This window comes from Tachypleus tridentatus, chromosome 6, assembly GCF_004210375.1.
Source record: "Tachypleus tridentatus isolate NWPU-2018 chromosome 6, ASM421037v1, whole genome shotgun sequence".
Taxonomy (NCBI): Eukaryota; Metazoa; Arthropoda; class Merostomata; order Xiphosura; family Limulidae; genus Tachypleus; species Tachypleus tridentatus.
This window is the reverse complement of record NC_134830.1, coordinates 64,375,256-64,436,928: the sequence shown is the minus strand read 5'-3', so window position 1 is coordinate 64,436,928 and position 61,673 is coordinate 64,375,256. Positions and strand designations below refer to the sequence as shown.

The window sequence follows — 61,673 nt, the reverse complement described above, 5'->3', positions numbered from 1 at the left end:
AGTGGATACTTGAAGAATAATTTGGTCTCATTCTGCTCTGATGGTGTAAGTGTAATGCTTGGCCGCAAGTCAGGGGTGAGCATCAAACTTAAAAATGATTTTTCTGACATCATAATTTGGCATTGCTTTATTCACAGCTTGCAAATGGTTTTAGATTATTCTATCACTGATATAAAACAAGTGAATCACTTCAAAGTGTCCATAGATAAAATCTACACAATCTTTCACCAAGCAAACAAAAAGCAAATGGAACTTTTCAACATTTCAGAATAAACTGGACTAGTAATTCTGAAAATTGTTAGAGTTTTGAGATAAAAATGGGCTGCCTGCAGCCTAAGATCATCACTTGCTGTATGGCATGCTTATCCAGCATTATACAAATATTTTTCTACTGAGAAAAAATATTTAGGAATGGCTAACCGTCTTTGCAATAAATTCTTCCAAATACTACAAAAAGTTTCTTTACTTTCTAATACCCTTCAAGCAAGAAGTTTAAATTTAGCAAGAGCTTAAAAACTAATTAAAAGGGCCATTAGGCATTTGAAATGCTCTAGAAAAGTAGGGGAACCCTTGAAAATAAAATTGATGAAATCATTGCTTCTGATGCCTTTAGGAATATTGAGTTTGTTAAAAAGCAAAGTGATGTAGACCTTCCTTGTCAAAAACTACTGGAAGCAGTAACAAAAAATATAAAAGCCAGATTGATAGATTGTGATCACTTAAAATAAAAAAAATAATGCATAAGAAAATAGCAATAAAATTCATGAACTGGTAAACATATACTCTTCAAAAAAAGAAACGCAAAAGGCAAAATATGAGACAAATTGTAAACAAGTTTATTCCGGGTAGTTCTGTATGACATGTGTGAAACTTTGCACATTCACTGCTGAACACCCAAAGTCTGCAAAGGCGAAGTCCACGCACACTAGGTGAAGTTTAACGTCACTTAACGTCAATAACGAGTATGCCCCCTGTGAACATCAATAACTGCTTGGCATCTCCTGCCCATGGAAGCGGTTAGACGACGAATCACATCCTTTGGAATTGCTGTCCACTCAGCCTGAAATGCTGCTGCAAGTTGAGGTAGAGACTGCGGTTGTGGTTGTCGCTGTAGTAGACATCGGTCCAACTCGTCCCAAAGATGTTCGATGGGGTTTAACTCAGGTGATCTGGAGGGCCAGAGAAGAACGTTGATGTTGTGGCGTCTCAAGAAGACAGTGGTGAGTCGGGCTGTTTGAGGACGGGCGTTGAAAAACGTCGTTGACGTTCACCATGATGGGTTGCACATGGGGCCTAAGAATCTCGTAGACGGTTGCGTAGGATTTCCGATCAGACCGTACACAAGATCGCAACATCCGGTTACGTCACCTTCGGGCGTGGTCACACGAGGTCTGACAGATCGTGGACGGTCACGAGTTGATCCATGTTGTTGGTGACGATTTCATAGCCTTGTGATGGTGCTTGGGTGAACATTCACAGCTCTGGCAACATCTGATCGAGATTCGCCTGCTTACAAGCGACCAATGGCGTTGTTGCGTTGTGCTTCAATCAGTCTTGGCGTAACTGTATTGCGTGTCGGTGGCTTAACACTGAGCTATGGAAACCGAGAACCCGTCACTTTTGTAGGGATCTTACACATGTTGCACTTGCAGAACATGCAGATCTCTCAAACAAATTTATTGGACACGCATGCGTTTTGGCGAAAAATCCGATATTTTCCTCAGTTTTCAAAGTGCACAACTTTTATTGTCATTTTGGTCTGACAATCAGTGCCTTAACACGTGTAACATCACATACTCTGAGCTTGTAACGTTATTACATATATTTCTCTTTAAAATAACAAAAATATCCCTTTTGCGTTTCTTGTTTTGAAGAGTATACTTGAACCAGATTCTTAGAATACTGATGAAGTCGTTGTCCCTTGGAAAGACACTGAAGAAAAATTGTATGAATTTAGTAAACCCTTTCATCATGAAATCAACATTAATTATTTACGTGACTATGTGGAAAATGTCCTACGAAATCGACAGAATCATGAGATTCCAAGAACCGTACAAAATATTTAAAATATCATCAATACTGTTGGTATTAGTTCCGCAGAGGCAGAAAGAGGGTTTATAATATTGAATATCATATATTCAGATAAAAGAAGCCACATTACAATTGAAGATGTGGCAAACCTGATGACAATTAATTTGATTGGCCTCCCATTGGATTCATGAGATCTCTCTTCTTCGGTTCAAACGTGGCTAAGAAAAACAACTACGCAGTTGATGACAATAGGGTCAGTGGAAGGAATAAAAATTTTGATGACAATTAAATGGCGATTTAGAAATATTAAAAGCATGCTAAGTAAATTATCTTGGCAAAAAATTTTTGTTATTAATTTTCATTGCAAAATATGGGTGTGTGTAAAGCGAGATAGAACTGGTTATTAAAATTTTTAATCCCACCACTGAGTCACAAAGTCACATTCTTGCAACATTATTTTCAAATGTACTTTCAACCATTACTGATTTTTAAAACTTATTAAAAATTTCAGCAAAAAAATGACCCACCAAGATAATAAACCTTCCATCCCAGCAATGGTTATGGTGCTTTATGAATTCTACAACAACAAACAGTTCTTTCTTTGTTATTATGTATCTGCATTTAGGATTCATGAACTGCTATAAATTATAAATATAATTATATGTTTCATTCCATTCTGCAACTGTGATAACACTATTCTAATTGTATTATCTACGGTGTTGGAACCCAATAAGAAAATTTTATCTTGTCATGAGAAAGCCAGTACTGAAACCTTCACTAAAACAACTTTTAAGGGTGGAATTCTCGTTCAGTTTCCCATATCTATCCAAAGTATGTTTAGATTTTAACCACACACTGTTCGTCAAATGGCACAAAAACAAGTAATACAAAATTGTGGGATTCTTATTTGGTTACAGTGTTAGACCACTATCTCACTGCTGCTATCTTAAAATGGCCTGTAGAGACAGCCATAACTACCTATAATATTATTGAAAAATTCAATCTATGTGCCCATGATCAAGCATTTTATCTAGTTTCAGTGTCAAGTCTGTTTTTTTTTTTATCTGTTGAAATACTATTCTCAAGTTCTCACTGCAGACTCGAATGTGATACTAGACAATAGAAATCATTGACATAGGTCAATAATTTCTCCAAGAGTCTCTCCAATATAAGCTCCACTAATCTCTTGAAAGTTGTGTCTGCATTATATAGCCTGAATGGCATAACACAAAGCTCATACAACCATATATGACTGTATAAACTTTGGCATATTAAACTAATAAATAATCGATCTGTTTCATTACATCATATTCAGATAATTTGCACAATCCTCGCCCAATGACTTCAGATATATTTGTAGCTGCACACTTCACTTCAGTTGTGGTGTTACAGACGCATTCTTGGTTACCTTCTCTTCTAAGAAAGATAACTGCCTGAACTAATGCTGCTTCATTTCTGGACAAAAAATAATTTATTTCTTGCACGAACCTTCTAATAAAAGTTACATAGCACTGACACAGTAGACTCTGTCAACAATGGAACACTACTTGTGCATATGGAGACATTATTTTTCTCTCTTCTACATATATTCATTCACTTCACTTTCTATACTTTATTGTTTAAGGTAAAAGCCAAAACGTCGTTTCTTTCTTCACTCAACAAGTAGTTGCAATCTATTAAACTTCTCAACTCAACTGATATAAAAGCATAATGATTTGTTTCTTTGTTATATACTATTAAAATTTTCGGAATCACGTTTATATTTTTATTCTTTAAATATTTTATAAAAATTGTAGCATGTTTGTGCATATGTTTTTAGGTATTTTATTTACATTTCTACATGACTATATTACTGTTCAAGTGCATTAGTTTCTAGCATATACATATATAAATATATATATGTTAGTAGAAGTACCTGTCCCCTTGACGGAAGTTATGTAAATTCATGATTAATGAGTTTATTTTAGGATATGCAAAGTTGCTTCTCTTATCTGCAATTGTGAAAAGACAGAAACGCCCATAAAAATTGCAAAATATAAAAATGTAAGCCAAAAATTTGCGTATAGTTTGGCATGAATCCAACAAACTTTCATGCTAAAGTTGGTAAAGATCAATTAACAGGTGGCGAAATAGTGATAAAAACATGGAAACGCACATAAAAAATACCGCTAAAAACAAAACTGAAAAATCGTATACATCTCCTCATGGAGTTATGAAACCTCCATACTAACGTTGGCGAAGATCCATCCACAGGAGATGAGGTAGTGGTAAGAAACGCAAAAACTCGCACATAAACAGCAAAACGCAATATATGAAACTGAAAACTTGTAGGCATCTCTCCTTGGACTGAATGAACCACCATACCAAATCTAATGAGTGATCTATTCACATCTTACTAAATAGTTACACGAACACACAAAAGACAATACTGTTACATTTATGCATGTGTGCGTGCATTACAACTGGTGAAAATACAATTTCAACACTTGCGTACTTTATAAAACTCTAATTATTAAAATTTCCAACAGGCTAAATGTGAAAATAATTCATTTCGAATAGTTAAGTGAATATTGTTTAATGAAACTTGTCAGTTTGCTAAAGTTTTGTGGACGATAGATGGCGATTGAGGAATTGATCGCATCCAGTCATCAGATATGACGTTGGTCAAAGCACCAATGCAGTGGAATTATGTAGGTTTTGATTCGATGAGGATGTTGTGGTAACTTGTGGGTGTAGGAAGAGTGGATGAAACTGAAAATTGCAAAGGTAAATATACAAGACTAATTCACATTTATTTGTGAAAATTATGCAGGTTAATGATAAGTTAGATAAACTAAGATATGTTGAATACCAGTGGTTAATATCAAGTTACAAGTGATAATAATATGCACTAATAGTAATACGAATAATACTAAATAGTGAAACAGTAATACTAATGACTAATATTACTAATATCGGTTTAATTACTATTTTTAGTAATACTAATTATATGTAAAGTATTAAGTTTGCATTTTAGCTTTAAGTTCAGTTTGGTTAGTAATGTAATGCTAAATGCTAGAATTTAAGAATTTTTGTGATTTGTATTTGGCTGAATAACATAATAAAGAAACTATAAATTAATTACAAGTGAAAGTGACGTTGATGTATGAAAGGGAACTATCTTCTTACCAGGAAAGGATGTGGACTGTATATTCGAACCTTATAGGATGGTTGGATGGTAAAAAGCAACGGTTGTTAATTGAGTTCACCCACACTGGCTTTTTGTTGTGGAGTACCTTAGGTTTTAGCGTTTGAGCCTTTGTTTTGTTTTATCTACATTAATGACAGTGATTATCATATTGAAGTTTACAATGTTATCCAAGGAATCAACAGGATAAAAGTTTTTTTAATCTATTCTGCAATATTGTGAAAATAATAGGATCAAAAGATGCAAGTTAACATGCATATGTTTTTCACTACATGTAGTCACAAAGTCAAATCAGATGAAAACTAGTTTCTTAAACAAAACCTGATTATATAAAATTTAATATTCCTTTATAAGTAAAAGTTCTAAATTTTTATGGAGTTGTATAAGGAGCACTATTGTTAGTATGTCAACATTTGGTCTTTATAGGCCTCTTAGAATTTTAATATATATTTTAAACATAGACATATATACACACACAACTTATTTTATTATTTTTCTATTTCTCATATTGTTCATTTCTTTTGCTAATGTAAAATAACCCATCCAAAGTGATGGAGCAAGCACTACCACTCCCACCCCTTAGTGTATCTTAACCTTACATTTTATAACTAACTGAAATAAATAAATTTTTTAAAATCGTACTTGACCAGCAAAGAGGCAGGGTAGAGCAGTTGAGGCAATAAAACATTAACAAATTTCTTTGTGAGCCAATCGAAATTGAGGTAATTCATGAAATGAATTTCTGGCATATTCATAGAATAATTATTGGTAAAAAGCAGATTAACAACTTCTAATACATATAGAAAAGCCAGTGCATTTTGCTAACACTACATTCCAACAGTGGCTTTTAATTTATGTCGCTTAGCAACAAAAGTGTAATCTAATATTGCTGTCAGTCTATGTACTGAAAGTATAAAATGAAATGTATAGATAACAAAAGTGGAAAAATGTTTGATTTATTAATTTGGAGTCTCCATTGATTTAAGAGGTTTGATTTTTATTAAAAATGTTGATATAATAGAGCATAAATTAATTCAGGATTAGTTTAAATTTAAAATTTAATCAATATTTTCTATAGTCATGATAAATTTTATGCACTTGGCTCTAGGCTAGGTGAATCCACATTACATCCTTACTGTAGACTTATTATACCAACACTTACTACACTTATAAGGTGTCATGACTCTCCCCCCCCCTCATTGCCCCATTTCAATCCCATCACTAAAATCATAATGAGCAGACAGTAATCAAACTATTCTATCTGGATAAATGCATTTTGCCTGTTATGACTTTTATTTTGAAACATCAGGGTAATTGGACAAGACATAAAATACTGGCTCTTATATTTACATATTGTTTTTCATTACTAAGCACAAAGCCATTTTTTAAAGTTGTTTTGCCATCTCAAATCAGCTGATTACTCCTCTATTTTACCTGTATTTTCATTTACAGGTCAAATAAGTGGAAACTCACTTGGATTAGTTATGCTTCTCCATTTATTATTTATGTTTAATAATTGTTGAAAAAAAACTAATATAAATCTTAATAGATAGCTCAGTTTACATTATTTCTTTAACAAATGAATATTCCATGAAAGGTATGGATGTTTGATTGGGTTTTATTCACCACAGTTATGGGCTTAGCTGATAGAGATAATGTTTTTGATTCAGAATTATCTTGATAAGTAGGCAAAGTATACTTAAAAGTTGAAGAAGTTTTGACTTTGCATTTGTTATGTGGGGTGAGTTTTTGAGTTGTAAACAGGTGATTTTGTTGAGAAAAATGGTTAATTCATTTGTCAGAGTGTGGTAACTAGAGAATAGTATACCTTGTTAATATACTTCATGTGATTTAACTTTTATATTCACGAGTTAAACTGTTAACTATCAGGCTAGGTTACATAAAACAATATTTTATTCAAAGAACCAAATACACTTTTTGTTTTGCTATGGAATGGAATATAACTAAGAATAGCCCAAGAGAAAGAAACCTTTTTCAAACATCTCAGCTTTTAATAATGATTACTCTTGCTTCATGGTAAGTTTTTTTCATATGTGAAACTTAGATAGACAACAAACTATAAGAAAGTTTTGAGACTCTCAACTGCTAAAGTTAATTATTCTTATTTTACTATAAGAGATAATAATATTAAACTTTGTGATAAAAAATTAAGAATATTATAATCCCTGGCAGAACTCTGTTATTTTCTCTTATAGTGTAGTTTTAAGATTATGTTTTAGTTTATTAAATGATTTGGCTTGAGAATTATTTAAATTTTTCTTAGGTGTATAAACTGACTCAAAAATAAATTATGTTGGGTTAGGTCATGGCTTGTTAGAAATGAGTAGTTTGTGGATGGTCGTTATCTTCTTGTACATTAAAAATGTAGTTTAAAAGATAAGCACAATTATTGGCGTTATCCATCTGATGATATGACAAGATTTTAACATGCTACACTTCATGTAGTTATTCCATTTTTTGTGGTCTGTACCAAGCCAAGTGCCTTTTATTTTTTCCCTGCTCTTAACTTGATTTTTATTTTTTAAGAGTTATGGTTTGTCTTCAGTCTACAAAGGCATTTATTTAACGTCATCCTAAAGCTTATCAGGGTTTCTTTTGAACAGTATTAATGTAAATAAATGATGCTGTTTGAGAAAAAGAAAAAGACTTTAATCAGTTTTTCACCAAAGAGAAGAAATAAATATATAATAAGACCCAGTGCAACTTTTCATTCCTCAAAATTGGATTCCATAAAAATATTTATTTTGTAACACAAATAAAAACTAAATGAATTCAAACTTGTGTAAATAACTTACTTTTGTAGAAAATGTTTGTATGGTAATACAGTTTATTAATCTTAAGAATGTGGCTTTATTATGTTATATAATTATTACAGTATGGTTCTTGTTTATGTTAACTGAAATTCAGTATTTTTTGCCATTTAAAAATTAAAAAAAGTAATGAGTGTTTTGTTTTCTTTATTGTCCTTTGTTTTGATGAGACAAACATCTTGTTTATGAAAGACTTTTTTTCAGATGTGTGTGTATATATATAATATTTAATAGTGTTTAAGAGTGCTACATAAAACTATTGTGAATTAATAGTATTTAGGAGTTTGTTTCTCTGAATCTGTAATGCCTTTCCAGTTGGTTCAACATTATTTTTTACAATCTTTTAAAGGTTATTAAAAACTTTATAATGTCTATTTTAAATAATTTATATGCAAAACAGAAAAGTGCATTCTATGAACATTTAGTGGAGTTTGCAAAATGTAATGCCAACTAGATATGTTAACAGATTTTTACTTTGCTTTCCAAATTTGGTCATTTAATTTTTGTTGTTAAGTTACACTGTCTTCAGTAACACATTCATTTGTTTATTTATTTTCTGAGATACAGTGTCTTGTTTTAAAGTGCTTGTGTACTGAGCCATTTTTCTAATAGCAGTTGTCATTATAAATACCAATAAATAACTAATAACTACATATTTGTGGAGAATTCAGCACTAGTACTTTGACAGTATATATGTTGTAGTGTTGAAATTCATAATGGATTGTATCTTCCTTACTTCGTAAGTGTGTCATGTTTGGTCTTTATGTTGAAACTTCATTTTTTTTAGTTTTAGCACAGAGATGAAACTTTCACCTCACTCAAAGAAGAGACAAAAGCAGTTCTTTACAATATTCAACCCTAAACTGTCTATACTTTGCTTAAAGTTTGTAAAGTGTAGCTTTTGAATTTAAGCTAGCTTCAATGAATTTTTGTTAACATTTAATTCCGGGATTTCATAATTATATGCATGTAACATTATACAAACTCCAGCAAAATAGTGACATTATAAAGATTTGTACTATTGAATTCAAAGTAAATTTTTGATGACATAAATTTTTCTGAATATCTTGTGATCAACAGAAAAGAAAAAGAAAAGAATATGTTAACATGAAGTTTTCATACAGCTTGTAATAGTAAAGTGTGGCTACTGAAGTTGGAAACAAAATATTTGTGTGTGTGTGTGTGTATGTAGTGAATTTAAATAAATACATTTAAATGAAGTTAAATAAGTAAACAAAATCATGAGGAAGGACTGCATTAGGAACAGCAATTCCCAACCTCTGATTAATTATATTATAATCATAATTTTTAAGCCAAAACAAAACACATTAAAGTTAAACAAAATATGCTGCATTTTTTTAAAAGATTCTAGGGTACAAGCTACAATGTGAGATTATTAAGTGTATCTTTGGTTTTGGAGGTGACTGAAGAAGTAGGACCCACATTGTGGGGGTGATACACCATCTACCAGTCTTAACCTCCAATACGATAGACAGTGTATCCCCACCGTAATGTTGGTCCTACTTTTACAGTCAACTTGAAAACCTAAGATAAATTTTATAATCTCACATTGTCACTTGTACCTACATATTGTGATTAATTTTAATGTGCTTTGTTTGGACTTAAAAATTATGACTTGTATGTATAAACATGGATAATAATACTAGTGAAAAATATGTTTGTTGTACAGATTTTTAAAAGTTTTTCAGTACTGAAATTTAATAGGTTCACAGTACTGAAAGAAGTACATGTTGCTATTTGGTATCTTAATAATAAAGCAGTATTTTGTCTTTTGCAGTTGCACTTCTGTTATATTTAATGGGGACATGCTACTCTCGTAAGATCACCAGTGAAGATCTTTATTATTCTAATCCTCCTATGGATCCTCCCAAGTCTGGAATTGCTCCAAGATCTATAAGATCTTCTCCTTATAACAGGAATGTTGCAGATTCTTTTGGACTTGCTTTGAAAAAACGACCACTTTCAACAAGTAAGCTTCCCCATCTTGGAAGACTAACCTTTGCTTCAGAAAAACATAATGGGTTCAGTGAAAATGTTTCTCTTTCTTCTAATTTGAACAAAAATAGACCTTCTAAACTTCACATTCTTGTACCTAATTCAGCAAAATCTTTGGGACGAAATAAAATATCACCATCATCACCATCAACCAGCTCCATAGCTGGTATTTCACAGATTAATCAAGAGAATAAAACACTGTCACCAATAAATGCCAGTTTTATTAAATCAAAACCAGACACAGTTGATTCTAATTTAAATAAATGTAATTCAAAAAAGTTGCATATGACTGATAATAATGATAATCTTTCATCAAATATTTCATCTAATTCCAAGAACTATACCATCTCACCTGACAAAAGTGAACAGGATATAGAAAAGTCTGAAGATGTATGTAGAAAAAACACCCTCAGTTAGTGTGTTTTATAGTTCAAGTAACCAGTATTACTCTGAACCAGCACAGAATACTCGTAATCAGAGTATTGATAAAGAAAACGATATGGGAGACCGTCTACAAAAATTTGGGTTACCCGTACGTACTTTTCCAAAGCCTTTCAAATTAACGTCTTTTATCAGTGGAATACGAAAGCCTCAAGAACGGCATCTAAAAGAAAAAGTAGTCATCACTTCAGACATGCCACAGAAGAAGACTGGAACAATAGAAGAAAGGTTATCAGATAATTCATATAATGTTGTCAGTACAAAAGACGTGCTAAAAGATGAAAAGTTACAGCAGGTTGAAGGTATCTCACGACCAAAAAAAAATCAAAGTGATTCTCCATCCCCATTAAACAGCCAAGAAACTTGCATCAATTCATCTGGTAAGCACAGGGATCGAGATTCAGGACTTGGAAATAGTTTTAGCGAAGTGGGCACAAAAGCTGAAGATTCCGATACTCTTAAAGATGCTGAACGTTTCAGTTCATTTGAAGGATCACCTGTTTGTAATAAGAGTTATGAACCATCCTTGGAAAATTTAAAACTTCAAAATTCTGCTACCTCTATTCAAGCTACATATAAACAGTTTTTGTCTCGTATTCCTAGCAGTAGCAGACAGAACCAGTTTCAAGGAAATGCATCAGCTTACAGATCTGACAAGAAAGAAAACTGTATGCAGAAACCAACAAGAATAAGTGAAAACTCCTTTCCTCAGTCTTATGGTTCATATCGGGGTATTCTAACATATCGTAAAATACCACCAATGAAATTTGATGAAGGTCAGACAAACTGGAAGAAATTTCAAAGCCCCAGTAGCCAAAATACCAAAAGATCATACTTGCCTAGTGACTTATTGAGCATTCCAAAACCTGCCATATCTAAGTGTGAAAAACAGATTTCAAGTGAAAGTCAGGTCACAGTCATTGCCACTACCTCAGAAAAAACACATGAAGATGGACAATGGGAAAAAATTGACAGTCAAAATGGCTTAAGTTCTTTACTTTTGCAAAATTGTGAAAGAGAAAAAGGTCATATGAGTACAAGCCAAGTGTCACAAAATACTACTGACAGTACTTTTGAAGAGCAGAGCTGTTTCAGTTCCACCTGTGAGTCAGACAATAGAGAATTTCTAATTGATGATGAAATAGCAGACCAGCCAGGGCTAGTGACCTTTGGTTGTGGGAAGTACTATCCGAGTGGGCTTACTTCCTCTCTACAAGAGTCGGTTACTGAACTGAGTGCTCTGCAAGAAAACTGGAATAACAGTTACAGAAACAAGAGTGCATTTAACTTTGGTAATAGTCTGAAGTCATGTTCAGATATTGGTTCCTCATGTTCTAGTCTGGCCTCTGATGATATGATGTTGGATTTTGAAGCAAGTGACAGCTTTGACATTGGATCAATAAACAAAGGGTAAAATGGTTATACAGTATATTAGCATTGTGCAAAATTAGTATTTAAGAAAATACATTTGGATTGTGTTTGAGTGTTTTTGAACTGAATATTTAATGTACTATTTGTTTCTAACTGATGTATAACATTAAGATTTTCTGTGGGTTTTAAAGTGAGTACTTAAGACGTTGTTTGTTTCAAATTGATACATGTATGTTAGTTTTATTTTTGTTTTTAAAATTATTTCTTAATATTTATTCCAAATTGTGGTATTTTCTGAGTTAACAATATGTAAACTGATTTTTCTGTCTAAATTAAAGTTTCATTTATGAGTAAACATGAACTATTGTTCTTAAATAATTTTGATTTCATATCGTAGTTTATCAGTTATATTCCCTTTGAGTTTGCATGCCATAAAAGGTCATTCGTTACTCATGTTGTTTATAAGAATAATTAATATAAGTTGCAAAAAATCAATATGAAATTCTAACTTTGAAAGTGACATAGTATAGAATATTTTCATACTTGTGTTTGATGTTTTTGTGGTTTTTCATGAAGTTTTTATTATCCAGTGATATACACGTACTGAAGATAAATACATTTTTGATATTCAGCGATATTTTAAAATAATTGTTGATGTTATGATATTGATAGTTCTTACTATTAAGTAAAGGTTTTCAGTAAAATTTGCAGTATTTGGCAAATTGTCTTTAAGTATTATAATAACACAGTGTATTGTGTTACCTCCTTAAATCTTGTGCACACATGATTTAACATTTTGTATGTTGAATTATCTTGCCAAGCTGAACCATATCACTAAGTGTGCTTTTACAGTCATGTTATAAAATGTACCTGTTGCTTAGCTAGTATTTGAGCTTTTATCATAATGTTTTACAGTAATCTTTATTAAAAACTACATATTTTAACTTTTTGTTCAGATTTCTTTTCATATATTACAACATAGGGTCATTCCATGTCAAATCATCCAAGGGACTGCAGGTGACCCCCACAGAATGCCTTGAAAAAATTCACATGTGCTCATCTACCCGTATAATGAAAATTTGCCAAAGGTTAGATCAATATCTCTAATAGTTTCTGATTTACAGCCCTGTAAAATTTAATTACCTTTTTGTTATTTTTGGCAAATTCATTTTTGGGCAAGTTTGGCTGCTTAAAGCTGCAAGAGTAATGGTGGTAGAAGGCTGAAATTTGCTACACTGACTGAATTAATCTCACAAAATTTAAAATGGTCTCAAACCAAGTTTATCTCTCGTAGGATTTGCATAGTGAGGCAGTAAAATCACCTGAAAACCCAAAATTGTAAAAAAACATTGGTTTATTTAATAAGCCATAGCTTTAAGACTTAATACGATACAAAGCTGAAATTTGTTTTCTAATTTCCTATAACATATCAGTTGATAAATCAGCAATTGTTGTAATTAAAAGTCTGTTAGATCTCCTGTAAAACAATGTAGTTACATGCAACTTTTTATGATTTAGCTAAAAATAGCCCTTCTTTAGGCCACAGTTTGACCATGTCACCAGTTATTCAGCCTTTTCAGATTCTTACCATATATTTTTACATCTCTGAATATGATCTACAAAAAAATCAGGATGGTGTTCAACCTACATTTTGAGTCATAATTTTTTTTAAAGTATCTTGTGACCATACGTTTTTTATTTAAAAAAAAAATCAGTTCAGGTGTGTTACTGTGTGCAAATATATCCATACAATTTCGAAAAATACCTGTCAGAATTTTATGAATCCCACTGAAATATTCTAACCAGCCTTTCATAGTGTTAAATAATGAAGTTGTAAGAAACAAGAAAGAATTCATTTCTGAATAAGTTTATTGGTATAACTAATTAGATCATATGGCAATGCAAATATATTGTGTATGCATTACAGTTATGCAGATATGGCTGAGTTTAAGATTCGTAATATAATAAATACAAAGGTAAATCAGACACAAAAAGCACAGTGCTACAACAGGAGATAACTGAGAAAGATTATAGTCACACCAAACTACAATAATCGTGACAATGAAATGTTTCAAAAACTGCTTTGACGATAAATTAGCCTTAACAACATCAAATAAACATTGCTTTGTTTAGACAGCTTGAATAAATTTCTGAAATTTGAGTTTGATTATGTTGAGATTACTTTGACTTAGAACACAGTGGCAAGCACTACTGCCTTGCACGGTAAGTACACTTATCAGACAAAGAATATGTTGGAAAGGAATCTAGCTTTCATCTTTATGTGACCTTGCAGGACATGAGAACAGTTCGTTACTTGATATCTTCATAAATGACACCAACACATCGGAATGTTCATCTGATCTATCTTTTATGTTTCCCACATACCATTCATGATCGTATATGCTTGCCATACATTTCCCTGGCTGATAATTGTCATTGTTATCACTAGACCCTACTTGAGCTGCTGCAGCATCACTTTCACTGTTACTACCAACAGTTACAACTGTGTACACATCATCATCTGATATCCTTCTCACATACAATTTGTTGGTAGAATAAAGCTATGATGTGACCTAATACCTGCCACAGTTTTGCATTTTTCATAGTGCTCAAGTAGATCAAACTTTACACAATTCTGCAGGACTGATTCCTGATTGACAAGAAAGAACTGAATGCCCTGAATGTGGTCCTTTGCCCAATGGTACATTTCAGAGACACTTAAAAAATTGATAATTTATTATTTTACACAACCTTGAATTTTTTGAAAATCATGTTCAGAGATGTAAGAATATATGGTAAAGGCTGATTAGAATATTTCAATGGGATTCATAAATTATTTCAAAATTGTATGGATATATTTGCACACAGTAACACGCCTGAATTGAAGTTCTTTTTTCAAGTAAACAACGTATGGTCAGAGGATACTTTAAAAAATTATAACTCAAAAAGTAGGATGAACACCATCCTGATTTTTTTTTGTAGATCATATTCAGAGATGTAAGAATATATGGTAAAAATCTGAAAAGGCTGAATAACTGGTGACATGGTCAAACTGTGGCCTGAAGTAGGGCTATTTTTAACTAAATCAAAAAGTTGCATTCAGCTACACTTATTTACAGGAGATCCAATAGACTTAATTCCAACAATTGCTGATTTATCAACTGATATGTTATCAGAAATTTGAAAACAAAATTCAGTTTTGTATCATATTATGTCTTAGAGCTATGGCTTATTAAATAAACCAATATTTTTTTATGATTTTGGGTTTTCAGGTGATTTTACAGCCTCACTGTGCAAATCATAAGAGAGATAAACTTGGTTTGAGACCATTTTTGAATTCTGTGAGATTAATTCAGCCTTCTACCACCATTATTCTTGCAACTTTAAGCAGCCAAAGTTGCCCAAAAATGAATTTGCCAAAAATAACAAAAAATTAATTAAATTTTATGGGGCTGTAAATCAGAAACTATTAGAGATATTGATTTAATCTTTAGCAGTTTTTCATTATATGGGTAGATGAGCACATGTGAATCTTTTCAAGGCATTCTAAGGGGGCCACCTGGAAAATTTTCCAAAATCTGGATCATTTGACATGGAATGACCTCATAAATTGGGATACTTGAAAAAAAATATAAAAAATTGAATATATTATTTTAAAAGTACATTTACAAATATTTACTCATTTAACCTTATTACATATGGAGACTAAATGGACTTGTATGCACATGATCTATTAGTTGTAACACATCTTTATGCATGCCTGTAGTATGTGACATGTTAAAATATACAATTTCCTTATGCACAAATATGTGTTGTTTTTATTGTCTTGGAATTATATATTTGGGGGAAAAATCTTGTTTTTCAATCTGTATTCTTGGATCCCAAAATTATGAAGATTTGATTATTACTCTTGTTTGCCAACCATTAAGGGCTGCCATGATCATTAATTTGGCTACCTTCACTTCTTTTTCTTGTCTTTATATTTATAATTTTTCATCTGTGTTATTTAAAGTAGGACATTTTAATTTGAAGAGTAATTTACTTCCCAGAAGTTTTGTTTAGTACTTAAATTTATAAGTATTACTTGTAGAATTTTTCTTTTTTTTTATGACAGTCTACACTGAAGCGTTCTGGTTATTATTATTTTTATATATATCTATGATCAGTTCAAAATTTATTACTAAAACTCGTGTCAGGTATAAGAGGTACAAAATGTTTTTCATATGTTCATATGTCAAAAACGGATTAAGCTTATTCTCAACAATGTTTGTTCTTGAGTGCTATTTTTGTGTTATTCATCATATCTTTTAACCCTTCAGAATACTACTTGCATTTCTCAGTCCATGAAAGATTTGTGTATGGATGTTTATCATTATGGTATAAAATATCAAGGTAGCTTAGGATCTGTTCTTCAGAAACAGTTTTCTGAAGAACATCATGAGTGTAACCAGAGAGGATGTTGAAGTCAAATAACCATTCTGATATTCCATAAAAAATGTTCTTGTGACTTTTTTTAAACAAACATTTGTCTCAAAGTTTGGAATATTTTCATTTTAGAAGTTTTTTAGGCCAAGATAAGTCTCTTACATGCTTTGTGTAGAAGAAAAGTGTGACATTTGTTTTGTAAAATATCCTGCTTTTACTACAGTGTACTGCAACTACAATTACCAATTATAGGAAAAAAATGAGTAACAGTTTAAAGAGTGTAAAATCATGTAAATGTCATTAAAATCTATTATTAATTTCCATACTTAAACATAGTTACCAATGTATCTGAACAAGCCAATTTTGAAATTAAACATAATTTTTATTTAAACACATTTAAAATGACTAATTTCTGGTCAACTACCTTAAGTATAGAAAGGCTGGAATTGAAAGCATGTCATGCAGTTTCTGATTTATAAAATATACCTATGTTCTTAGTTCTCTGCTATGTTTCCACTAAAAACATTCTTTCAAAATTTGTTGAATCTAGAGGGGGTAGACATAAAAGAAAAGTGGTCCCCTTCAAAAATGTTGTTAATTTGTTATATTTTTTATTAGATAACAGGAAAAGGTGTAAAGCTATTCTATTTATAGACCCACTTATACCTATCTGTCATTCAGGCTTGTGATTAATGTTCTATTTCATACTTCTGGTAAACTGTGAAACCTACTGACTTTTACATAATAATCCAATAATAGTCCTAAGTTTTTTTTCTACTCCATGTTATTTTTAAAATTATGTCTGTTGAGTTTACTGTGGTAAGTGATGGGTTGTTAACAAAACTCAAGCAAGAGAAGATTGGGAATGGTAATATTTGATAGATTTAATACCTCTGTCATTTGATTTATCGGGAACGGTAATATTTGATAGATTTAATACCTCTGTCATTTGATTTATCGGGAACGGTAATATTTGATAGATTTAATACCTCTCTCATTTGACCTATCTGTTGCAGATCTCTTCCTGTTTTATTGTTGGCCATATGTAACCTATACATCCTTTACATTTTATACATGCAATCTATGCATAATCTGATGTTCATTTCAATGTATATGTAGGAACTTTGAGCACGTGGCAAGACTTTCAGAGAATTGCATTATAGAATGTAGGACTTCCATGTTACTGTAATTGCTCCCTATCCATCTCCAACAAAAGGATCATGTTTGTATAAAATGTATTTCAAACTAATGTTTATATTTTTATACAATATTTGTTTTATAAAAAAGTAAGGCTTACTATTTTATCTGGACAGTCACCCAAGTTCTTGATTTAAGGTACAGTGTGGAATGTGTTTGTATGAACTTAATTTTTGCAAAGGAAATGGTTTGTAAAAAAAAAGTTTTATTGGAATTTTTTCATCCTATTCTTGTTTTTACTTTTTTTTTTCAATTGTAATGTCTTTAACTTGGATATAATTTATGTTAGAAGCATTCACAGAAGAAAAGGGCAGCACAGAAATGCAAATACTACTTTTAATAATACATTATCATATGAGCAACAACTTGAATGTAAGCTACGATCCATGAGCCAACCAACCCCAACGTCTTTCCATTATCCCCTGAGTGAGAGTGATGATGGGAGTGTTAAACTTGATGTGCCAACATACAAACTTATCTGTCAGGATATGAACAGTATCAAGACTCAGTTGTTGCATTTAAAGAGTGTGCTTCATGAGGTGAGCTCTAGTTAGGTTACTTTAGATAATTTAACTAGCAATATCTATAGGTAATTAAAACACTTTTAGTAATTAAATTAGACACCATTATTATATTTTAAACTGATTAAGCTTGATTCAAATAAAGGCCATTCTGATTATTTAAAAGGCATTTTATTTCTATAACTGTCATTTGGAGGGGGGGTACATTAAATACAAATTTGAAGTTGAAAAGTGTGAAATGGTGATTAGGTATTTTAACCCCTTCCATGTACTTTCATCAGACCTAATTGTAGCTCATAGTGCAGGTTGTCCTTTTTAATTAAAGTTGTTTATACTGAGTATTTGTAAACTATTTTAACTTGACATTTATGAAATACTAGTGGAAGTACCCATCTTTGCTCAGGTTATTAGGTTGATAGCATGGGTGTTCTGAACCTATTTTGGCATAAAAGTGTAACATATTATTTTTCTGCTAAACAACATGAAATAAAAGCCATTGTTGGATGACATTGCTACCAAAACACACTGGCTTTTTTATATAAGCTGTTAGACAAGGAATCATTTCTTTTCTATATGATTTATTGCTTGCTTGCCTCATTAAAAATATGCACATGAATAAGATAAATAATACTCAGGTGCATGCCCTTAAGGGTACACTTGGTATGGGTGCAAAATTTCACGTTTCTAGGTACTTTCCTCTTGGAGCCATGGCAGAGACACAGGTTTGTATATGCGCGTCTGGCTGTGTATCATTTGTATTTGTAATTTAGAAAAGAAGGCATGCATGCACATATGTACATAAGTAATAATACCCAGGTGGAAACCTCAAGGTTCACTTAGTATGAGTGCAAAATTTTAGCTTTCTGGGTTCTTTCCTCTTAGAGTTATAGAAGTTACACAGATGTGCATGCACTCGTATACACCAGCATATCTGTGATTTCAATTTTAATATACAGAACTGCTTCTTTTTTATGAGTTTTTTTTTTTGTCAGCTTGCCTCATTAAAAAGATGTACATAAGTAATAATACCCAGGTGCACACACTCATGGTCCACTTAGTATGTGTGAAAAATTACAGGTTTATGGGTTCGTTGTTCTTAGAGGTATTGCAATAATGTTTTTCAATTCTATTTTGTTTTTGCTCGCTGACATCACAAAATGATGTACATGTAAGCATATGGATACTCTTTAAGATCCACTTGGTATGTATGCAAATTTTTCAGTTTTTTAAATTCTTTCCTTTTGGAGTTATAGTGTTCACACACATACATAGAAACATTCTTTTATTATTATAGATTTTGAAATTTTAATACTGAATGTATTGTTGTGTTTGAATTATTCATAGTCAACTTTAATCCTCAAAATATGCTCAAGTAGGATTAACATATTTTGTTTTTACCCTCCATAAAAATGAAATACATTTTATGTAAATTCAATAACATTGATCAATATTCTTATTAATTCACTAAGCTGTTAGATAACAATATATAATAGCATGATCATAGAAACCATGTGCACTGTATTGTACATTACCTTTTTGAAAATAAATTAGTGAGTGTTAGCATTTTTCAATGGTATATTTTGTACTTTAAGAATTAACCATGTGCCACCACTTCTTTAATGTCACCAAAATGTCCTTAAATATTTTACAAATGCCAAAGAATTTTAAAAAATTCATTGTAAACATACTTTTTGTCTAGCTTGGAACAAAGCAGCATTTTGGAACTTTTCAGATGTTTCATGTGTGAAGATCAAATTTTCTAACCCAGAGCTTTAAAATTACATTTATTAGATAAAAGAAAGGATGCACAGCTGGTTTTTCATCATTATTTCTTCAAAATAGTTAACAAGCTGTTTCATTATTTACTGTTTTCAAGGCTAACAGTTTGATGACATAAAGCTTGCTTGTCTGCCAAAGTTTTGATATAATAGATTTACAGTACTGAAAGCACTAAATAATGTAATTTATACTTTCTATGTTGCAGATACTTGTTTACTTTAATTTATATTTGTACTATGTAATGCTTCATTTTAATATTTAGAGCTGTTTTAAAACGTTTCAAGTTTGCTGTAAAATGTTATTATTTAAAAATAATTGATGAGCCATATGGGACATTTCAAACATGATATGTTATTTATTTTTCATATTTTTACATTTTGCAAGCTCAGTTATATTTATTTATTATTGTGTATTTCATTGTCTTCATAACATGAGCTTCTTTGCCTTGCCCTCTCCTTTTATCATAGAAGTTGTAAATTCTTTGTGGAATTTATGAATGAGTTTTAACAAGAATCTGTGAATATTATATCTTTGTACACCTGGAGAATTCATAAGAGTGCACAAAAGATGTGCTCAGCAGAAACTCTAGTTTTCTTCCTTTTTACTCACTGTTAATGTGTTCTGAGACTACTTAATTTACACATTCACTAATGTTTTATTATTGTTATTGTTTTTCATTGTACTATCACTCAGTACATTTTTCATGCAGGTGAGTTACATAAAAAAAAAGCTATAGACCTAACTAATATGAGAATTTCAGGAAATCTGAAGTTTTTGTAGAAGTCTTGTGTGATTTGCAAGAGCAATGCATAGTTTTGAGAAAATAAAAATGTGTACTGACTGCAATAATGTTTAGTCCTCTATGGTAAGAGTGATGAAAAGACAAAATATTTAAGCAGTCTCTTCTTGGTTTTTTTATCTTTTATTGTTGTTGTTTTTCATACTTGGGGTTAAATATATCTGTGATAAGTTCTGACAATAAGTGAATATTATTGAGTATTTTAAATGACAGCTTGTTGATGGACTTACCTTTCATTATTTTATTTGTAATTAATTATAATTGGTCTATTAGAGAGAAAATCATTAGTCTTGTTTTTATTTTAAGATAATTTTAGGACAGATCATGAAATTGTTTTTGGTTTATTTCAATGTAATTTTTTTTAGCACATCATTTTCCTGTTAGCTTATTCATATCCTCTTTACTTTGCAGGCAGAAACACTAAATCCATTCGAAACATCTACAGCAGAGGTAAGCTTTCAACTCGTCCTCAGATATGCTGAAAATTTTGAGATGATCAGACAACAATTATTACTGAATCTCATTTAACATCATTTGTACTTAAAAAGCTTTAAGTCAAATTTTTATTTATGTATGCATGTATATGGAATTTGTTTTTGTAATAATTATGTGGGAGACAAGTGATTATGTAACCATTCAGTAACTTGTGCTCATTTATGAAAACTTATGAAATACTTGTTGAGTACAGATAGTGTGATCAGGTGTCCTGTTTTTTTTATGGGACTATCCTGGTGTTTCATTGTTTATTCCAGTGTTCTGAGAAGAGTTGGGATGCACAAAACATCCCAATTTTATGATAAAGACGTCAAAATAAAGATGTAATAGGCCTACTTAACACAGTTGTTGTTTTATCACATTTTACAGTGATAATTTTGCAGTTACAGTTATGACATTATGCATAATCTGTTTTAACATACATTATATCTTAGGTCATAAAGATATGATTTACATCAATGTTTCTATTTAACCTTCTTTTAGTATGCAATATTAAGTAGAGGCTTATTTTTTTCTTTCATCACCAAAAGTTGTATTTTATTACAGAATGTATTCTATCAAAATCTGGTAAACAGTGACCTTCCATCAGGATACTTGATGGGAAAAGAAAATATTGATGTAGAATCCCCCCAGTCTCAGTCTGCATTAAAATTGGTAAGTACAGTTGGTTTTTAACTGTAAGTTAGTGCTTTTAGGTGATTACATTATCCTGAAATAATTTGAGATTATTGGTAACAATAAGTATTTGTTTCAATGTTTTTTTCACAATGTGGGTCAGGAATGCATTTATTTTTTTTACTTTTATATAAAAAGGTAAAAAAAGAATTTTATAAATGGATAAAAGGCATCTACAAGTAATATAGAAACCCCCAGAACTATTATTGAACAACATGCCAATAGCTCAAAAGGGTTCATGTGAAACAGAGAGATTGACTTGTAATAGATGTTTCAAACTCTGAATACACAAGTTTTATTCACTTTGATACATTAGGCATTTAAAACGTGGTGCCCAGTATGGTGTGAAAAATAGCAGCCTTAATAAAGGGGAAGTCAAAGTTGTTTTTGATTATAATGTGGCTGATAAGTCTTACAGATTTGCAGTTGAGTAGATGCTTTTGCAATTAGTCAAACTACCCAAGGAGTATAAATTTCAGTTAAGTTTTAAAATAACTGTGTGACTTAACTTCTTGCTAAGTAATAGCAACAACAAACATTTTTGCTAATCATCAGGATAGCACTACACTGCAAGAAGAAAATGTTGTTAACAGTGCATGTAATATTGGACAAGTGTTTTAGCAGTGATGTGGCACTTAATAAAATTGAAATAAGCAATATGACTTGGAAGTTTGAACTATTAGTACTAAACTACCAAATGAATTTTGTAGTAGCAATAATACTGGTGAGTTGTTATCAACATGTGTTAGACATCAAGGCAAAGTCAAGGATTACAAGGATGATGTAATTGACAATTTCATAGAGTTATTGAGAAATGGCATTTCAGAAGAAATCATTTAGTTGTAAATACTCCCTCTTAACACTAATGAACTATTCCCAAATGTCCATTAGATTTTATTAAATACTTCACTTCTTTGTAACAACATACAATGTCTGATAAGTGTTCTTCTGTGAAGGTCTAATGCATATTTTATTTATCACCACAATTTCTCTGTTATGGAACTCATTAACTAGTAAAGCCTCGTACATTTTGTTCTAAACTCATGATGTTTATTTTTGCTTACATTCATAAATATGCATGTTTTGTACTCCAAAAGCATATAATAACTTGTCCATGCTTTCTAGCCTATGTTTACTTCTCTACCTAGCACCTTCTGGTGATAGATATTGCTCTAAAAACAAGAAAAGATTTAAGATATCTTCTTGGTGAAAAGCACATTCTAACTGTATTATTCATATCTTATACTTATTTTCAATTGATGGAATGTCATATACTCAATTAAAATAGTGTAATAAATCAATTTTTAAAAGTGTCAAAACACATTTAACTTTTTTTTTTCTTACTCAAGAATAGGCTGTTAAAACATGGTAACTAGCATGGTAAGAAGACAAAAACAGAACATAAAATAATTTTAAACATGTAAATTGATAACAGAAAACCTACTGATGCTTAAGTGCACAAGTCCAATGAGCCATTATTCAGAGATTCTCATATAAGTGATATAAAAATCAGTAAGATTGAGTTTTGGCTTGCTATAAGATAGTTGTGCATAAGTTACAGCTGTGATTGTTGGGAAGAAGTGTTTAATGTGTTAGGTCTAAATGTAGGCTAGCATCAAAGAAATATGAAGCATGATGGGTTTTCTTAGTTAAAACTTAAAAGTGTTTCAAACAGTTATCTTTTTAAAAAGATAACTTTTAAAATAATAATACAATAACTGTTGTTACAATAATTCACAAATATTGAAGATATGATTACTCTTGAAGCAAAGCCTAGAACTATATACAATTAGAGTAACTCAATATTTTCCTTTTCTTTCAAAGTTGTCTCAATTATTTAGAAGAATAACCTCCCTCATGATAATGAGAAGCCCACATGAAGTAAAAAAATGTATTCTAAAGATGACTGATGTGTATTAAAACTTTAGTTAAAATAGTTTTAAAACCCATGCCCAACTGTCTTTAGAGTATAGAAAAATAACCTGTTTTTAATCTGATGTTTCCTTCAATCACGAACAATGTTATTAGGTCATAAGTAATATTTTCGTACAAATATTTGTTGGAGTAGCTATATGAAACTTAATAGTAACTTAAGTGCTTTGAGCTAAATTTTGTGGATAGAGTGCTTGGCTCAGAATTTGTTGGCAGTGATATTGAAATGCCTTGATGACCATCCTTATTCTTTTAGCTGTGGGAGCATTATAATGTGATGGTCCATTCCACTGTTCATAAGGAAAAAAGTAGCCCAAGAATTAGTGATGTTGATTCTGTCACTTCAAAATTAGGGATGTCTACTGTAGATAGCCCTCAAGTTGCTTTATGCAAAAAATTAACAAACAACCGATTTTGTGCATTTAGTGCAATCATCAAATGCATTCAGAGGAATAGTGTGTAAGGTTTGTGATTCCTTAGCCATTAAATACAAGGATATTACTGGAGCACTGATCTTCTAAAGCTCTTTATTTATTGCTGACTGCCATAACATGTTGAGAAGCATATTTTTAAATTTAAGGTTTCTGTAAACATTTTATTTTTCTGTTATTATCCATTTTAATAAGCTAACTTAACAACTGTGTTCTTTGGATTCAATGTATTTTTTTCTTTTTGCTCAGGGATGGACAGTTAATTTATCGTGTCTATATCTGTAAGTATTTTGTAATGGATGTGTTTTGGTTGTTAACAGCAACCACAATAAGATCTGGCATTATTTTATCTAGTAGGTTTACAATGCACAAGTTTTATTCTCACATTAATTATAACAGGTGAATTTAACTTTACTCAAAGGCCTGGCATGGCCTGGTAGGTTGAGGTATTTGACTTGTAATCTGAGGTTCATGGGTTTGAACCCCCATCGCACCAAACATGCTCCCCCTTTCAGCCATGGGGGCATTATAATGTAACAGTTAATTCCACTATTTGTTGGTAAAAGAGTAGCTCAAGAGTTGGTGGTGGGTGGTGATGACTAGCTGCCTTCCCTCTAGTCTTACACTGCTGAATTAGGGACAACTAGTGCAGATAGCCCTCGTATAGCTTTGCGCAAAATTCAAAAACAAATAATAACTTTACTCAAATAGGGAAGCAAAAATATGTTATGGTAAAGTAACCTGCATAGCGTAATAGTAAAGAAAGTTTAGTGTTATCAGTGTAAGTAACTGTGTGAAGAATATTAACTAGCTAAAAGGATTGGTAAAACATTTTTGATTTGCATGGCTACTTGAACATTATTTTTCTCTAGGAAAATTCTGACCTACGGAGACAGGTGATTCTACTTCAAGAACAACTTGAAGAAAAGGATTGTGTAATTCGTTTGCTGCAGCAACAAATGGTATATGTTACATTAGTGATTTTTTTAAGCAAATTTAAATGTATGTTTCTTTACATTTTAGTCACTGTGAAATATAAACTTCATCTATCTGATAAACAAAATCAGATTCAAGAGAGTATCTAATAACTTAGATTTTTGAGTTCAATTTTATACCTATTTATCTTTGTCAGATTTATATCAAATTATAAAAGAAATTAAATTCTGTACATAAAAGTACTTTGGTAGAGTTTCTTGTTCCACTGTTGTTGTAACACTTAAAAGTTAAAAACGAACAAAGAATATAGTTGAATTAATTATGGATGTAGTTAAATTGTGCTGTTTGAGTCTAAACACAGATTTTCATAAGGTAATAATAATTGTCTCTCTTGCAAATATGTTTCATATGTATCATTTTATTTTCCCCAGACTGAGTGCACTGCAGTTACAGACAAATCTGAAACTTTTCTTGAAGGTAACACATGCAATGCAGCAACACAGACAGAGAGAGTAGGTTTTATGTTTTTATATTAAACATTTTCCAGTTTTTCTTAAAGTAATTTGACATAACTTGTTCTGGTGTAGTTTTTTTCCTAGCATTTCTAAATATACATTAGCAAAAACTTCTGATTTTTGTCATGCTTGGTGTTTTACAGTAAATAAATATCCTATGATACAATGAACACTGGATTTGTAAGAAAAGTACTAAATTGTTGCTTCCAGTAAAATCACTTAATTTGTACAGGATAGTAAATAATGCTTTGTGTTATATTTACTTAAATTTCATTAAAACTAATCCAGTAATAATACACTATCTTTTTAAATTCACATTTTGTAAAAGTTGACACATTTGTCCAAGGGAATGAACTGTAAAAACAAACTATCTGTGGCCAGGATATTTTTCATAGGTTCAGAACTATTACTGCTACTTCCTCTGTATTTTATGATTAAAAACTATTAGACTTATCAATAACTTTGGTCTCTTTGTAAATGGAAATAAAAAAAAATTATGTAGTTTTATTTGTAGAAAAATGATTAAACGTAAAAGACTTTCTTAACCCTATGTGCATGCTGCAAACTTTACAGCATGGTATTATGTATTTGATGTTAGAGTTACAAATTATTAATTTTTGCCCTATACTGCTGATATGATAACAGCTTATGATAGAAGAGAATAAATACGTGAAACAGTATACTAGGATACTAAAAAAAAATATATATTAATTTTGGAAGTCCTTGAAATTATTCAAATTCAACATACAAACTGTACAATAGACACAAGTATTTATTTTTCACATGGGTATCACATTACACTTTGACCTGTAGAGACAGAATCAGACTGACATCAGTTCAGACATATCTTGAATAGAAATACATTTGTAACAGATCTTGTTTTTGTGTAAAACAGATTTGTACATTTTACTAAAAACTTGTTACCTTTTATATAGATATACATAGTAAATTTCAAATTATCTGTAGCATTCCTTCTCTAATACAAGGTCAGTCCAATAGACTAAGCTGATGTACTTTCAGTTAATACATAATTTAATTTCCTTATGTTTGATTTAGAATAAGTTAATTATTTTTGAGTTGTAGGGCTATACCAATGAATTTGCATGTTGTTACAGATAGTGCTACTAATACACAGTAGCTTATCATTGAACAGTTTTCCATGCATTATATGGACTGATGTCTAAAGGAAGAAAAGAGATGAGTTTTATGTTAAAATTGAGTTAATGGTTTTTGCATTTTGTGTGTTATTTGCAGAAATAAAATACAGCTTTTTTTCAGTTAACACTTTAGTTTTCTAACAATTATAAGTACTAATTTTAACATGTGTTCCATCATGCTGAATACAAACAACTTGTTGAGTTGACCTGTAAACTGTGATTTATTGATAACAACTAAAACATTCTGGGAAGTTGAACTATTAGCAGAAAATATACAACTAAATGTAGTTGTCACATGAATCTATGTTTGTTGCTTTCATTAGAATCATCATTCATCACTGAACAGTTCTAAGATCAGTTTACAAATACATGGAGAGTGAAAATCAAGCTACCTTGAAAAACTATTGATGTTTATAGTTTTATAAATTTACATACATTTACACATGGATTGATATATTCTTTTCTCTTCTGCATCTCACTTTAACCATTTTAGTAGTTTAAGTCTTAACTTGTATTCCATTTGTCACAGTAACATAGGGATGATTGCTCTCTTCACCATAAAACTTGTAATTGTGTGAATGAATAATTTGGTGTGTGCTGAACTATCTTGGAAACTGACTTTCACATGGTTTGAAGCTTGTGTAACACAGCAACAATCATATTGTGCCAATGTATAAAATGTGTTAATATTGGAATTGTAAGTATTTTATTAAATAAACAGCTTACAGTTTGTTTTAAAAAAGTGTGGGCTACTTCATTGTTTATGATACATAAAACTAATTGTAGTCCCACTAATATAGAGTGTAAAGTTTTTGCTGGTACAGAATATTAACTACAAACGTTCATCCAAAATATGTCTTATTTTAGTGACAAATCGACACTTTCTTCTGTTCAATCTTAATTTAAAAAACAAAAAAATCTTTCCTTGAAACATATTACTGAAAACTATTCAGGATTTTGGTTTGTAGAGCAAAATATTTTGCACTCAAACTCTTGTACTTAATTTGACTTTAGAGAAATTATGAATTTGCTTTCCAGGTAAGGTCATGGATAAGTGGTCAGAATTCAGAACGATCTTACGATGACTCTTCTTCTACCACCTTAGTAAGGTAAGTTATTTCTTACACAATGTCAATTTATTAATATTTGTGAGCAATGCAAGCAAACTTTTCCAGCCCTGATTTCTCATGGAAGGAAAGAAATATGCTCTTTAAAGAGTAAAAGAACAGTACAAAATAGGCTATTTGTGTAGGCTACATGAAGGAGATTTTTTTCTGACTTTAGGAGCAGCAAAAATTGTTTATTAATTGTATGTCATTCTGTTTCATTGCAAATTCATTTTCATACCAGTCTTTTCAAAGACGTGGTAGAATATAAGTTTTTAATTAGTTTTAGCTTTGAAAAGTTTCTCTTTCTCTCTTTTGCTGTAACAGTAACTAGGATTATATTATATTATTCTAAGGGCAATGTAGATATTTGGAAATACCCATGTTAAGTGATTGTAGTGACTGTCACCAAAGTACTGCATTATGCTTCAGCAATGCCAAATTAATTTTGTGTGTCAGAGATCTGAGTAAGGTGCAAATGTTAAGAAACTACTACTAATCATTGTTGTACTTCACAAATGCTGATATGTGTGAGTGAGATTACAAACAAAATCCTTTGAAAAAGACATTTAAGAGTTGCATCAGGAAGAATAAAAATGAAAACGTGCTGCTTAAGAAATTTATTCTTTTAGTCTTTACACACGCTTTCTAATAATATTTTAATATAAATATATTATAATCACTGATATTCATTAATATAAATAATCAAACATAAAAATGGTTGATGCTCACTAATAGCCTCCTTGTTGTAGATTGTTCAGAATTAGAGCTAGCACAATTCTACCTAGACTGTGCATAATAAACAAACTGAAATGAGACTACATTGTTGGAGAGAGTAGAGCCCATGCTTTAGCTCTAGTATCTAAATTAAATTTATTGTATTTTTTTTAATTTTACATTTAAAAGAAAAGAAAAATTCAATCTTCAAGCTCTGTTGAACTTTTGGAAAATCTTTCACCAGTTAAAATATTCTCAATTAGTTGTGTCAGCTACCTATTATATTAAAAGTTTAGTTCAGATATCAGTACATATCTAGAGCTTAGAGTGGACGGTTAGTTAAATTACAAATTTATATGTGATGACTGCCTCTTTTGAACTCATGTTTTTTAGGGAACAAGATTAATTAAAGAAGAATCACCCTTATTTTGTTATGGTACAAACAAGTAAATAAACATTTAAATTTTAGGAGGTTTACAGAATTAGTTGAACAAGCAATTAATCATATTAAAATCAGGTTCTTGAATAAAAAAGTACAAAGTTACTTAGAAGATACCAAATTTTTAAAATTTCTAGTGATCTTTAAAAACATTCTTGAAATAATTATTTTTTCCAACAATTGTACTTAAAGTTACAAATTGAAGTGTTGCCAGTTTAATCCTTTTTAGACAGTTAACATCTTTCAAATGTTGAGAGAACACCTGCATAACAAATTAAAAAAATTTTTTTTTTTCAAAATTAATTTTTTTAACTCCAAAATCCCCTCCTTCCCAGTGGTTCAGTGGCAAGTTAGATAACTTATGATGTTGAAAATTGGGTTTTGATACATATTAAGACAGTGTTTTCTTTCCTGAAAATATTTTTGTTTAAATTATATCTGAAATTTACAGAATGTTCTTATGTGATAAGACGTTGGGTTAACTAGGTTTAACACACAGTAAATGATGGCAAAATATTTTTATAACGTTTCTTCATATATTAAATATTATTGTTAAGGTTATCCTACTCAAACAATGAACAAGGAAGAGTTTTCTATTTATTGAAAACACACTATAATTCTTAGATATAAATTGATCTTGGTCAAGGATGATGTTAGTAAATATCACAGGAGCTAGCTTGACAAAGGTAATGATAATACAATTTTAAAAATGAGAACCTACTTCACCAAAAAATCTTGGTCTGTTTGTGATTCACAGCCAGCAGTGGGAACAATTAAACGACAAAATAAGATATGAAAATAAATGTTAGTGAATGTCAACCAAGTTGAAAGTGACTGGATATGTAAAATAGAACTTTCTTAAGAAAATGAAACTAAACTGAAAGGGAGTATTCCTGGTGTTTTTGTCAAAACATTTTGCAACAAAAATTTGGAAATTTCACAACCTAAAAAGTACTAAATCATATACATTTTTAAAGTAGAAACTTGGTACTATTCAGCAAATTTTTGCAAAGGTTTACTGAATTTGATTAAGTGTTTTTATTGTGTGAAAGGAAAAATTTAGGTAAATCAGTGACACCCCTCCAGCCCAGAAGTGTTAAGTTCAAAATTAATTTCCTTATAGACACACACAGATATTTTTTTTATATTCTTGAATTTAAGTTAATTGTTAATTACCTGTAAATGTCAATATATTTATAACCTTTTATGTAAATTTGTCATTTCCAAAGATATATAGTAGTGAATATATCTCTTATCAGAAACATCATTTTATCTAATTATTCATAGTTTCTACTTGTGTTATATATTTACTATAATTTGATGTTTTTGTATATGAAATTTATGCTACCAGTTTCCGGATTATGAAGGTAGGAATTTGTAATTATCGTTCGTTATTTGTATAAAATAGAATCTATACAAGTTAAGCATTATGATGTTAAAAGGTCTAATGAAGGTAGTAATGTAATAGAATTTCCTAATAGTACCTTCTGACAAAAACTACATTGAACTGTATAAAATGAGAGGAGATCTTGCAATTAATGAAAAAAATAAAAATAGGAGACAATAAAACTATATTAACTGTCATTTGGTGCTAGTGAAGCTTTGTTACCTTACACAGATTTTTTTTTTTTTTTTTAATTTCACATGATCAACTTGGACTAAGAAATTTCTCAGAGTATGAAATTATATTTTATAATTGTTTGTAAAATCAAATAAATAAATCTGTTAGTGTCAGTATTTTTATATTTTTTCAAATATACAAATGAACTCAAAATTGAGGAACTTGTGCCCCTTTATGCCCTCTGGCTTTTTAATTACAAAAAAGAAGTCAGATCATGGTAATAACTCATACTGCACTCAAATAAACTAAAAAAAAATACTCAATATGTTGTTTTTACCAATTTCATTTGGAAAGTTAAAAATAATAAAAATATAACTCATGAATTAAAAAAAAATTAGTTACTTAAAAATGTTTTAAATTCATTAATGACTCAAACAGACTCACAGTCCTAAATTGAACCTTACAGTATCCCAGTATTTTGTACATTTTTAAATATTCCATTTAAATATGCAGGGAAATCTTATTTCTTTACAGAAATGGGATACGTTTTGATACTTTAAAGTTAATCTGAAATGAAATGTGGTATAACTAATGTAAACTACTGTTATACTTTCTGTTGATCGTAATTCTATTCTTAAGTATAATAAATGCTGCTGTATTCATTCATCTGCATTATTTTCTTTCTTTTTTTTTGTTAGTATTAAAATGAAGATTTCTTCTCAAGTACAAAGGAAGCCTGTGGTAATAATCATTTAATATGTGATTGTTTTTCACTAAGCTTACTTTATAATCTACCTATTGTATCATGTATAAGAAGATAGTGTCTAATTTGTATATTAAAAACATTGTAGATAATGAACTCTGTAAGATGTGCTTTTGTCATCATTTCCAGTTCCAACATGTCTTTACAATATATTTTAATTTTTATGTAACAAAAATCAACAAGGTAAATAGCCATATACTTATGAAACTGCTCATAACCTTTTTTTATTTGTTTAGACTAATAGTGGTAATGTTTTATGATTATGTGCACGTTTTCTTCTCTTGTCTTAATTTTCAACTCCTGATAATGGTGAAACAGTTCTCTGTATGTTGAATAAAAGTTCAAATATTTTCTTATTAGATTTTCCATTGACAGGATATTCAGAAGAAAAAAGATGAGAAATGGAAGACTGCAAGAGTCAGAAGACATCAACCAGTGAATAGTATGTTAATGAGCTCTCAGTGTTAGTTTCAGTTTTATTCTCTATTGTTGTCATGCTTTATGTAATAATATATTTTAACATTATAATGTGTGGTATGAAATCTTGATTGTACAGTTGAAAAGCATAAGGACTGGACTAAGAAATCATCTGAAGGATCACCAGAATGAACTGATGAAAAAATGGCTTTAGAGCTGTTTAAGTGTATATGAGTATTACTGTTTTGTAAATTAAGTGGAGATTTCAAGGCTGTTTAAATATATGGCTGTTATAATTTTATCTTGTTTCCTTTGCTGCAGTCAATCTTGAAATATACAGTAAAATTCTGAGCAATGACTAAATGTCTAATTCCAAGTTTTTTCCTTATCTGCTCATTTGAAAACAACAAAGTTACTAAATTTTGAGTCTGTTTCTGTTTTTTCTCTCAGTTATGATAATGAAGGTTATAAGTAGAGGCTAAATTCATTGGTAATTAGTGTGTTCAAGTACATGTGCTCAGGGCTATGACTTCTTTAACTGTTAGGTGTATTTGAACTTCACTTCTTCTCAATGTCACATAAAATATTTTTTTTGTGTTGTAGGGGAACTATAAGAAGCTTTGTGAGGTTTCAGGTGGAATAACAATATTCCCTGGTAAACGACTGATTAAGTGAGACAGGAGTTAGAAAGTATAATTGTAGAAAGCAGAATATTTACAATAACATCTGTAGCACTATCAGTTTATAAAAATATATGGAATAGTAAACAACACTTAGATCTGATTGTCAAATCAGTTATATTTCTCCATAATACATGTCTATTTAACATGTTAGTCAGCCAAAAAAATCCTCAAGTTCACTTCTGATGCATCATAATTTTTTTAAAGTTTACTTAATACCATCAGAAGTAGTACATTAATATTTATATTTGGGTAAATTATCAACAGCATGCTTTTTAAGTATTCTGTGATTGGTATATGAAAATCAGTAAATCAAATAACAATGTAGTAGTTTAAGTGTCAATACATAAAACCTGTTCTTTTGACTATCATCAGTTATTTCCTTTTCTAAAATATCTGTATATTTTTTAAATATTGTTACTCAAAAAAAAGTTACCCAGTGACATTTGGTTTGTAGTAATAACTTTAGAACAAGGATCTTATTAGTTCAGTGTCATTTGAGAATGGTGTAATAAAGGGATCAAGGATTTATATGTAAATTTTGTATACATAAACAATACTTGCTACATGTATAACATTCATTTGAAGCTAAAGTTGTATCAGTTGCTACCATCCAGTTAAGAACAAATTGTAGGGTAAACTCAAGAAACATGATTTTTTTTTAACCTCTACATGTTACATACTCTGAAAGTCTAAAGCTTAACCAGATAAGCAGTGTTGTTATTTATTCCTGTTATGTTATTGTGAGCTTATTTGTCACACTGTGATACTGTGTAAATTTATGGCTTATATTAATGCAACACATTACATCTCCCCTCTATTAAGCTGTTTTAACTTGCACATAATTATATATTTTGTAAACAGCCTTTTTTTATATATATTACACCATATCAATAGCAATTGACAACACAATTTACATTGGCTTTATTTATGTTGACTTGATAGAAAAATGACACATTGGGTATTTGAGAAGTGTTGATACACTGGGTTTCTTTACTCTTAGGCTTAAGTTAACCTAAAAATACAATCATGTGGAACTTCACTGCAGAAAATGATTTTCTTTTTGCCTGTTCAGCAGAAGATCAAATATAACAGTCGTGCTTTACACAGAATATTTTAACTTTTAGTTATAAAACTATATATATAAAATGGTTCAGTGAAAAATATTTGAGTTTCCAAAGTGGGGCTGTCTTATTGACATTGCATCAAATTTATTATGAAAAAAAATATTTTTTCACTTACACATACCTTGTTTATTTAGTATGCTCCTTTTGAATGTCTTTCACAAAACATTTTTATCATCACCTTTTCATTCTTGGTTTTACTGGAAACATTCTCCTAACCTTTCTCCAGATAATATATTACCAAGTCTTATTTCTCCTGAGCCTCCTTCTAGCACCTAATGCATGTGTGTATGACAATAGTTATAATCTTATGAATGTTAACAGTTTACAGGTGAATGTTGTTCTATTTTGTCCTGGGAGCGTGTGCAGTTGTCCTGGATCGTAACTCACTTATAACCCATCTGTTTTTAACCACACATTTGAGTATAAAAGAAACGTTTTTATATATATATGTCACAAGTATGAATATTGTTTATCCACGTAATGTTTTGATTTTAACAACTATGGTGTCATTTTATGAAGTGTATATTAATTAAGTATTTAGATTTGTCATAACTTTCATCAGCTGCACTGAAGTGCATGAATTAGCATAGCTTTATGGAAATTAGGTTACATATGTATATAAACAAAAATGGAGTTGATGTACAACTTATATATAAATTTGGCAGGCATTGTCGATTTATTTCAACTTAACCATTCATGTAAATTAAACCTGTATAAAAGGTTTTGCATGTCATGCCACATCATGCTTGATTTTTTAAAATAGTAAGAGTTGTAACAAAAGATTACATCTACCCAGGTAGAATAATTCAATTACTGTCTGTCCATTATGATTTTAGTCATGGAGATGCAAGGGGGCTGTGAGTGAGGTGGTGGTGCCTTGAAACCTTCTAAGTGTAGTGAGTGTTTGTGTTATAAGCCTACTTGAAAGACATGTTGAATCACTTAACTTGGAGCATAAAATTTATCACAAAAATAAAAGCATTGATTTAATTTTAAACTTAAATCATTTCTGAATTAAGCTATTTTCTGTTACATCACTAATATATTCATTCAAAAGCAAACAAACATTTTCAATCTATGGGGTGTGATGTTAATACTTTCCTCTTCATTTGTGATACACTACTACGCATATACATATGTGTGTGTGTCCTAATTACCATAATGCTGTGCTAATTCACACACACACATATATATATATATGACTAACTTTAAATGCTGGATTTATTTTAGTCTACCAGCATTATCCTTGTATGCATAACAAGTAGAACTGCTAGAATAAATATTTTTGTTATACCAGCATTTATTATCATATGTTTAGATGGAGAAGAAATTTCAAGATGTGGCTCAATAGATATCCTTTGTTTAAAGTAGTTCTGTTTGAGGGTCATTATGGTAATGAACATTAGTATTGAATGGAAATGTTTCATACTAAACAGAAAAGCATCATATATTCAGAATATATATTTACATTTATATATGTACATGTAATGCGCACGTTATAATTTTTCCTGTATTATTGTTGTTAACTTATTTTTTGACAAATGCACTGATATTGAAGCCTTGAAGTCAAAATTAATATTAGTCTCTTTAGTGAAAAGTTATAGTATTGCAGGTAAAGCAACATTTTACATTGTATTCAAATTTGATGATGAGGAAAACCACTTGGAGATTAATTAACTTTAGAGACAGCTTGACATGTAATGAAAGAAACTATTTACAAGCTTAACACAATAATAAAAGTACCATGTTTTGATATGTTTCTTGTCTTTATTAGATACTTGTGTCTACCAAGATACAATAACAAAGGGGTCAGACATGACTAGAGATTGTCTAAGAGGTTAGTTAAAGGTAACTTAGCTTCTCATGTTGCTGGTTTACATAGAGTTGTGTTGTTATTACGTGTCGTCTTTGATTTTATTTTGGTTCTTTGTTTGAAGATAGTGTTTTTTAATAAATGTACTATGTTTTTTTAATCTGTAGTGGTTGTAAACATTAAAAGATATTATGTTCAGTAAATGTAGTTTCCACTTGCGGTTTCTCTTATGCAGAATTCTGAGCAGTTATCACACATTAACTTGTCAATGACATTGGTATTGTTTGATTTTTCTTAACTTTGATTTAGTAAGGATTTTAGTTTAGGATCAAGGTTTTGAATTGGAAATCAATAAATTGAAATGTTACTTTACTCTAAACCAGCACCCTTGGATGCCAAAGTACATTTACTAAGCTATTTTGTAATTTTTGGTTTTTATGTGGCAAAACCTTGTTTGTTTGTTAGTGTTAAACTTGAAAACAGTTTTAGTTATCACACAGATACACATTGAAGTTGTCTCTTAAGCTTTATTATTCTACATTTAAAATTCATCAAATAAGTAAATTTGAAAGTAGGTTTAATTTTCCTTTAATTTTTAAAGAATAGATTTGTAAATCTATATGGAGATTGTTTAGAAAACGAGTGAGAATGTTTTAAAGCAAGTGAATACTGCAGAAGTAATTTCTGTAACTTTGTAACCTTAGGGCAGATAAGACATTGCTTTCTGAACACTTGTAATGTAACTAATTTACTGGTATTTGTAAATATTACTTGGACAAAACATAGGAAAATGTAGACCTGTGTGTATATTTAATTTGGAATGGATGATTTATACTTCTGTATATATAATCATTCACTAACATTGATAAGCAAAAGCAACAAATAGTTCTGTCATTATTAGAAGTTTTAATTTGCCAAAACCACAAGCATGGCATTAGAAAAAAACAGTAAAACTTGGTTAGGACTAATATTAAAAAAAATATAGACCTGGATAGGTGTATCAATGAAGCATAAATATTATTAAAAGTATCATTAGTAAACATGAAATAACAGGTAATCTTAATTAAAAAAAAGTAACATAAAAGGAAAGAGTAACATTAAATGCCAATAAAACATGCCCAAGTTTAAAATATGGAAAACTCATGAGAATATTGTAAATATAGCAGATGAAGAAAGGGGGAATGTTCCTTTTTGTGTGCATGTGTTAGTTTTTGATGAATGGTAAACAGTTACTCCTTATATTTTAGAATCTGAGGAAGGTATTATTTTAATATTTAAGCTGTGAAGTGGTCTGTTGAAAAAAAACAACAAAAAACATAATGAACTCTTATTAGGTGTGTAATATGCAAAATAGGTAGGTGACAGTCAATTTAAAACCTATGACACATTTTTTTTTTAAGTAATTGGAATTTTAAGATTGTAACATGGTAAAATTAATTATTGTTGCTCATTGTAATCAAAAACCATTTCTGGATTTAGGTTTTAAAGTTTAAAAATTATTATCTAAAAATGCTTCATATATTTTTCCTGTAAGAGTTTTTAGTGTTTCATAAAATGTGTGAGCAATTGCGATTGGTTATAATAAATGATTTGTGAAGTGTTATTTTCAGAAAAATGTACAGCAACAGTCCAAGTCTTGTATGACTTAGATTTTTATATAATCATAAATGTTGCTTTGATTTATGTTTGAATGCAACATGTTTAATGAAATGTGCAAAAATTAAGCATTTCACCATATTTGTATGCATGTGTAATCTGTCTGTGCCATCAAAACTGATTCGTTTTAGAAAAACAAAATTTTGAACTGAAGAATTTGTAAATGTAAGTTACATGGTCATTAATTTAAAAAATATTCAGTTCTTTCAAGAAAGAGGACTTAGGTTAAATTATTGGCACTATTTATTTTATATAAAATATGATATTCATGTATTAGTTATTGTGTTAATCTGGATTATTTGTATTCCCTTGCTTGGATACTTCAGTGTAGCTATATTGTGTATCTGATCAAATTATCTAATGTACACGTTTTTGTTTTATTAAAGCATAATTTGCTAATTTTGATAAATTAATACTAGTCTAGAATCCTTTATTGGTTTTGTTTGTGATGTGATCACATGCTTTTATTCTGTAACTTATTTCTTTGGTGAGCAGAAAAACATGTTCTTTTTTACTTGAAACTTCCTGACCAATAAAATTACTTTTCTGTTTTCAAATTTTCAAGTTTAGGATGTGATTAGTTTTTTTTGTAGTTGAATAACATTATTCTAAGAACATTATTGTTAATCTACATTTGTTTTTTATATCCTTTTTTATTTAGGCCTTTCAATTTTATATCTAGCATTTCTAAGAAAAGGTTATTTTGTATGTATGTATATATGTTTTGTTGAAAATATTTATATTTTTAACTTCTTAGCCTTTTATGCACAAGATTTTCTGTAATTTGTTTGGCATAATCTCGTCGTTTTAATATTTGCCAGTAGTACATTTTTATGAATGTTCTTTGCTTTACTTCTAAATCTGCAGTAGTAATCTGAGTTTGGAAAATTCTTACTTGGAAATTAATGCTAATGGCAAAATAGCACTGCATATTGTTAGTTTAATAAAAGTTACGAGAAAAGTTGTGAAAAATATCAACAAATTGAAAGGTTAAGAAATGATTGCCATTCAAACCTACAATTCTTCACAATTTGAAAAACGTAATAAAATGTGATTGGAAGAGAAGATTCTGTTAAGTGATATTTATATTAAAGGAATTATATATTTTTGTGGACATTCAATAATTGTACTACAACATTCCTTCTTTAATTAAAATGTTTAATATTCTGAACATTATGATTTTGCTATCTTTAGGTGAAGTATCAATCCTTTATCTTTTGAAGAGGTATAACAATTCATATCTTCAGGAAAAGTTACCTCTGTGCAAGATACTCTTATGTAGGTTATGAAAGTATTACTGATACTGATAAAACATTTGTGAATTATTACACTTAGGATATTAATGGATGTGTCAGTGTGTAAACTGAATACCATTACTTTATCAACTTTGTGTAATTACTATTTTTAACTTTGGTAAAAAATGATGTATGTATTGTTAAACATTCTTCAAGTAAATTAAACTTTTCACCTTTTCCAAAGTAAAAAATATAAAACCAAAAAGTAGCATTTATATTTTTCTCTCTATTCAGAAAAATGTGCTTTGCTGTCTGTGTAGTAATATATATTTATTAATTAATTTTCTACATGTTTTTGTTACTGCAGGGATATAGTTTCTTTCTATTTACAAAATTATACAATTTTTGTTAGTTTTTCCCTCAATGCTTTAGTGAAGGTTTTTCATTCTTTTAGGAAGGAGCAAAGGCTCTCCACATTATTTTTTAAGGTTTTATATTTTCATGAAGTTATTTTTTTTCATACTACTTTTAGCATAACAAAACTATCTTTTGAATACTTGATATTTAAGTTGTCTGATTTTATGGATAAAACGTTTTTCTTAGCAGTGATGTTTTACATGGTGTGTATAGGAATTTGAAGAAATAAATATTTTATGATTTAGTAGAAAAATGCTGATTGAAATTCAGATTGTTACCTTTTTTCTTTGTTGCTATTTCTAGAAAACAAATACTTACTGTGTAGATCATATTAAGTAGTAATCTGCAAATGGAAAATAAAACTTTTAATAACCCACATTGTGTTTTGTTTGAGTAATTTCTTTCCCAAACCATTGTACATTTGAAACACTGCTCACTATTCCACAAAGCAATATTCAGTTTTATTGTTAAGAATATACTTTTCATTTTAAATTAACTACATCAAAGGTCATAGCACCAGTTTAGAGAGTGATTTAGGTTTAATTTTTTCTTCATTACATGCTGCTATAATCTGAAACCTTTTACAAATGGGAAATATCAAATTATATGGTTCTTTGTAGTATGTTTACAGTGTACTACCAAATGTATTGAGACATTAAAATATAAGAACTGGGTAATGGTGTTGTTTGGTCATTAGGACCCCCTTTGTAAAGGTGTTACAAAACCAACAATAGTTTTAACCACATCTTAGAATATGTTCCTATATTTTCAACCAATAGAGCACTTCCAAATGTAGTGTCCCTCTTTAGGTGGAATTTCAAATTCATATAAGAATTTTCAACTGCAAAAGAGAAATTGCAATTGTTGAAAATATCTTGTTACATTTTTTGAGTCCACTTTTACAGTATTATCCATTTTAGCAGAGTCAAAGATTTATGGCTTGAGAAAATATAAACACTATTTACAGCTTTTTTTTTGTGCACTTTCTTTTATATTTGTAGTTTCTAACTTGAAAATATCTTTCAATTTTGATTCACCTGGTTTTTGTACTTTATGATCCATACACCCCTCCCCCTTTAACAATCTTGTTTCTTTTGCTACATTCACTAACAGAAAATGTTTTAAATTGTGTGTTCAAATGAATGTCGTTTTTATACATTGGCTATTTTTTCATCCCTCACTATGGATTCCTGTATGTGGTGAGGGGTCCTCCCAGGGAAGGTTCTGTTCTTTCAGGTTACCTCCTCTGAGATCTAAACATCCACCCACCTGTTTGCTGTGTGTGGTGACCCATGAAGGGGAGGAGAGGATCCTGGTGGTTGAGGGATCCAACCCTAACACACCACTTTGGTCTTGAATTCCTGTAGATGGACAGCTTTTGGGTGGTCCCCCTTGGGTCAATTGGTTGGTCCGCTTGGGTTAGAGTCAACCAAGTACCAGTGTTGGAAGTTCTCAACATGTGTTGTGGACATTGTGTCTGATGATGGTGTTTGGGTATAGTGATCATGAAACCCCTCATAGGGCTCCATGGTGGGTGGGGTCACTGGGTACCAAAATTCTTTTTTTTTCTATGGATTGTCCTAATAAAAATTTAAATAAAATAGTGAAAAAACAGTCAATAGGTAAATGACCACGTCTTGAAGACTCTCATCAGCAATCTTCAACATCTGTACTACCAGTTGTACCTCATTTTTTCATCCTACATTCTCTTTCAGAGAAACCTTTAGGCCAAATATCCCCCTTTTTTATTCAGAAAGGACTGAAGGGACTTGCTGGCTCTCCAAAGTAAGTAGAGAAGCTTCGATCTGGAGACATATTGGTTGAAACATCCACATCCCAACACAGTGAACTCCTCTTGAATTCAAAGGCAATTGGGGATGTACCTATTGAGGTTACCCCTCATGCTACTTTGAATTCATCACGAGGAGTTATTGTTGAGATGGATTTGAAGAACATCCCCGAGTCAGAGATTCTCGCTGGTCTCTCCACTCAAGGAGTTTCTGCAGTGAGGTGCATCTCCACTCGCAAAGATGGAGTTACACTGTTGACAGATATCCTCGTCTTGACATTTACATCACCACATGCACCTGCCACCATCAAGGCAGGTTATCTAAATTGCAGGGTACAGCCGTACGTTCCAAACCCTCTCCAATGTTTCCAGTGTCAAAGTTTCGGTCACTCAAAGACGTCATGTCATGGTTACGATACCTATGAGTGTAACATGGACCCACATTGTGTCAACTGCAATGGTTCTCACCCTTCCTACTTTCGTTCTTGCCCTAAATGGTTGGAGGAAAAATAGGTGAAACATTTGAAAATGACTCATAACATTACTTATCCTGAGGCTCAAAAATTGCTGTCCACCATATCATCTCAGACATATGCTGTTGAACTTTGTTCCACAACTACAGTGGGAGTGCAGACAGATCTCTCTGTGCCTGCAAGAGAATCATTCTCAAAACAAATGAAAAGCCTTTTGACATCCATGGTTATAAAAGTTGATGAATCAACTTCTACACCCATCTCTGTCCATTATATACATTCCAACAAACTGCAAGATTCACATCCTTTGGTTTCAGGTACAGGCATTTCTTTGGATACATCTTTTTCTCTCACCCCAAGATGCAAAACAGTCATTCGTTCGCATCCTCAGTCACTGGAATCCTCTTCCAACAACAAAGACCTGACCAATTGACACAGGGAAGGATCCATGGAGGTTGATAGGCCTCCCCAGAATAAGGACAGCAAGAAAAAAAGACGTGGTCGTAAACAGAAGAGTTCTCCAGCTAATTCGCTGACACGTCATTAAAAATGGCCACCTTGATACAATGGAACTGTCGAGGTTTACGATCTAATTTGGATGACATCAAAACACTGATTGCTTCCTACCATCCTGTATGTCTTTCCTTACAGGAAACATTTCTGAAACCTGCCAATACAGTCACCTTTTGGCAGTTTTCTCTGTACAGAAATGACAGGCTGTGTGATGCATGAGTACATTGAGGGGTGGCAATGTTGGTTGATCAGCATGTGTCCACCCTGTCTTTGTCACTTAACACACCCTTGGAGGCCGTAGCCATCTGTGTTTCCTTGGGTAATACCATCACTGTTTGTTCTATCTACCTGTCACCTGGAAAGACATTTGATCAATCAGACCTTGATGCTCTTATTGAACAGTTCCCATCTCTCTTTCTAATCCTGGGGGACTTTAATGGACATCATCCCCTCTGGGGAAGTGCTGTTATTGATGGTAGGAGTTGCTCTGAGAGCATATGCTCTCCGATCACAACCTTTCTCTTTTCAATGCTGGTTCTTCCACTTATTTTCATGCACCTAATCAGTCCTTTACTGTTTGCTCCCCTTCATTATTTTCCAATTTTTCATGGACAGTTGACAATAATCCACAAGGCAGTGATCATTTTCCTATACTTTTGAGAAAGACTGGCTGTGGTCGATGCCACCCAACCTGTGTGCCCTGGTGGAAGCTGGATCAGGCAGACTGGCCCTCTTTCACTGCTCTCGCAGAACTTGATCCTGCCTTCGTCTGTCAGCCATCAATAGAGGACTGTGTGGCACCAGTAACTGACTGTATTATACAAGCAGCTGCGCAATTTATTCCTAAAACCTTGACACGTTTCCACTATATCCTCGTCCGTGGTGGAATCCTGCCTGCCACATGGCACGGAAGGCTCAAAAACAGACCTGGGATACTTTCCATAGATATCCCACACTTTCAAACCACATTGCTTTCCAGCAGGCCTGTGCACATGCAAGGTGGGTAGGACATCAGAGCCAGAAGGAATCTTGGATTAAGTTCACAACTGGCATATCTTCTACTACCAGTTCCAAAGTCATATGGGACACAGTTTGAAAGGTCAGTAGGAACTACATTTCTGTCCCCTCTAGATATTACTCTGTGATGGCCAAGATGTAGCTAATATCCGGAGCATCGTCGATACTCTAGGTGTAAGCTTTTGCTGGATATCTACCACTTCTGGTTATTCCTCCACCTTTTTGGCCATCAAGACTCGGATAGAGCGTTCACCTCTTTCCTTTTAAACTGACTTTTCCTTTACACTGGTGGAACTAAAAATGGCCCTTCATTGGTCTGGCAGTACATCTGTTGAGCCTGATGATGTACACTATGACATGCTGCACTATCTCTCTACTGCTTCTCTTGATATTCTTCTAAATGTTTTTAAACGGATCTGGCAGGAGAATGTTTTTCCTAATGCCTGGTGCCAGACTATTATCTTACCTTTCTCTAAGCCTGGGAAAGATCCCAAGATTCCTTCAAACTACTGTCTAATTGCTTTGATGAGCTGTCTCTGTAAGACCTTAGAGAGGATGGTTAATGCTCGTCTTGTTTGGTTCCTCGAATCAAACAACCTCCTCTCTCCACGCAGTGTGGGTTCCAAAAACATCACTCCACCACAGACCACCTAATTCGACTTGAAACATCAATCAGAGAAGCCTTTCTCAAACGACAACATCTTGCATCAATATTCTTTGACATCGAGAAGGCTTATGACACAACATGGAGGTATGGCATTTTGCGAGACCTCCATATATATGGGTTATGTGGCCATTTACCCATGTTTATTAAAAAAAATTTTTAATGGACAGGAGTTTCCAAGTTCGTGTGGGTTCGACATTTTCCTGTTCTTTTCTACAGGAACTTGGGGTCCCTCAGGACTGCGTTTTGAGTGTTACACTTTTCAGTATAAAGAGAAATGCCATCATTGAACAACTCTCTCACTGTTGCAAATGGGCTCTATGTTGATGACTTTCACATCTCGTGTCACTCGTCGAACATGTGATATATTGAGCGGCAGCTTTTAACTGCCCTCAGTCGTGTACTGAAGTGGACTACGGTGAACGGCTTTAATTTTTTTCTCTCTAAAACCGTTTGCATGCACTTTTGCCACCAACGGGGTATTCACCCTAATCCTGAACTCTATATCAGTGAAGTTTTGCTGCCAGTGGTCCCTGAGACCAAGTTCTTGGGGCTTATCTTTAATCATAAGCTGACCTTTATACCACACTTAAAGCAGCTACAGATCAAATGCACAAGAGCACTGAACATCCTCCATGTCTTCTCTACCACCAGTTGGGGAGTGGATCGATGTTCTATGTTAAAGATATATATCTTTTATTTACTGAACATCTCTCAAACAATCTTTCCATTCCAATTTATATGGATGGTTCCAAATGAGGTGACTGTGTGGGCTCTTCCATGGTTTGTTGTGGTTTGGTGGTTGCATGCAGAATCCCCTCTACAGCTTCTGTGTTCACTGCTGAACTGTATGCCATTTCTCTTGCCCTGGATCATATTGAAGCTGAGCAGTACTCCAACTGCACTATTTATACTGACTCGCCTAATTCTCTACTGGCTCTGGAATTGCTTCACGTTGGTTTACACCCTGTTCTTGCTGATATTCAAAACTGACTGGCCCATTTCTCATTAACATCTACTTCTATCTAGTTTTTGTGGATACCAGGCCATGTTGGTATTCTCGGGAACGAGCTTGCAGACACAGCAGCTAAATATATCTGCTCTGACATGATCACAGCAGTGCCTATTCCACACATGGATTATGGACCTGTATTCAAGGCTTGGCTTCGTGCCAGCTGGCAGTCGATTTGGAGTGAGCAACGCAGAAACAAGCTTTTCCAAATAAAGCTCCATTTTGGACTTTGAGTGTCTTGCTTTTGTAGGATTGGAAGGAGGAAGTTGTTCCAGCTAGGCTCCTCATTGGTCACAGGTTTTTACCTCATCACTTTCTTTTATCTGAAACTGATGCACCAATGTGTATAGTCTATGTAACACTGAAATAACTATAAGCCACACGTTACTTGCCATTGTTATGACACTCAACGACGGCACCATTTTATACGTGTTCTGTCCCAAGGTTTGTCCATAACATTAGACAGTGTTATTGGTGATGGTGACACTGTCCACCTTGATAAAGTTTCTAGTTTTTTAAAGGCCATTAATATTTTTAATGTCATTTAAGTTTTATATTTCTTCATTAAACTTTTTTTTATTGTGATTCCCTTTTAAGAGTCACAATCTCTCTAGTTCGATTTGAATTAGAAAATGGCCGTAACATTAAATAACTCGACACCAGTACTGGAAAGGCCAACTTCAGGTGACTAACGCTGCTGTTTGAACTACTCGTTAGTCATCCTGGTGAGTTATTATTACAATTTTGCTGCATGTCTTTTAAAACTTTTACTACTTTACTTTTTGATAATGGCTGTAATGACACACAACCCAGAACCAGGACTGGAAAGGCCAACTTTAGGTGACTGACGGTGGTTCTTGTACTTAACTGTTAGTCTTCCTGGCAGGTTATGATAATTACCATTATGTTACAGAAAGCCCTTTACAACTTCTCTTGCTGTGGTTTCTCTCTTAACATTGTAGACTAGATGTCAACATTGGTTTTATGCTATTTATGTTTTTAAATGCTGTTTTGTTTTACCTTTATCTCCTTTTATGAATTTTACTACATTTACTTTATTTTTACCTTTTTACTGGACATTTAGTACAGATAGCCCAGCTGCTTTGTGCCATAAAACACTAAATCACCCAACCAACTATTTTCACTATGACAGTACACTTATTCAATATAAGTTAGAAATGTACAATAAAGAATAAACTCCTGTATTGGTATGCAACTACAACAAACAAAATGTAAAGTGTTATCAAAGGACCATCTTGAAAGCAAATATTTTATCATTACAGATGTAATGACTAGTTACATCAATGTTCAAGTTTAATGTAACAAAAGCAAGGCAGGAACATAGCAGTCATATCAGAAGAAACTAATGTTTTTTTCCTGAGACAATGCAACACACATCAGTGCAATGTAAATAGGTAGTGATATTCTTAGGTTTACATGACACATATGTTCAAGAGCCTATTGGGCACAGAGACAGGTGTTTGCTAGAATAAGGTGATACAAATAATTCATACAAAATAGACAACAGTGTTATGTTTAGCATTAGTTGCCAGTTATTGACAGCATTTACAACTGTTACCTTAACACCAACTACTTAAAAATAGCTACATGTGATAGTGCTATATGCAGTGGTAATGAATTCTGAATCTACACAATTTCTGATCAGTATAAGAAATAGTATAAAGAATTCCAGTCTTGATGTTAGTGGTGCCATAGAAGGTATTGAAATCTATACATACATGCATCCCATGGAAACAGTTAACATCAGAATTCATTGCTACATGTACTGGTTTACCAGTGTCCTTTATCCCAGTGCTGATATTAGTGGTACCATGAAAGAAGACTGATATTACACAAGAAACCTCCAACAGCTGGAGCTCGCCATTTTGGCATGAAGTTTTGAATGGACGTTGAAAGTACTGACTTTTGAATGCCAAATAGATTGTTTCATTAATTTTTCACAAGCTTCAAAACTTAAAAAAAAACAACTCCAATTTGTTGTTACTTTGGTACCAAGATGCATTACCTTTCTCTAGTGGATGTGTTTTATACAAGATAGAACCACATTGTGACTAGTGTAAAAACATGGACTTTCACTGGTTTTGAAAGTACTGCATATAAACACTTGAACCAAATCAACATTCATGTTCTTCAAAAGCTTGTTAGGAGTTCACACTTGGTTGCCTGATCAAGCAATATATAGAACTTGCTATTTAAATATTTTAAAGAGTATGAATCAGATGATTTATAACAGAAATGTAAATCAGCAAATATTAAAAAGTGGAAGAGAGGATTTAAATCTTGTAAAAAGACATTGTTAATTTTGAAAGTTTATGTGCAACAGTGTAAAAATTGAGCTAAAGTAGTCTTGCTTTTATTAACTAAGATTTGGTAATGTATAGTTGTAAAGTTAGGTGTTCACTTTTAGGTTGAAATATATTTCACGTGTGAAAGTTCTTTGAATTAATTATTTTCTCTTGAAAGAAAATTTGGTGTTATATTATTTGGCTTTGCCCAATTCTTTTAACCAAATAAAGGGTATGACCATTAATTTTATTATACTCCCACAACTAGTAATGCGCAGATTATATTAAAAGGGCAGGGACTCCTTGACAAAAAAGTAACATTTTTATAGTATTATAAGGCTTTGTTTTTATGTGTAAGGGCTGTTTAAAGGACATTATTAGGACTCTGCATTTTCTATGATAAATGTAGGGTAGAAAAGAAATAAGAAACAAACAGATTTTATTATTCCTATTCAGATGGTCTTATAAACACTTGAGATTTAAAACTAGACAGCAAATTCTTATGTATTAACACTCAATAGCACACAATAATTAAATCTTTATTATAAATACCTGAAAGTCCATGCATACTTCACATTTTAAAGCTGAAATCTTCTAATAGCTTGCAGAAAATTGGATCAGATGCATTTTTAATAGATGTACCATGTTTTTATGACTGAGAAAAAAGAGCATTCTTGGAGCATAAGAGCAAGAAGAAGGAGATTTTACACCACCTAGTGATACACGTGTACGGTGTGTTCAGTGGCATTTCTCAAACCCCAGATTACTGTCAAGGCTGACGTACTAACATCTTGGACATGACTGGCCTGGAGTAATTGTGTCTCATGAACTACACCTTTCCATACATTTATTAAATATCTCATAATACAGCAAAAGTTATTAATACAAGAATTTAATGTATGTTAGTTACAATTAAATTAGTATTATATATGAGAAAGGCTAAGCTTCATTATTCATATTTCATTACTCAATTAGGCCTGAATTCATGTACCAGTTAAAGAATTGCCTCAATTAAAGTGAAGTTATTGGAGAATTGTAATTATTTTGGATGGAACAGTTTTATATTAAGCCTTACTTCTGTGAGTTATTGTTATTCCCAAGTCAATTCAATTAAAATGTCAATGAATGACAGATACTATCAAGTGCATAAAGGTGGAAATTAATATCTATCTTTCAGAAACAGTTTAAAAATTCAGAACTAAAGACTGGATTTTACCAAAATTTTAGGTAGAAGTTAACAAAACAACAGCTGCTTAAAGAAAAAAAACAAATTGATATGTTAAAAATATAAAAGACAAGGTAGATATAAAGATAGTCTCTGTACAGGATCTGTAAAAGTACTCATGAAGGTGACTCAGGAAGATATTGAAGATATTCAGAATTCTGTCAATGTTACCAAATTCTTGTTTACTACAGAAACTACTATCACCATGTTACAGATATGTACAAGAAACAAGCTTAAAACAATAGTATCTAGCATAGACTGATTGCAGAAACTGATAACATGCTTGACAATTAAACCATACACATTTCAGGTACACAAGCTCAAAAACTTTTCTCTTGGCAATTTTCACATATATAACTTAGGAAAACAAGTTCTGTATAAATCTCTTCATGTTACTACAACATAACAATACATCAGAAGCTACACTAACAACACATTATATCACTCTAATCAACTGTGAAACTGGAAGGTTCACAAGACTTTTCCCATCTCACCTTCTCAGTCCTACAAAGAAAAAAAAAAGGTTTACTTTAAATGTTCTATAAAAGAAATATCAATTTTAATTTTTGATTGTTTTCATAGATAATTAATATAATAGTTACACTGAGTAATTAGTATCCTGCTATTCAACTGGAAAGTTCAACAAACAACAACACTAAACAACTTATTACACAAAAAAAGAGGATTGCTATCATTCAATGGTAGCTTTTTATTAGTCTCTTTGGAAGGAATACAATAAAGCAGTAGCAAAAGGAATTATACATCTTACTGAAGATGTGGATGTCAAAACCAGAAGTACATTATGACCAAGGATATATTATAAGATACCAGAAATTCCGAAAGTCTGAAAAATACAACTACTAATCCAATAATTTGAATACAAATGTAAAACAATTTTACTACGCATATTAAACAAATATGTGAAATTAACTGTTAATGCTAATTTTGTCAATTCCACGTGGAAACTTTTCAACTGTTATCACATTTAAAAGAAACAAACATTTGCTGAAAATAAAAGTTTCTAAATATTCATTTTCTCCAACCATGTAATATTCTACATTTTGATTTCACAACTAGCCAGCAGGTTGCAGCTTGATACACACCATCTATACCCTCTTTCCACCTCTACATGGTGGTGACTTATTCCTCCTTATTTCATTAGATTCCCACTGAGAAGGTGTAAATGTCTAAAACAACAAAAAGTAAAAACCGTATAATCAGTGAAAGTGATATCTGTAAGTTGAATGCTTAGCCTATGACACAATAATAAAATTAAATAGCCTGTTATTTCTTAAGACATTTTTATACTAGTTGTGAAGATTACTTTTTAGATCATCAGTACTTTTGAAACTAACATTCAGTTACTATTTTTTTTCAAGCAATGAACCATTGTATCTGGGTTCTATTATCCTCTTAATGCATAACTGAATAAAACACGTAACTGCTTTGATTTTCTTTTTTTTAGAACTGTCAGTTGAATTAATCTGAGAAACTGAAAACTAATTTCAAATTTATATAATAATATTTAGGTTCATAAAAGTATTTTTCCCCCTTTCTAAGCCAGAGTCTTAGAAGACAAGTTAATTTCTTAAACAATTATGACAAGTAGTTCACTGGTGAAAAATGCAATCATTACTGTGATTTAAATTTGACCAGTCATTTTATGTATGAAGGATATTATATGTTTTATGTTAAAATATTTTACTTCAATTTCTTTTTTTTTCAGATGTAAAACTTTACAGCTTTGAGTTTGCTACTATTTCCTTACTACTTATGCTCCAGGTGTGAACCTGTAATATTATGAGAATACATTTCTTTCACTTTTAATTTAGAAAGTTGGGTATTTACTTCTTTATAAAAGGTTTACTTTTTTGTTCTTAAGTATATAAACTCTAAAGAGTTCATTTTGAGGTCAGAGTGCAACTGTTCAGTGTCTTGTATGCAAGTCTTGCCCACTCAAGTCAGCAACCTTTTATATGTTGACCTGTGCCAATAAATAAAAAAGTAGTTTCTCTGTTTAGAAGTTATTTATTTATTCTTCTTTTACCCTATGTACAAAAGACTGGTTCACTGGATAAAAGAAATAAATATTTACTGCAATCTTAAATCTATTTTGTGTATCTTCATTAGATTTGGTAAGCTTTTAGTAAATAATATAAGTATATTGTTAAAGAAAAATCAGAATTTTAGTAAATTATCTCAACTAAAGATTCATTAGTCTGAGTGGAATGTGATTTACAAGTTAATAAAAATATTTTTGTATCTCAATATCTTTATGTTTCATTTACATAATCTCTAGAACCTTCTACATGAATATCAAATAATTTATAAAATTACTGAAATTTGTAACAGACAGTTACAGTTATATATACCTTAAAATCTTCAGTTCTTTAGCCCTTACACACCTGCTTTCATTTAATCTTATTGTTTTACTGCTTTTTTATCCATAACTAACTACTAATATAGCAAAGTATTTCTTACCTCAATAGCTAAAGCATGAACAGGACCTTTTAATTCATCTTGTAGAACATGGTTCACATGCCTGTGTCTCTAAAAAATATTTATTTCACTGTATTGGTTTACTAGTGAGAAATTATTGAGAGTAAAATATATTAATATTTTGTAAATATTTATTACATTCATTATAAAATCATTTGTTTTGTCATTCAATGCAAGGTAGAAGTTTTTATTATTATTCATGATATTGGATAGTTTGTTTTTGTTACAAAATTTTCTTTAGGCTAAGCATCACATGTATAGCAGAATTATAACGAAGATTTTAACTCTATTGCTACAATACTTACATTTATCTCAAACATTATCTTACATTCATGTATGAAACTTGTAACATAGAGAAGGGATGATAAGAAACAAATATAATCATAGAATTTAAAATGAAAAGATACATAATTACAAATCTGTTTTGTAATGTAGCATAAATCTGTATTTCACATTTTATTACATTCAATGTCATCAGGATATATGAACAGATTCTTACTATCAGTTATTTCCTGACACACAGCATTTTAACCTAATATTATATTCCACAATGTTTGTATTCAAGAATTTAACAAGTATTATTCTAAAGAGGATTTAATATAGAATAATCAACCTGAATTTCAAAAGCCACTACTGATGGTATCTCCATATTTTTCAATGATTTCATTATGTAAAGTTGAGTTTTGATAGAAAATAAGGTATATAAAACATCTTCATATATATGTGGAATAGTTTAGGAAGATTTTACACCAGAGTGAAACAATACACTGATTTTACCTTTGCTATCAATCAGTTACAATGCACATTAAAAAGGAACTTCCAAACCTATGGGGAGTGCAATTACGTAAGTTAAGAAAAGCTAGCCAAAATAAATGCAATAGTAAGGATCACTGATAAAAATAACATTAATATACAAATTACAGTATGGGAGACTATTTTTGCTTTGGAGTTATGTGCAGAAATGGGACCTAGGAAGATGTGACAATACATCACCCAGCAGATTTAATCTAATTTTCCATACCTAATTTATTACAATTGTAAAAAAAATAATAAAATATAGCAAACATTAGTGCTAAAGCCTATAAGTTGTATTTGAATAACCCACAAGCTTCACTTCTTCCCCTTTCTTTTTATTTTCTTTCAAACAACAATCCTTTTACAAATGGCTGAAAACACTGAAAGAAAACACAGGCATGAAACAATTGACTGGAACATAACTCTTCTAAATATCAGTTTAGTGACAGTAACAAAATTAATCTTTTATAATTTATGCAGTACTGTCTAAGATGTAAGAAATTTCAGCCAGCAGATAATAAGTATGAAAATTAAAAGTACTCCATTCAGTGGTGAAACTTGGAAGGTCTGAAAGCCCATTAAGTTCCACACATTGATTGATGGATGCCATCATCTCACAAGAGAAACTGTGTATAGCAATAATAAAATACTGAGGAAAACTGAGCATTATCTTTGTTTGAGCAAGTATGTGTAAGTGATTGAACAAAAGGAAAAAATGTTTAGGTATGATTGCTGAGAAAATATGAAATCCTAAAATAACAAATCATTGATGATCACTTTATAAACATATTTCAAAAATAAAGGAAAAACTAAAATAAAATTTAGTGAGGAAGCCACTTAACTGAATAATTAATTCAAAAATACAATAACAGTAACTTTAGCAGCAAGCAAATTCTGATTTTACTAATTAATTACAATGGTTCACCCTATAGTACTGAGTCTTTATTACACATCAGAAATGAATAACTTTAAGAAAAAACTGCATCTGAAAACTTCTTAATGATAATTAAGTTGAAAGTGTGTTGGGTGTATGTCCTTGCAACTCCTGCAATATTTATAGTAACTAATAAAATATACATATTGTAAAATGACTTTCCAACTAACAGTCTTACAAACATAAGAGAACGCTGTAAATAATCATTACTATATTACATATTTCAGTACAAATATCCAGCTTCAATAAATCAGAGTTAATATTCACAGTATGTATTGCATCTGTTCTACAATATAGTGCATCCCAGTATACATGGATAAATGATAAACATTAGAAGATAATTTTTTCAGTTTTATGTACTTAATTCATGCAATTAAAAATGTAAAACAATTGTAAAAAACAATAACATTAAAAAACAACAATTATTACAATAAAATATTCATTATCATTTCAAAAAGACATAAATTTAAAGCATGACAATATCTAATGTATAATGTTTCTTGTTTGAAAATTTACTTGCACAAGTGACTGTTCCTCAAAATGATGGGATACAATGCAGACTCTAAAGTGAGTTTCTGAACCTAGAGAAAAGCAAAAAAAATTTAATTTTATAAGAAAAACAAATTAAAAATAGTGCATTTTTGGAGTAAAAATCTTTATTCAAAAACATACTTAACTCTTTCTCTCCAACTACCATTTCCTCATTGGCATATTATAACACAACTGTTTTGTATCAAACATTTTGTACATTGTCTACAAACTTATTTTGATTTTTCAGGTACCTATAAGCACATGAGAAAGTTAGTGTAACAGATCTTACACTTGTTAATCCTTTTCTAATCAGACTGCACCAAATCATTACTCTTGTGAATGGCTTGGTACCAAGAAAGTTGCATACAGTATCTACAGCAGTTAATTCATCCAGTTTACCAACGGTGAACATAACAAAGAAGGTGGAAGTGTATTATGTTTCAAAACAAAGAGCTTTAAAATATTATCAAAACCCATACAAGAGTTGTTTAAAATCATTATTATAAAGTGAAAAGGGAGCCTAGTAACAGAGTAAATTCAATCAACTACAACCAACGAAAGACAATAACATTAGCAGAGACATGCATGAAACAAAACAGGTAAGGATTTTTACATAATACAAAATAAAGTAGTACTGTATATTCTGAGTTAGACCAGAGAAAAAACTTAGAACACTTCTTTTAGTTAGAACATTACACCAAAATAATAAAGTTATGAAATTTTTGCTTAAATGTAATACCAGGAAAATAATCAAATTCATCTCATTTAAGAATTTTTTCACTTTTTACAACAGTGACAAATGTTAGACATACAGATTTTACTATGCATTATCTAGTTTATTTTGAAAAAGATACCAGAATAATTGAACCTAAAACTTTAAACTTACCTTTGGGTACATTGTGTTTACTACTTTCATTGGTAATGTCTATATAAACAGGCTAGAAAAAATAACAAATGTGAGAAACAAGTCATCTAAAAGAATATGTAAATAATTAAAAATAGTCTATGATAATACTAAAAGTATATCTAAGAGATGTTTGTACAATGTAAATTAAGTAATATATTTTCAGCATTAAAAACAATTATATTTATGCACACACTACCAAAACAAAATTCTTAATGACTTACCTGAAAATGTTTTAGCAACTTTTCTTTAATAGACGACTTAATCAGTTCTTCCTGGAAACAAAACCAGTGTTACTGTTAAAAAATAATATATTTATAAACACACATTTTAAATTTATAATTGTAGATACTGTGTAGAAACACAGCTTTCATTGAACTGTTTATCTTGAACTGCCAAACTTATAGCATTTGAATATTATTTCTTTGATTGTTTTACCTTCATATTATTTATTTACATGCCATAATGTAAAGAGTTCAGCACTAACAGTATAGAGTCTCCAGTTGTAGAATCCTGTCACAGCACATTTATCAGTGCAGTCCCTAATTCTGAACCACACTCTTAAGACAGGAAGGTAACTGGCAAGCAGCAACGTATTTTGTTTTTTTCACACTATTATTATTATTAATTGCTGTGTACATTTTTATCATAATTTTAAAACATCAGATAACCAGTATTAATAAGGTAAATACTTTTGTTACTGTCATTGGGATAAATTAATTTTCAACCATATACCTGGGAAACACTCAGATATCCAGATCTTGAAATGCTGCCCCCTTCTCTCGGTGGTGAGTGGAAAGAGTTATCAAAATAAATAACATTTACCTCATAGTTCTCTCAACAAATATTTTTATATGCTTACATACAAAAATTCTCAACCTTTATTTCTCTTGTATTTCAAGTCCATTAAAACTTCACATTCACATCTAATTACATGTGAAATTGCACACCTTCAAAAATTAAGTGTAACCATAACATCAAAATCACAATAAAATAATTTTTAAATTCATAAGCTACACCATTACCTAAACAATGCTACACGTAAATAACCTTAACTAAAATATACATTTTCAACAATTAACACTGTATCCAGGCTTGCACAGCTCAAATTTATCATCTGAAATCAGTTCATAATTCCAACTTTTTATTATTCCCTCACTTACTACATTACCCATAATTAGTGTGTGTAATACAGCAACAACTTAAAATATCTCCAACAAAGTCTTAGAGTTTATAAATACTTTCTGGTAGTTTGGACCCTTGGAGTAACTTCAAAGTTTATTTAAATATATTGGGTTAAAAATGCTTTTCTATGGAGTAATTAAAAATGGTTCCCACTCTAAAATTTTAATTTCCCAAAATAATTGTCTTTGAGCAAATCTCAACCACACTTGGTAGAATGATACATTGGACCCAAAGGACATGCTGTATGTCCTTTTCACCCACCCTAGACAATGGTCACAACAAAGATACATTTCTTTAGCTAATGAATTCACAATCTCAGACCAATTATTACTCCAAAAATTCTTTTAATTTGAGGTTATTTTATGAAACATTTTGAGTTTGTTTTCCCATCAAAATACCAATTATTCACATTTTTGCTACAAAAAATGGCAACTAAGGCAAGAGGTTAGACACTTAAAGTTGCAGGGTTACACAAGAGTAGAATCATCAAAAAAATCCTTATTTTGGCCCAGAAAGGAGAAAGGATTTTTAATGTGGTCTGTCAAGAAGCACTCAAAATATCAACAAATACTGAGGCTGTATGGAGGGATCAGTAAAAGTAATAAGTAATCCTAACACCATTTCTATTATGTGGATTAAAGTAGGTGTAAAATAAAGTACTTGTAAAACAATTATGTGTGAAAACAACTTATGTACATAAATATAAATTCTTGATCTAAATTATTAGTACAAGCTCTACATTCAATCAAAATGCCCCTCAATGTAGGACAAGTGCCCCAGCATATACATAATATAGTTACATTTACTTAGTCATGAAGCCACAAAATTTACTTGGTCCATGCCAAATTCACACAAAATGGAGTGAAATAGTAATAACAAATAAATTCAACTGAAAATGGAACTTTGTACTAGCAAGCTTAAAACATGAAACTGTGTTAAAGTTGTCAATTTTATTACTTTTTAATATGGTATTTCAAAATAAAAAAATAGATATTCAATAAAATACTTCAAGCATAAAACATTTTAGTATTTTGAAATTTCATGGGAATACAATTAAAAGCTTTTTGCTTCAAATATGATCTGACTTATTAGAGTATCTGAAATGAAAACAGTATAATCATACAAACCTCAGGTGCAGTGACTGAACTTAGCACCCTTTTCTTGATGGACTGATAAGTTTTCCTTTTTAAACAAAGCTGTACATCTTCTGGAAATTGCTCTAAATATATATATATATATATATATGTATACATATATAAATTATTTACAATTTATATTTAATATCCCACAAAGAAAGCAACATACAACCTCTTCCCCTCTCTCTCTCTCTATATATATATATATATACATTTCAAGTTTTATTTCTTTCTGTGTCAACCTACATGTCCATAATTTCTGATCAATTTCAAACTAAGCAATACAGGAGGTTGGTGTTTGGATATAAATCTTGAATTTCTCTTTCTGTTAGGAAGCTAACACCAAGCAACAAACACTCACACATCTCACATATGTTACTGTTCCTGTATTGCATGAATCTCTTCAAAGCCAGGAAAACTCACAAAATTTACATGCAAGTATGATATCATTAAATATATTGCTACAATGAAGCCCAATAAGATAAAAGTTTTAAAAAAAAGACTAACAGTTTTCTTATCATGTTAATAATAAAAATAATACACAGGAAAGAAGAGACCATTTAGTTCTTCAAGGTTGTCCTTGCACAGTGACACTTGAGAGAATGAAAAATGAACCTTTCCTTCATTTTTCAGAAAATTATTAATTACCTTTTACAATTTCCCATTGAAAAAAGCCTTTATATGGTAAAAAGAAATTTGTTTAACAAATCTTTGATATTAACCTACTTCCCTCTTTTAGATCCATGTTGTGGATGCTACTAAAGTTATAATTAAAAAGATTACAAAAGCTACTAATCTTGGTGAAAGAACAAGGAGTTTAATTTTATTAGGACATTTATTACATCTCTAAGTCCAATGAACTTTAAATGGGGTGTTAAAGTTTACACAAAAAAAGAAGGAACACCTATAACCTTATCTACATTTCTAGTTGTTTGCTAGCTATACATATATAATCTTGAAACACAACATCTACAGTATACTACACTAGTGCCAGCACTTTGGCTTTGCCATACAGATCATTGGTTCTCAACCTTCCTTTTTAAGTTTTACTCTGGCCCCATTTGTAAACATTAATGGCCATCCATGATCCAGTAAGTAGATATTGTTCAAAAATTTTCATGTACTACATAAATAATTTATTATTTACTTTCAACAACTGTTCTTGACCTTTTCACACTTTCTGATAATCCAATTTTAGATTGCAATTCATGAGTGAAAAGTTAGGTATATGTTAAATGTTAAGTAAAATCATTCCAAGCTCCTATCCAAGCATGACATCAAAAATAATTTATGACAAAAACTAAGAATAATGGTAGTATACCTTCTTTAGATGTACTAATAAATAGCTGTGATAGTAAATTGGATCACCTGAAGAATCATCACCCCAATTCACAATTAATATAAGCTCTACAATTGTGGTGACAAAAACACAAAATTCAAAAGTTATGTTTCACACTACTTTATTAATAGGTTTAGAGAAAATGCAAGATTAATGTACACAGTAATTGATTACACATAATTAACACAAGATACAAAAATAATATTGCAAAATGCACAATACTTATTGTAATCACATGAAGAATCATCACCCTTTCTAAGTCTGTGGTGATGATTCTTCAATTAATCCATTGTTAACTGCTGATGTTTGCCAAAAACGTACATATATAAACAGGTATCTGAAGCTTACATCTTTTTCTCAAATTTCTATTAAATAAACAATCCTAAAGCACTTGGTAACATGAAGTAGGTGCATAACTGATGAAGGTCATCTTGAGGTTGAATTAAACAGACTGGAAACTACAAAATAATAAAAAAACATTCCCAAAACTGGCCCTTATAATATAGGTATTTATCAACTGTTCCTAAAAATTCCATCAAGGTTACTGCATCCATATCTATAGACACTCCATTCTAAAGATAAACCATCATACTACAAATATAAAGCTCTCTCAGCTAAAGATGATTCCCAACATGCCAAAATTTATCACGTTGTCCAGAAATAAATGTCGTTTCTGAACTGAAAAGATTGGAAAAGTATAAACCAGTGTTGTAAAACATGCTTTAATCAAAGTACCATTTGCTTCAAGACACTTTTGCCAACATGTAATGATGCTGTAGGTCCTTCTCATCCATGCTGCCTTGGGGGTTGTGAAACTTATTCTGAGTAGAGTTAAAACAAATTTTGGATTAAACTAACCAACCAATGATAAGTTACTCAATATTCAGCTTCTAAATGTCACAGTGAGAATTCCACCATTTATTTCTGGACAACCTAATATTATTTTGTCCTTTTGGCCTGTAATTTTACCATTAAATACAAAATAGGATAATAAATCCATACACAAAACTATATTTTATACAAAACCTACCTGGAATACATAAACCACTACCTGGATTGAAATTATCTTAACAAAAATCTGAAAAATTAAAAATACTAATGAAAAAAACACTTCTGGCAACAAAATTAATAATGATTTTTGAACACAAGAAAAAAAACACAGTGTGGCCCTGGAAAATGGTTTTACAGAGACATAAGCCCAAATGTTTCTAGCTTATTTCTCTTGGCTGAGGTTTTGGCAAATAATAGATAGGAACAGTGGGAATCTTGTTAATCCATTCATGCATTTAATTAACAGGCATATTTCATATTGTGGTGATGAGAAACCAACCTGAAGTAAAAATGTATCTCAAGACAGTTGGTATGGGTATTAAAAATTTTATTACAATAAAGCAGAAAACAATATTTCAAATTCTTAGATCATTATATTTAAGTACTTTACATTTTACAGTGCTTTTATCAAATTCTCAGGTTTGATCAACTAAATGGCATCTAGCAAAAGAAGTGAAATAAAGATAATATGTGTATATTTATTTTGTTGTTGTTAATTTCTTATGTTACTTTGCATTTAATGTTTCTGATTAAAAATATGAAAACAATAAGTAGTACTCAATACTCATCTTCCTTCATTGAATCATTAATATTTAGCAAAAAACACTTTATTAGAAATTGACTTTGTTTTAAAAAAAGACTTATAACATTTACTGAAAGTTTGCCAATCTTTACAATTGTATCATGACTTCCCAATACTCATGCCATATGGCTGTATTGTCACATCTTTAATATTGACTGTATTTTTAATTTTTCTCAGATCCCCCTCAATGCACAGTTTATATTATTGCCATTACATTTATAACAACTGTGTGTATATTTAACATCAATATGTATCATGAAACACACTTAGTATTTTACTTTTATACTTATATAATTACAAATATTTATGTTGTTTATTATGCTTGATGATAACTCTTGAAGGAGGTCAAATGCAAATTACAATAAAAAAATTTTGACTGCATATATGTAGGTAATTACCTCCTATTGCTTTATGAACTTTTAATATATTTTAATAATAGTCACCACACAACAGGATGACTTTTCAGATACTGATTAAAAGACAATAAGAGGTAATCATCTTTCTTTCACAAATAATGAGTTATATTTATAGGCCTTACTTGAAATATTGCACACAGTGAAGGTGTCCTTTTTCTAGGAAAATATACTGACTTACTAGAAAGGCATTGAAGGGCTACTAGGATGGTCATTTAAATGTACCTTTAACATGCATAAGTTATAATTTATCATCCTATTTTCTTTTGAGAAAAGGTGATTTTAAGTACATTGTTCGACTTGAGTTGAAGAATGAGTTACTAGTAATGAAGGACAGGACATTTGTAATACATAGTTGTTATACATTCCTGAAATTTGGAGGGCGAGTTAAGATTCTTGTATCTCCCAAGGGCAGATATGCAAGGACAATCTTGCAGGATCAAATCGTTTCATGCTGTCCACAGATTATACCTATACAGTTATACCTTATTGTAGTTCAAACGTTGTATACAGAGAACGATTTAGAATTTAAACAGTTCTTGAAATTAAACTGTAAACAGTAAATTTAAAGAAACCGTCTGATATAAAAAGTTGTTTTCACTTTTCCCGTAAAATATTAATAATTAAAAAGTAACTGGGTTGTACGTGCAAGTTGTAGCCTTTAACTCGATTGCCTTCAAATAATTATTATTACATTTTCAGATTATTACTCATATGTTATGGAGTATAATGTAGCGTTCTTAAACAGCAAATGAAATTTGTTATCACATTGTTTACTTTCGCTAGTTTAGTGCATTTACCAACCAAAGATAGAAATAGTAAACTAAAACCCATTGCCTAAACATGTAGAATGTATAAAACCATGCTTATTTATAGTAACTGCTTGCATTTTTTACCTTCCATACTTACTGATAAAAATGCGAGAAATATTCATTTTTAAAATATAGAGTCACAAAACATTACACTTCCATTAACATAGAAAGAGAGAAAAATTATTAACTAGTAACTTGTTTTGTAAAATTTACTCTTAATAATTTAGTTTATATGTTTGTTTACTAGAGGACGCTCGACATATTTCTGAAACGTTCACGAAAATTGATGATCTTGAAATGTTCCAGCATGGCCAAGTGTGTTAAGGCGTTCAACTTGTAATCCGAGGGTCGCAGACTCGAATCCCGGTCGAACCAAACATGTTCGCCATTTCAGCCGTAGGGGCGTTATAATGTCCGGTCAATCCCACTATTCGTTGGTAAAAGAGTAGCCAAAAAGTTGGTGGTGGGTGGTGATGACTAGCTGCCTTCCCTCTAGTCTTAAACTTCTAAATTAGGGACGGCTAGCGCAGATAACGCTAAATTCAAAACAAAACAAACCTGATCTTGAAATTCCTTGCAGTAACTAGAAAACGAGAACAATATAAATACTAGAATCTGTGAAAAAGTTAGTTAATAACAAGCAATCATTCAATATTTCAGTTAACCGTCGCAAGTGAAAGTTATAGCGTCTATTCAAAAGGCAAAATAATTCTACAACTACATTTATAAGTAAGTTTGGTGTATTTAAAGGCATAATTTGGAGGGCTTACAGGGGCGGCCCTCTCGAAGTTCCAGTGGTAGTGTCAAATGGCAGTTTCTGTGTAACATTTATTTTTAGTCTGGATTAAACCGTTCAAAATTGTTTCAGCTACTGCGATGCGTGGTTAGCCCTAAGTTTTTTTGTTGGTTTTTTTTCTGATATACCTATGGTTGAGATCTCTAAAAGTACAGGGAATAATGATCTCAATGAACAATTTAAGTGTAGGACATTAACTGAATACTGCAAAGTATGTTAGAATGAATTTAATAGCTCCTAGACCCCGGCGACATTTAGTGGTTATCATACTTGGGCTGTGAAACCGAGACTTTTTAGTTTGTGTTCCATTCACGTCAAATTGTGCTTTTCACTTTGTGATAAAATCTGTGTATTCTTTCATAAAATAGTAGCAAAAAGCTTTCGATGGGTACTTTTTCCTACCATACATTTCGCTATTCTATTAGTTTTAAATTAGGACAAATAACTCCTGTGTGGGTTTGTGCAGAGATTTTAACACAGTACAATGTAAAAGTTTCACAACAGTTGTATAACGATTGTAAAACAATCGCTAGGACACAAGAAGGAATCCTCAATTGCCGCGATTATAATTAGATCTCAGATTGGCCAAGAAATAGAGCTTTAAAGTTTGTACCTAAAATAAAAATATTGAGATCAAATCTATCAGCCACTATGCTGCGACGAAAAATAACCCGAAAAAAAGTGAATATGACCTTTTATTTAGGGAAGGAAATAATGAATAGTATGTAATGATTAACAAAATTTAAATGGATATTCATTGCTAAAATTTTAGTCCTAACTGTTTCACTTACTACCGACAATATTAATTTAGATACCAGTCCATTAGATATCGAATTTAAACTGTTTTTTTATTAAGATTACTTGCCTTTGTGTACGCTTAAGTTTAAATGTTGGAATTTAAGTGATTGAAATCGCACTCTTCTTGGTAACTTTTAACACTTAAATATCGCAAGTTGTGTGATTATTTTGGTTCAACATAAACCCTTGGTTAATATAATCTAACAAATGCTTAATTTTACTTATATTA

General features: G+C 31.1%; 2 protein-coding genes across 10 annotated transcripts; one reads left to right on the top strand and one right to left on the bottom strand.

The window, feature by feature from the left end:
- The first annotated feature begins 4,652 nt into the window (after window positions 1–4,652).
- LOC143252692 (uncharacterized) lies at window positions 4,653–39,047 on the top strand. 7 transcript variants are annotated; one of them, XM_076505232.1, is made up of 11 exons: window positions 4,653–4,797; window positions 9,848–11,916; window positions 17,789–18,038; window positions 21,010–21,048; window positions 21,640–21,747; window positions 25,004–25,093; window positions 25,499–25,579; window positions 27,778–27,848; window positions 30,353–30,368; window positions 31,261–31,303; window positions 31,701–31,774. In XM_076505232.1, the coding sequence occupies exons 2-10, from the start codon at window positions 10,454–10,456 to the stop codon at window positions 31,264–31,266; spliced, it is 2,124 nt and encodes a 707-aa protein (XP_076361347.1). In that variant the 5' UTR covers window positions 4,653–4,797; window positions 9,848–10,453; the 3' UTR covers window positions 31,267–31,303; window positions 31,701–31,774. The 7 variants fall into 7 exon arrangements, with proteins under 7 accessions (XP_076361347.1, XP_076361343.1, XP_076361341.1 ...); XM_076505228.1 differs by lacking the exon at window positions 30,353–30,368 and having other exon boundaries at window positions 17,792–18,038; window positions 31,701–39,047; XM_076505226.1 differs by lacking the exon at window positions 30,353–30,368 and having other exon boundaries at window positions 31,701–39,047.
- Window positions 39,048–46,866: 7,819 nt separating this feature from the next.
- LOC143252691 (DNA-binding transcriptional regulator BolA) lies at window positions 46,867–60,219 on the bottom strand. Of its 3 annotated transcripts, none has more exons than XM_076505224.1 (8): window positions 59,935–60,198; window positions 55,645–55,736; window positions 53,557–53,607; window positions 53,315–53,366; window positions 52,414–52,478; window positions 50,151–50,219; window positions 48,773–48,856; window positions 46,867–48,173 (listed from the first exon to the last, which is right to left on the bottom strand). In XM_076505224.1, exons 1-7 carry the CDS (start codon window positions 59,939–59,941, stop codon window positions 48,776–48,778), a joined length of 417 nt encoding a protein of 138 aa, XP_076361339.1. In that variant the 5' UTR covers window positions 59,942–60,198; the 3' UTR covers window positions 46,867–48,173; window positions 48,773–48,775. The 3 variants fall into 3 exon arrangements, with proteins under 3 accessions (XP_076361339.1, XP_076361338.1, XP_076361340.1); XM_076505223.1 differs by having other exon boundaries at window positions 59,948–60,152; XM_076505225.1 differs by lacking the exon at window positions 53,315–53,366 and having other exon boundaries at window positions 50,151–50,217; window positions 59,948–60,219.
- Between the last annotated feature and the right edge of the window lie 1,454 nt (window positions 60,220–61,673).

What these genes read in the sequence shown, in the direction of transcription:
- LOC143252692 (XM_076505226.1), top strand. Translation starts at nt 10,454, where the DNA reads ATGTATGTAGAAAAAACACCCTCAGTTAGTGTGTTTTATAGTTCAAGT. An exon ending in TCGAAACATCTACAGCAGAG is followed by an intron (nt 21,049 to 21,639) that starts GTAAGCTTTCAA and finishes ATTTTATTACAG; the next exon opens with AATGTATTCTATCAAAATCT. An exon ending in CTCAGTCTGCATTAAAATTG is followed by an intron (nt 21,748 to 25,003) that starts GTAAGTACAGTT and finishes ATTTTTCTCTAG; the next exon opens with GAAAATTCTGACCTACGGAG.
- LOC143252691 (XM_076505223.1), bottom strand. Translation starts at nt 59,972, where the DNA reads ATGAATATTTCTCGCATTTTTATCA. An exon ending in TATTTCTCGCATTTTTATCA is followed by an intron (nt 55,737 to 59,947) that starts GTAAGTATGGAA and finishes ATATATATTTAG; the next exon opens with AGCAATTTCCAGAAGATGTA. An exon ending in AGGAACAGTCACTTGTGCAA is followed by an intron (nt 50,220 to 52,413) that starts GTAAATTTTCAA and finishes AATATTTTTTAG; the next exon opens with AGACACAGGCATGTGAACCA.